Here is a 71,504-nt window from a genome sequence, read left to right on the forward strand (position 1 = left end):
AGGAAGCCGATGATATTCATTTTGAGGTCTTAGGTCATTGGTTGTCCTTCCAGGTCAGGTCAATGACCCAAAAGTCTGGAAAATTGGGACCTGTTAGAACGTCGTAAGTGTGGCTGCTATGGGATTTTTTGGGGTGCTGATCACGAATATCATATTAGTTTTGATCACAGATGATGTCTTCATGCATTTAAGCCATGTCAGGTCAGGTCGGGTCAGGTCAGGTCAACCAGTAGGGGTCCTGCCGGGTATTCGTAGAAGGTGTCAGCCGCCTCTGACAGCTTCGTAACATTTTCGCACAAAAATTCAAAACTGCTCATTTTGTACATTTTTGGTCATAAGAAGTGTCAAATCTTGTCTTTAACTGGTGTATCTATCATGTGCGTGTTTTTAGTGCTTTTTAACCCTCGCCGGCACAGGGGGGGTTGATGCAACCCCCCCCCCCTAAGGTGTTTCGCGAATAACTGGCGTAAAAAGCGGACGATCGCCACGAAACTTTCAGTACCCTCGCATTGATCAATTTTACACCTACCCTGAAAATTTCACGACCCTGACCCCAATGACCTTTGACCTGTGACCTCTTTTCTGTAACCATGTTTGGCGAAAATCGCGGTTCGGCGCATGTCGGCTCGCATTAACCGCGCGTTTGCAAGCTTTTCGTGGTTTCAAACGTTCAAACATGTGATTTGATGTTGCTCCCATGCATTAGGGCGGGTGTCAAGGTCACCTGAAGGTCAGGTCAGGTCATTGACCTTTGGTGACCTCGGGTGACCTCGGTTCACTTTTTCGAGTTTTACATGTTTCTAGGCTATTTGTATGTTGGTGACCTTAAGCCCTAGTGTAAAGACAAAGAAACCAGACTGACCTCCAGATGATGTGAAGACGATGCTGTAGTCGACGATGATGAGGAGAAGACGACGAAGAGAGGACGACGAAGAGAAGTGTGCACAATGTGTGCTCCCATAACTAATAATATTCAAGTAGAAACAATGCCCTACATCCAAGAGGCGTTCCGACAATTAAACAAGATGTTTCTAGGCTTTCTAAATTGGGTATCATCGGCTTCCTCTCGTGACGGGCAACACGCTCGTTTTTTCCGCGAAGCTCTAGCTCGATCAGGGGCCAAACGCAAGGGGGGGTCGTACCAGCCCCCCCCCCTTGTGCCGTCGAAGGACTCAAAATGGCCTGTGCCGGCGAGGGTTAAGACAGGCTGACGAAGAAAGACGAACGTCTTTCGAAAGCTCCCATAACTAATAAATTATACGAAGCTGTTGTTTTGAATATTGTTATGCTAGAATGTCTCTGTTCCAGCTAACCAATAACATTTATAGCTACATTACGAAGGCACCAAAACTACTTTGTAAATGTTCAAATGGTTACTAAATTCAAATTCAGCTCCAAAAACTAGGCTAGAGAAACATTTAGAACTCGAAACAGTGAACCGAGGTCATCAAAGGCCAATGACCTGACCTGACCTACAGGCGACTTGACACCCACCTTTATGCATGGGGGCAACATCATATCACATGTTTGAACGTTTTAAACACCGAAAAGACTGCAAACGCGCGACTAATGCGAGCCGACATGTGCCGAATCGCGATTAAAAAGTAGGTCACTGGTCCAAGGTCATTTGGGGCAGGGTCATGAAACTTTAAGGGTAGGTGTAAAATTGATTAACGCCACGGTACCTAAAGTTTCGTCGCGATCGGCCGCTTTTTAAGCGAGTTATTTGCGAAATACCGAGGGGGTGGGGTCCGTTTGACCCCCATACGGGCGAGGGTTAAAAGGAACTTTCCACCTTCAAATGAATCGAGATGATTAATGAATCGGAATCGAGATTCGTCGTATCTTAGCGCACATTATGAATTATCCGTGCATTTTCAGTTCGTTTTTTGGGTTGTAGGCGTACCAACATGTAAAATGATGTTTGCCCATGCATTATGGAGTGTTTCAAAGTCACCTGAGAGTCAAGTCAAGGTCATTGACCTTAGATGACCGTAGTTCGCTTTCCGAGTTTTGCATGCTGCTGGGTTGGTTTTTGGAGCTGATTTCGAATTTCGAACCTATTTGAACATTTGAAAGGTAGGTTTGGCTCCCATGTATCATGCAACGAAAGCGTCAGCGGAGGTTGACACCTACTATGGATAGCCGGCAGGACTTGCTGACCTGAACTGACCTGACCCGAACTACCCTAAGTGCATGAATACATCATCGTTGATTAACACTAACATGAAACTCATAAGTAGATCCTCGAAAACCCCCATAACAACCTCACTTTACGAAGCCCTAGCAGTTCTCAATTTCCCGACTTTTGGGTCATTGACCTGACCTTGAAGGTTAACCAATGACCTAGAACTTTAGGCTTGGGTATCATCCTTCCTCTCGTTACGAGCAACACGCTCGATTATACGTGAAGCTGTTGCTCGATCAGGGGCCGAACGGCTAGGGGATCATACGGACCTCCCTCCCCCACCCCCACCCCCATACGTTAGACATTGTAAAAAGGGTTGATTTTCGATTTTTTTGTTGACGTTATCATTATCCCAAGCATGGGTAAAAAATATTTATCATCCTTCATCCATGTCCTTAGGTTCCTAAAGCCCATCGTCCTCTCCTAGCGTTCATTTTAACACAAATCTCAAGCTAGGGGAGCCTTGCTGAAAATCATGTGAACTAAACGGAAACATTTTCAAGAGTCTTCGTCCTGCAGCCCCGCACGTCTTCAGCTGCAGTCATTGTTTAAGGGCTTCAGAAAACGGTCAAATTTTTGTTTTTTGTTTTATTTAAGTACCTCCGGCACTTCCAAACAATCAACATGAAGTTCCAGATGCTGCCAATCCTCCTTGTTGTCGCCATCCTTGGATCAGCCGTGGAAGGCTACTCTTACACTTATTCAGCTGGAAGGGATATGTACGAGAGAGACGACGCATGGTCGACCCTCAACGAGATCTCCGAACTCCAAAACAAACAGGCGGAACTGTTCTCAAGAGTGCTGGACAACACTGCAAGAATTGTTACGCTCGAGAGGATGGTGAGGGCGTAGAAGTCAAGCACCTTGCTGTTCGAAGTACCAATAGTGGCCATTCCATGTCGCTGATCCAAGAAACATTTTAACTTTTGTTCTCGATTATTTTTGTTTGAATACAAATCTTTGTGGCACATGGTTTTTGAAGCGCATTTATAGCTATCTATTACCTATAATAATTTTTTTTCATTCGGTGCGTCTTTGTTTTTCAGTCTTGATTTTTATTCAGTACATCGTCGAATAGCATACACAATGGGTGGGAGATAAGACTGGCAAAAAAAAAAACACAACCAAGGTGTCAAAGGCTCACAAGACGCATAGGCCATAGCCAACGCAAGACATTGGGGAATGGGCATAATTGGGTCATGATATTAAGTACTCAAAAACAAAGTCATATCTGCGAAAACAAAGACCAAAGGGGGTTGGTACGACCCCCCTCGCGTTTGGCCCCTGATCGAGCTAGAGCTTCGCGGAAAAAAAACGAGCGTGTTGCCCGTCACGAGAGGAAGCCGATGATACCTAATTTTAAGGTCCTAGGTCATCGGGTGACCTTCCAGGTCAGGCCAATGACCCGAAAACCGGGAAAATCGGGACCTGTTAGAAAGTCGTGAAGTGTGGCTGCTATGTGGTTTTCCGGGATGCTGATCACGAATATCGTGTTAGTTTTGATCAGAGATGATGTCTTTAAGCATTTCGACCAGGTCGGGTCAGGTCAGGTCAGGTCAACCGGTAGGGGTTGTGACGGGTATTCGTAATACGTGTCAACCGGCTCTGACAGCTTCGGAACATTTTACGAAGGCACCAAAACTACTTCGTAAATGTTCAAATGGTTGCTTAATTCGAAATCAGCTCCAAAAACTAGCCTAGAAACATGTAAAACTCGAAAAAGTGAACCAAGGTCACCCGAGGTCACCAAAGGTCAATGACCTGACCTGACCTTCAGGTGACCTTGACACCCACCCTAATGTATGGGAGCAACATCAAATCACATGTTTGAACGTTTGAAACCACGAAAAGCTTGCAAACGCGCGGCTAATGCGAGCCGACATACGCCGAATCGCGATTCAGGCCAAACATGGTCTCGGAAAAGAGGTCACAGGTCAAAGGTCATTCGGGTCAGGGTCATTGAATTTTCAGGGTAGGTGTAAAATTGATCAATGCGAGGGTACTGAAAGTTTCGTCGCGATCAACCGCTTTTTACGCGAGTTATTCGCGAAAAATCTTAGGGGGAGTTGCATCAATCCCCCCTGTGCCGGCGAGGGTTAACCCTCGCCGGCACAGGCCATTTTGAGTCCTTCGACGGCACAAGGGAGGGGGGTTGGTACGACCCCCCTCGCGTTTGGCCCCTGATGGAGCTAGAGCTTCGCGGAAAAAACGAGCGTGTTGCCCGTCACAAGAGGAAGCCAATGATACACAATTTTAAGGTCCTAGGTCATCAGGTGACCTTCCAGGTCAGGTCAATGACCCAAAAATCGGGAATACCGGGACCTGTTAGAAAGTCGTAAAGCGTGGCTGCTAGGGGTTTTCCGGGATGCTGATTACGAATATCGTGTTAGTTTTGATCACAGATGATGTCGTTAAGCGTTTAGACCAGGTCGGGTCAGGTCAGGTCAGGTCAGGTCAGGTCAACAGGTAGGGGTCGTGACGGGCATTCGTAGTACCTGTCATCCGCCTCTGATAGCTTCGTAACATGTTACGAAGGCACCAAAACTACTTCGTAAATGTTCAAATGGTTGCTAAATTCGAATTCAGCTCTAAAAACTAGCCTAGAAACATGTAAAACTCGAAAAAGTGAACCGAGGTCACCAAAGGTCATTGACCTGACATGACCTTCAGGTGACATTGACACCCACCCTAATGCATGGGAGCAACATCAAATCACATGTTTGAACGTTTGAAACCACGAAAAGCTTGCAAACGCGCGGCTAATGCGAGCCGACATACGCCGAATTGCGATTTCGGCCAAACATGGTCACGGAAAAGAGGTCACAGGTCAAAGATAATTGGGGTCAGGGTAATGAAATTTTCAGGGTAGATGTAAAATTAATCAATGCGAGGGTACTGAAGGTTTCGTCGCGATCGGCCGCTTTTTAAGCAAGTTATTCACGAAAACCCTTAGGAGGGGTTGCATCAACCCCCCCCCCTGTGCCGGCGAGGGTTAAGGTCAGGTCACCAGGTAAGGTCAAGTGACCTCACCTCAGAAAAAAATTAGAATGCTCGTCATAGCTACACCGAGTGAACGAATGCCTTGAAACTTTCAGCGAGTGATAAAAGTAACAGTATCTATAAAACTTATGTCTCGGAATTTTGATATCGGTGACCTAAGGTCAGGTCAATTTTGCGGCCTAAGTCAATGGGACTTAGGTCAATAAGTCAATGGGAGAAAATTGCAAAGCGTCTCTTTTGCACGAAGCCATTCTAGACAGTCTCAAACATCGGGTTGGAAGTAAAATTGACACCCTGAACCGAAAAATGGTACCTGTGACCCCTCGTTATGTCCCCGAGGTCATCTCAGGTCACGAATAGTATCGAACAGTTTTTCGCTAACAACTTTTGATAGAGGCATGCTAGAGCGCTGAAAACGCCTTAGATGTGTCCGGCTCGTCGATGCGGATCGACTGATATGCAACATGATCTTTTCCGGTCGGGTCATGCTTGACCTGAAGTCAAATTTTCAGGTTAATTTTTCAAGGTCAAAGTATAGTTCATTCGAAGCGTCTCGACGAGAGGAACACGATGCTGGCAAAAATAATGTCGTGGCTCTTTTGAGTCAAAAGTTATTGCCGAAAAAGCACTTCTAATAAAAACGGCTATTTTTGGAGTTTTTGCCCTCTGGAGGCTAAACCATTAACCTGAGGTCAAATCTGAGGACATGTTGACGAAAGAGCGTTAAAAGAGCTATCGAATGCGCTATTCTGCGGCGCTCTAGCTCTATCGGTTTCCGAGTTAACCGTTGGCAGTTTCCAAAATGTTGAAATTGCCAACATTTTACCTTTGGTGACCTCTGGTGACCTGACCTTTGACCTGACCCAAACAATGATTGAATTGTTTCGTCCTGATTTTGGCCGTTCTTTCGAATGCCGCTTTCCGCGTGTCGCTACGTGGCCCAGGAGCCGAGTTAGAAGGGGATGTTCAGATTAACGTCGCACACTGGGCCCGGTGGGCAGGGTACTTGTTAGGATGCATATTTTAGATAATACTCACCATCCTTACAATGTTTAAGACTTCAGAAGAGAACATTAACCTTTAAGTTTAACACCAGTATAGCGCCTTTTGGGGCGACTAACGGAGCGAGCGAGAGGGTGAGTCTTGCACGTGCGAAATTTCGAGGGGGTACCTCCAGCTGACTTGTGCACGGCACCCTACTAACCGGTCTCTAGCGATGTGCCAAATTTGAGCACAATCGGCCCAGCCGTTCTCGAGATCTGGAAGCGGTACCCTGCACGTGCGCACGTGCAAAATGGGTCCCAACTGACTTGTGCACGGCACCCTACTAACCGGTCCCTAACCATGTACCAAATTTGAGCGCCCTCGGTCCAGCCGTTCTCGAGATCTGGAAACGACCCCTGCACGTGCGCACGTGCGGCAGCACCCCAACTCTGGCACATGGATATGCAGTGCCTAGTGGGTGCCTACCTACATGCCAACTTTCAGCGCAATCGGCCAAGTAGTTACCGAAATATTGCAACAATTACAAAAGTGACACCTCTTCGTTTTGCACGTGGCACGTGCATAAGGGGTCACCCACATGCATCGGGAATAGTCCAATACTTGGTAGAAGGAATGAAGCTACCCCACAAAAATTACCGCATGTAAATCGGTCAAGTGGTTGCTGAGATATAAGCCTCGCAAAAGCGTGACCACGGCCGGCCGGCCGGCCGGCCGCTCATACTCAGAAATTTCCGTTATTCTACGTAAGACTCCGCTCGCTTCGCTCGCTCCGTAACAAAGCTCACTAGGGCAACGCTAGGGGAGCCATGCTGAAAATAATGTGAACTTCACGAAAACATTTTTCAAGAGTCTTTGTCCTGCATCTCCGCACGCCTTCAGTTGCAGTCATCGTTTAAGGGCTTTAGGAAACGGACAAATTTTTTGTTTTTGTTTTGTTTACGAACCTTTCGGCACTTCCAAACAATCAACATGAAGTTCCAGATGCTGCCAATCCTCCTTGTTGTCGCCATCCTTGGATCAGCCGTAGAAGGCTACTCGTACACTTATTCAGCTGGAAGGGATATGTACGAGAGGGACGACGCATGGTCGACCCTCAATGAGATCTCCGAACTTCAAGCTAAGCAATCCGAACTATTCTCGAGAGTGTTGGACAACACCGCAAGAATTGTTACGCTCGAGAAATTGGTGAGGGCATAGAGCAAGCAAGAACAATAAGCAAGAGCAAGTCAAGAACACTGCTGTTCAGAGAACAAATAGTGGTCATTCTACGTCTGATCAAAGAAACATTTCAACCTTTTGTTCCCTTGATTATTTTTGTTTCAATACAAGTCCATGTGAAAACGTTTTTGACCCTCGCCGGACCCATCGGTAATCTACATTCTTCATACACCCGACCAGTTTTCGCTGAGTTCAACAATTTTCAACAAAGCGGCGGATTACTCGAGAACGACTAGAGGAAAAAGGCATTTGATAGCTCTTTTAGCATTCTTTTTATTGATGCTCTCAGATTTGACCTAGGCTCAACAGTTTAGCCTACAGACCTTCCGTTACCTCCACCACGGTCAAGGATTGGGAGTCCGACCCCAAAAACGCACACTATTATACATAAGGCTGCATTAGGGAAGTGAACTTATTGGGAGGTCCGGAACCCCGTGACCCTCTCCCCTCGGAGGTGGAGCCCCTTTCCAGGAGGCAAAGACTGTCAAGATTAACGTTTTCTCAGAAATCATTTTCCTGCAATTGGTTTTGACACAAAACTCACTCGCCATTTCTTTTACCGGCATCGTGTTCATCTCGTTCGAGACGAGTATAGTATAGTTTGACCCTAAAGGGTCGTTTTGATAATTTGACCTGGGATTAAGGTCATTACCTGACCGGAAAATATCATGTTGCATATCATTCAATCCCGCGCATGACTGGGTTTTTTCCATAACGCGAGTGACTGGGGGGGGGGGGGGCTCTCCAGAGCCCAGAGCCCTCCTATCTCCGAAACTACTTGGCCGATCGTCAAAATTCAAACGGCGTCTGATAACCCTGGAAAAACTGTCGAGCAAAACCTATTTTCATTGACCTCGAAGTTATCGATGACGTCACAGGTCAGGTCAAAGTAAAAACTATCGGCATTTTTCTTGTTCACAATTTAGGCTCTGACCGCCGGCTGACAAGTCCGATCAGGCTCATTTTTGGTTTAAGCACTCCTTGATATATGTCTTAGATACCCTGAGGGTACCGAACTTTTACTTCGAATTTTTCAGGTCAAGTCCAGGTCATCCTAGGTCACGAAAATTGTATATCATAAATTGGTCACGTGACGCATGTTTTATGGTCCATTTTACTCGCAGATTTCGAAAAAAATGTCTTCTGTGTCATTTGAGGTCATTTTCAGCTGAATTTACCGGAGGTCAGGTCACTTTCAGGTCAGAAAAGGTCAAATTTTGAAAATGACATTTTTCAATAAAAAAGGTGCCTATCAGATGCAGTTTGAGCTCAGGAACACGATGGTGCCATTAATGTTGCTGTAAGATGTCAAAAACGTACTGAAAAATGGTGTTGAAAAATATATAATTGTAAAATTTTGAGAATAATGCAAATTTCTTGGCTATTTTTGAAGATATTGGGCTAAAACTTGCTAAAGTAGTTCATCAGTGGTTGTTTAATCACATATATTCCGTTTTTTGTAAAAATTAAAAAAAAAACTTTTTGAAAAAATCAAAAATATTTTTTTTTTAATTGTGAAAACATATTTTTTTAAATTTTCAAAATTTTGAACATTCGCGATAACAGTTTGATAGCTTCGTGTATTTGTAGTCCACTGATGCAAAGAAATCGGATCTAGCTTTAACCCTCGCCCATGTAGGGGGGGTTGGTTCAACCCCCCCTGAGGTTTTTCGGGAATAGTGCAAAAACGGCGGCGCGCAGCGCCGCCAAATTTTGGGTACCTTATGGGGCAAACCTTGCGCATCTTTTGATAAAACAAATTTGACCGGGTCATGTCAGGTTACGGAGTTATGACGTCACAAAGGGAACAGCCTCCGGCCTGATTTTCACAAACTGAGTGCCAACGCCCGAGGTTTCCTGCCGGTGGTACGGACATCGGTTGATGGATCGTGATGAAACTTCCCATGCATGTTGGGGCAAGTATTGGCTATCATATGGTATAAGAAACTTGACCGGGTCAGGTCAGGTCACGGAGCTATGACGTCACAAGAGGAACAGCGTCCGGTACTATTTTTGAAAAGCGCCCGAACCACTATTTTGCTAATTCTTGTCACCTCAATGGGAATATGCAGCAATATTAGCTTGTATAGGGAGCAAATGGACCTCCCAAATCTTAAAATACCTACAATCAGATTTCAAAAATTTAAATTTTGATTTTTCGAATTTCTGGCGCCGACTGTGACCTTGCCGACTTCCGGCGCTCCCAACGCGCCATTTTTAGAGCTAGGGAAACGAAATACATACCAAACGATAGAAAATTGATCAAGGAACACGATAGTGAAGGTTTCAAGTCGATATCTCCCACCGTTTTGCCGCAATCGCCGCCGAAAGTTGAAAAAAGTCTATTTTTCCGAAAATTTGACCTTTGACCGGTCAAAAGTAGGTCAAATGTTGACCTAGGACCAAAAAATATACCACCAATCGCGAGATCTTGGCGAGAGCAATCCGTTGGTCTTTTCCGCTAAGCTCTACGACGCTCCGTTTTCAAACGCCAAGGGGGGGGGGTCGCACCAACCCCCCCCCCTGCATGGGCGAAGGTGGCAGATCGCCGTTTACGGGCGAGGGTTAAAACTAAGCTCTTGAGAGCGTTTGCCGTAATTTAATATTTTGCATCGAAATCGGCCGACATGACGTCACTCTGACGTCATTTCCGGCCAAACTATGATAGATAGAAAGTTGAAATCAAACACAAGGTGTCAAATTAATGCCGCTGAGGATACCACAAGTTTCGTGTTGATCTGTCAAACGGTTTAGAAGATATTGCCGAAAAATGGGAGGGGGCTCTGTAGAGCCCCCCAGTCATGCGCGGGTAAAGCTGCACACATCCAAGGTGTTTCCAACGAGCTAGCCTGTGTATAAAAAGTCATTGTAAAAAAACTGGATATTTTGATGACCTGCAATGACCTCAGTGGTATACAGAGGGGTCATGGGTCCTAGTTGTCTAGTTTTTTTTTTTTTTTTTGCTAGTCCTACCTCCCACCTATCATGGAGCATGTTATTCGACGATGTAGGTACAGATGTTAGGGTCAAGGTCAAGGTCAACCTAGGTCATCTAAAAACATTGCATTTTAGGCTAGTTGAATTTACTTTTCGTGAAGTTTTTTACTGCATTTTTTGGTAAAAACTCAGTTCATGATCCCATGTAATAGGGACACACCAAACAATCGGTGCACACATCAGTATACACACAGATGCACACAAACCTACAAACACATATGATATGATATGTGATATTCCAGACATATGATATTCCAGCGGTGGCCCCAAACAGCAACATTTTTTAGTTTGACCTGACCTGACAGGTCAATGCTTGACCTGCCAGGTCAGGTCATAAAATTGGGTACCATTGGATTCGTCTGTTCCCAAAAATCTGTTGGTCTTTGCCGTGAAGCTCTATCTCCAGCAGGAACGAAATGGCGCGGGGGTAGCACCCCCCCCCCCCCCATATGCGTTATAAGATGGGAAAATGGCATGTGCGGGCGAGGGTTAAGGATAGATTTTGCGCTTATTTTGATGGTAGTGCTTATAATGCATCCCGATCTTAGTTGTATGTAGAAGCCTCAATTTGAAATCAAGGTCATGTCAGGTTAGGTCAAGAAAGGTCACCTTATGTCGACTAGAATCTAGAAACCACTGATTCTCCTCTCCTGGGTGCCGCTGTCGCTGCTGCTGATCAGGTTGTTGACGAGGTATGATGATGATGACGATGATGACGATTATTACGAGCGAGCGAGCGCAGCGAGCGAAGCGAAGTCTTTTTGTTACCGCCGAGAGGGGGAATTGAAGGAATAGGAGGTGCCAGTTCAGTTTATTGCTTAGGGCATGCGAATGTGCAACACTTACCTGTGCATGTCTGCCTGCGGAATTTGCACTGCATGGGATGTTGGGACGTTTGCTTTGTGTTGCAATCGTGGCTGCCGGGTTTGCTCACACATGTTTTGCCTTCTCTTACAGTGCAAACGTGCTAAAGTAATTGTTCATTGATGACAGGCGTATTGTGGACCATTGAACTCCTTCATCTTGCAAACGAAGTACGTATCCATACGTTTATGTGTTAAATGTCTGCGGTCAACTGTGGCTACGCTATGGAGTCATTTGTTTTCTAATGAGCTGGCCACTACTTTGAATTGACACTGATCACAACAGAATGTTCAGCAGACGCCAGACAGTACAAAATGTGAATGATTGCTTGTGAATAATGCACTGTCAAACAAATCGCTAGAATGCTTGCTCGATTGTCTTGTCCGCATAGCTTCTTGCGCAGGGCTGTCGTGCATGAATCGTGCATGAGCACTGCATGAGCTTCATGTGACTGACGGTGCGTGATCTGTGCGTGTTTGTTGCAGCTTTTACGTGACAAATGAATGGACTACTGCTGCAATACATCACTGGGGCAATCCTAACTGTCCTTCTCTATTGATAGTAGTTGGTAGTTGACGAAACGCGGTTACAGTAAAAGTTCGTTTGCTGCTTCCTTTTCCAGTCACTCAATGAACACAAGCTGAACAAGCTTACCTTCTGTCCAATGTAATGTCCCATCCTTGTCATTGGTATCACTGAAGAGGAGAATTGAAGACAAGATGGATCAACAGAGGGTTCAAGTGCAAGAGAAGAAGACAACTGTATGTGAAGGGTCACGACCAACAAGAGGAAAGAAGATGACTGAAGCTGGCAGAGAATACCAATGTGGTATCAAGACACAGGCATATAACAGATACTGCAAGGAGCTTAACAAGCTGTCAGTGCGCATACTGACTGAAGATGGTATGGAAATAGCAGACGATATCAGTCAGGAACTTCTGGACAAATGGATGCTTTGCCATCAGGAGTTCCTACAGATTGAACAGGAACTCCAAGAACTGCTGGATCCTGAAGACAGACTCCAACATGACAAGAAACTGTGATAAGCAAATGAGAAATCAATCCGCCCGACACAAATCGTCTCCCAAAAACCACTGTATTTTTTGCCTCCCCAACAATCCGACTTGATTTTCTGAAGTTGATCTCGCGCAATTTCTCGCCCTTGTGTGAACTTCACACTTCCGTATCACAGTTCACATCACATCCCCCCCTGATCCTCAAGATCACATTACACCTCTTGGCGATGTCTGAGGTCACGGACGTGCCACGGGGCACCATCTACCTCCATCACCTGAGGCGATATAAAACCAGTTACCACCCCTCGCCGAGACTGCTCCCCACATCGCGTTTTTGGGACCCTCATCCAGACTTCGTCGCCTATCCTATACCCGCCATCTTCTGCATCTTCCGCACGTGCTGTCGGTGGCGCCTCGTTCCTGCCGTCAGTGGCGCCGGCCAGCACTCTGTCCCGCACCCTGTACTTGTAGACCTGGGCGGCGGGAGATGTTTCAGCTCGTTCCCCGTCTTGTGGTGTCACATTATATAAATGCACAGCTTCTGTGACAGAACACTGTTTTCTTGCCATAATCACTTTTACCGACCGGTGATTACGTTCAACTATCCCATTGCCACTCGGTTGATGGACCGCGCGAAAGCGCAGCCGCACTCCCCAGCTGGACATGAAGGCTGAAAACTCTCGACTTCGAAAAGCCGTGTCGTTGTCTGCCAGGACTTCTTCGACGGCTCCGCGCTCGCTGAAGATTTGATCCAGCTCCTCAGTCACGTGTGCGGTGTCAGCCCGCCGCAGCCGCCGCCACAGACTGAACCGAGACGGTCCACAGTCAACAGCTGTGAGATAGAGCTGACCTCGGAAATGAGTGATGTCAATGGCCAGACGGGACCATGTCTCCTTGACGCTGAGTACGCCGTGTCGCCACTTCACCGGCGCCGGGTCAATGGATCTGCACACATCACACTGTGTGACCACCGCACGCGCGTCCTTCCGGGTCACTGTCGGAGAAACATCACGGCGCGAGAAATATAGCGTGCGCCTTATCCCTGGGTGACCGGCTCGAGCGTGCACGTCTCTGATAGCCGAGTGTAGGCTCGTCGCCTCGCCGCCATCTGCGCCACTGGCCTCGGAACCTGTGCTCACTCCCGTTACACCGTCTGCCCCGGCTGCCGCGCAGACGGGCTCCGGTGAACTGTCCGGCTCCCGCAGCCACGCAGCGGGCACTCGGCTGATGCAGTCCGCCTTGTTCTCTGCCGACCGCACCAGCGTTACTGTGAGTTCGATGTGCAACTCTTCCACGATCTGCCGGATGGTATCTACCCGGCGTCGGATCAGCATCTCTCCTTGGGCTTTAGTCCGGAGCCGTGCGCGACCATTGAGAGCGTCACTGATCCAGCGGTAAACCGTTGACGAATCTGTCTTCAGTTCGACCTTGTTCATGTTCCAAGCTACTGCCAAGTTGAGACCTCGCAAGGCTGCGTCGAGTTCAGCCATGTTGATATGAGCTGTCTCGTCCCGCCGCAGCCAGCAGGCGTCCTCGATGGTGTGCCCGTCTGGTGTCTCGAGGACGACTCCGGCAGCGACAGAACTGGCGTCAGTCCAAATCACAGCGCTCTCGCCCTGAACGCTCCAGCGACCGCGCGCAGGGTCATCACTGACCAGCCGCTCCGCTACATACTGGAGCTGATCCAGCAGCATCGGGTCCCTTGTGACGTCATCCCAGCCACTCGTCACCGCGTTGGCGCGGCGCTTTAGCCATGCAGCCGCTGGTCTCAGCCACCCACACACGGGCAGGTGTGCCACCAATCGGCCGCACCACGAGAAGACCGATCGCCGAGTGACAACTTCAGGTGGCTCGCCGACCTCGTTGTCTCTTTTCCACTGCAGCGCTCCTGCCACAGCCCTGACGCGCAAACCAAGCATTCGAGCTCCATCTGCAGCGCGCTCTGGTGGCTTACACTCCAGGCCGTAAGCTGCGAAGTGTTCCACCACTCGGTCTGCGCTGACGATATCTTCGTTCACGCAGAGGTCATCCACGTACGGGATCGTCGCACGCTGTATATCTGCGTCTTGGCACAGGACCGCACGCACCACCGCCTTCATAACTAGCGGCGCGATATTGAGACCGAACCCGACCCTGGTCAAAGCATACCGTGTCCCGTCAACCATCACGGTCTGGAAGGGCCAGAGGCTCGGATCCGTCCTCAGTTGTAGATATGCCCGCTTTAGGTCCACCACGGCCAGGTTTTGTCCGTGTCGGCGCCACCTCCTTAGCGTGTCCGCACAAACGTCTGCATCGGAGGTGTGAGCGGGCACGTAACTGTTCAGCTCACGGTAGTCCATGACTGGCCTGACCTTCGACTTGTTGCCTTGTATCACAGCCATCAGTGGAATCAGTCCGCGCGGTGGTCCGTGAACGTCTTCTTCATACGGTGTGAGCCAGCCGTTCTCAATCCACACCTTCAATTCTTCCTCATACTCGCTTCGGCTCTCCTCAGGCACGGCGTACCCTGGCACATTGTTGTTGAGGTGTGTTGGCTCAGCTCCGTCTCGCCATTTCCAAGCCATTGTCCACGTCTTCTTCTCAGTATCAAACTGCACAGTGAAGTCGGACGTATTCACCGTGGGAACGGCCTGACACGCCATCGCCATCCCACAAAATCGCACGTCGGACGGGGATCCGATTGTAACACCACCAAGCGCTGAGATCCCGGGAACACCGAGAATCAAGTCAACTCCCATTGGCCTGTCTTCCAACACCAGTGCCTCGACTCTTGCCGACTGGCCAGACACCGTCCTCAGCTCAATGGTTGCAACGCCGGCGCAGTACACCGGGTCGCCGCTCAGTGTGGTAACAGCAGTGCGCTGCCGCTCCCATTCCCGACAAACCGATTCATGCACCAGCGTCTCAGTGCAACCGCTATCAACTAACGCCCGACATCTCCTGCCATTCACGATGATGTCGGTGACCGGCAGCGCACCACAGCTTACTGCGCGGGAGACGACGCCTGCGCTGACGCGCCACCTCCCAGCGCGTTTCCCGCCGCCGCGCGGTGTGGACAGCGGGCAGCCAGATGTGTCGGTTCGCCACACACCCAGCAACGGCGCGGCTCCACTGCACCGCGAGACGGCCTCTGCGTTTCCGCATCTGCCGCCGACAACTGGCGTCTTTGGCGGGAGCTCTGAGGCCGTCCTCTGGTCGATGTTGTCGCCATCACCAGCCGCTCGTCTCCCATCACGGAACGAGCCCTTGCAAGTATATCCGTGATCCCCAAACCATCGGCGATGGAGCTGGCTCGCAGTGTCCTCCGTACGGACTCGGGAAGACCGGCGAGAAAGGCGCACTTCAGAGCCCGTTCCGGCACGCCTCCAAAGCGATCTGCCAGCCGTCGAAGAGCAGCGAGGTAAACATCCGCGGACTCCCCAAGCTGCAGCCGCCTTGTCACGAACGCATCGTACGCAGCGCTTTCGTCGAGCGCAAACGCGGCTTGTAAGGCGGCCTTCACGGCCGGTAATGATTCTCTAGCATCGGGGGAGAGCTGGGACCACACCGCGAAGGCACCGCCAGTAAGACGTAGAGGTATCACCTCGATGGCGTCCACACCTCGATGTGAACATATCAGTTCTGCCCGTGAAAGCCATTCCATCACATCAGTTGATCCGTCGAATTCCGTTATCAGCCGGGGGTCAAACTGCCCTGTTTCCACTTTCCCCGTCTTATTCTTCCCTGATCTTGGAGCCATTCTTATTTCCACTGCTAAATACGTTAAAGCCGAAATAGCTTGTGATAAGCAAATGAGAAATCAATCCGCCCGACACAAATCGTCTCCCAAAAACCACTGTATTTTTTGCCTCCCCAACAATCCGACTTGATTTTCTGAAGTTGATCTCGCGCAATTTCTCGCCCTTGTGTGAACTTCACACTTCCGTATCACAGTTCACATCACAGAAACATGGCCAGCAACTGGAAGAAATGAAAGTGATTCTTGGTCTTCTAAGACAACAAGATCCAAGAGGGCTTCTCTGCCGCCCGTATTCAAGTGCTGCACCTGGTGCAGTTGGAGGACAGGGTGTGACGCAAGAGACGCCTCAAACCGACCTCAGGATTGAACGCGATGATGACAACAAAAGCGCTGCATCTCGAAAGAGCACTGCAAGCTCGTTTCGTGCTAAGCTGCTCGAAACCCGCCTTCAGGATGAGCGTCAGCGAGCTGAAGCGGAAGCGAAGATGGCTGCTCTCCAGAGTAGGAGGAAGCTGGACCAAATGAGACAGGAACTCGAATGGAAAGAAGAAGAGCTTCGGCTGAAGACACAAATTGAAGTCAGTGCAGCACAGAGGGAAGCTGCAAACCGGATTGCAGAGGAAGAAGAAGAGATGTTTGTTATGGAAACAGGAGCAAGACCTCGCATGTGTGTCGAACATCAGCAAGCTCCTGCTGCTATGCATGAAGCCGCAACACTGAGAAACTATCAAGAAACTGAAGGTCCAACCATCGACACAGCTGGCCTCGGTATCAGTCGCTCAACAAGAGTTCCGTTGGACGCAGTCGGTGATCCGCAAGGAAACGCTGAGATGACATCTCAAGAACAACTGCTGACGGGTCTGTCAACGCTGTTGTCAGCTCAGAACAAAAGAAGTGATCTCCCTAAGCTGGAGCCAGACGTTTTCAAGGGCAACGTTGAAGACTTTCCGCTTTGGTTAAAGTCGTTTGAGTCCTTCATTGAAAGCAAGACCGAGTCTCCAGTTGAACGGCTGAACTACATGTCTCGTTACACGGCCGGAGAAGCGAGGAGTGCGATACACGGACTGCTGTGCCTCAGGACCAACGATGCGTATGACCGAGCGAAGGCACGCCTCATCGAGCGATATGGGAACAGCTTCATTACCGTCACAAGCTACAAGAAAAGACTGAGGGACTGGCCTGTGATCAAACCGGGCGACACCAAGGCCCTGCAACAGCTGGCTGACTTTCTAGATGGGTGTTCTGCTACTGCTGATGTCGTGCCAGGCATGAGAACGCTAGGCGAAGCAGAAGAGAATGCAATGATCTTGAAGAAGCTGCCGAGGTACATCGTCGATAAGTGGAAAAGGATCGTGGACAAGAAAATCTACGAGCCAGAGCCTGGCCAAGAACCGTGTTACCCATCGTTCGATGAATTTGTCACATTTCTTGCAAGAGAAGCAAGAATCGCCTCGGGCCCCGTGGCGATGCTGGCGACCCAGGAAGAGACGCGGAGCCAGCGTCGCCCGCAAACACAACCCGCTAATGGTAGAGTCAGGACCTTCCTGTCATCAGCAGGCGCCCCCAGGCCGGCAACTGAACTACGTAGCGGACACACTGGAGGCTCACTGGATCCGACGCCTATCAAGTGCTTGTTGTGTCCAGGACGACACATCACTGGACTTTGTGATGTCTTCAGATCTAGCTCGTTAGATGAACGTCACGAGCTGGTAAAGAGATATCGTCTCTGTCGCGGTTGTCTTCGAGCTGGCCATCGCTGGTGTGAATGTAGGCGCAAGGAGACCTGTGACAGATGCGGCAAACGACACCCGACCCTGCTGCACGACGAACGACTGGCCTCCGTGCACAGGGAGACACAAGAGAAGAGATCGGTCCACGATGGATCTACTCAGACTGCAACGTCACTGCAGGTGACAGCCGAACGAGGGACGACACCCTGCTCACATTCGATGATCGTACCCGTCAGGATCTGGCACAGACTTCATCCGGAGTTGAACCTGGTGACGTATGCAGTTTTGGATTCACAGTCGGACGCGTGCTTCCTGAAGAGCAGCGTTCGGGACTCTCTGCAAGCTGACGGTGAACCGATACAGTTGGAGCTAAGCACGATGGCCGGCAAGTCAAGGCTGGAGTCACTGGCTGTAAAGGACCTGGTCATCGAATCCCTGAGCACAGGCACCGAGATTGAACTACCAACCACGTACACACGGGATGACATTCTTCTTGATCGACAGCTGATCCCAAGGAAGTCAACAATTCAGGCTTGGGAGCATCTCACAGAAGTGGCATCGAGCCTACCGAGGTACTATGAAGAGGCTGACATCGGTCTGCTGTTGGGGTTGAACTGTGGTGCAGCCATCAAGCCTCTGCAAACAGTCACAGGTGGAGACAACGAACCCTGGGCAGTTCGCACTGAACTGGGGTGGTCTGTTGTGGGCACGGTCGAGACACCGACGACGCCCTCTTCAGGCTGCTACCTCGTCAACGTGGGTAGTGACGTCACTATCAGGCGACACTTTGCCTTCAGGATGCAAGTGAGAGAAGTTACTCCAGAACAAGTATCACATCTCTTCGATAGTGACTTCAAGGAGGTCTCAAAGGGTGCCAAGATGTCACAAGAGGACATGAGGTTCGAGACGTTGATGAAAGAGCAGATGGTGCAGGGAGAAGATGGACACTTCGTAGCACCGCTGCCGCTGAAAGACCCGGACTCTCAGTTCCCGAACAACCGGATCATGGCAGAGCAGCGTCTTGCTTCCCTCAGGAGACGCTTGCTATCGCAGCCGCGCTTGAAAGAAGAGTATCAAGCATACATGCAGGATATGCTCGATAAAGGCTACGCTGAAGCTGTTCCGGATGACGAGCGATGCCGTGACGACGGGAAGGTATGGTATGTCGCTCACCACGGAGTGTACAGTCAAACCAAACAGAAGCTGCGCGTAGTGTTTGATTGCAGTGGAGAATTCCAGGGATGTTCCCTGAACAACCAGCTCATGCAAGGGCCCGATGTGTCCAACAACCTGTGCGGCATCCTGACTCGGTTTCGAAAGGAGCGCATCGGTATCACATGTGACGTGAAGGGCATGTTCAACCAAGTCAGGGTAGCCCCCGAAGACAGAGACCTGATAAGGTTTCTATGGTGGGAGAACGGCGACATGCGGCGAGAGCCATCCGAGTACCGGATGACGACACATCTGTTCGGCGCTTCATCTTCGCCGGCGTGCGCCATGAGTGCCCTGAACAAGACAGCCGACCAGTACGAAGAAGTGTTTGGATCTGACGCGGCAGACTTCATCAGAAGAGATTTCTATGTGGATGATGGTCTGACGTCGACTACCGAAGAGAAGTCAAGTGTGCAGCTGGTCAAGGACACGATCAGCATGTGCTCGAGTGGAGGTTTTGAGCTGCATAAGTTCACATCCAACTGTCCCGAGGTGGTGGCAAGTGTTCCCGAGAGCCGGCGTGCAAAGTCCTTGGAGCACGTGGACATCTCTGAAAGGACTGTCATTGAACACGCACTCGGCATGAAATGGAATCTTCAAGAAGACTCGTTCCACATAAATACGGACATCTCAGTGAAGCCGACAACCAGGAGAGGAATCCTCTCCATGGTCAGCTCCCTGTATGACCCACTCGGCTGGGTGGCCCCATTCACACTTCTAGGAAAGAACATTGTGAAGCAACTGTGCTGTGACGGGCGTGACTGGGATGAGCCTGTTCCGGACCACGTCGAGCCCCCGTGGGAGGAATGGAAGACGGACCTGAAGCAGATCGCAGACATCTCTATTCCAAGAAGGTACGCCTTCTCTGAGCACAGCCTGGCGGACTGCAGATGTGAACTGCACCACTTCTCGGACGCAAGCCTAGATGGATATGGAGCATGCAGTTACTTGCGTATCATAGATCAAGATGGATCAGTTACAACGTCACTGGTCATGAGCAAGAGTCGTGTCACACCGAAGAAGTCAGTGACAATCCCAAGACTGGAGCTGGCTGCAGCTGTGGTAGCAGTGAGGACAAGTGTCTTCCTGCGAAGTGAGCTCTGTCTGCCAAACCTCACCGAACACTTCTGGACAGATAGTTTGGCCGTGTTGGGTTACGTTCAAAACGAAAGCAAACGGTTCCACGTCTACGTGGCTAACAGAGTGCAAGAGATCAGACAGTTCTCGTCAGCCCGACAGTGGAGGTATGTCCAGTCAGCGGACAACCCTGCCGACCTAGTCTCACGCGGGATGCGGGCCGACAGTCTCAAGACGAGCACCCTATGGTGGGAGGGCCCCTCCTTCCTGAAACAGCCCGGAAGTCTTCCGGGTGGTGAAATCATTGTCGAGGTGCCCGCAGATGATCGGGAAGTCAAGGCGGCGGCATTCCAAAGCGGAACTAGTACAGGACAGCTGCCGAAGTCGTATGGTACGATGTCTTCAAGACTGTCGTACTTCTCGAGCTGGTATCGGGCGAAGAGATCAGTGGCCCTTTGTCTTCGCTACAGAACGCTCCTCTTGGAGAGGATCAGGTCCAAGAGTGGCGGCAAGTCGGAGAAATGTTCACCGAGTGGACCGAGAAGAGAATCAGATCCAGTCAGTGTGAAGGAGATGCAAGAGGCCGAGAAAGTCATCCTGAGAGCAGTACAGGAAGAGTGTTTTGTGAAGGAAATGAAAACTGACGCAACGAAGATGACTTCTGGAGTGACAGCAGACGGTACCAGCTCCCTGAAGCGGTTGAATCCGTTCGTTGCGGACGATGGACTGCTGCGCGCTGGGGGACGTCTCAGGAGGAGTAGTCTGCCCTTTGAAGTCATCCATCCAGTGATCTTGCCGAAGGAAGGTCAAGTCACGAAGCTGATTGTCTACAATGCTCACGAAGAACTGCACCACGCAGGACGTGAATCGACTCTCAGTGAGATCCGGCACCGTGGATATTGGATACTCCATGGAAGGTCAGTGGTCTCGAAGTGCATTTTGGGGTGCATCCAGTGCCGAAGGATCAGAGGAAGTCCTTGTGGCCAGAAGATGGCGGATTTGCCAACTGAGCGAACGGAAATGTCGGAGCCTTTCGAGTTCTGTGGCGTGGACGCGTTTGGCCCGTTCTTCGTACGAGAGAAGCGCAGTGAAGTAAAGAGATGGGGTCTGATGTTTACCTGTTTCGCTTCCCGAGCTGCTCACCTGGAAGTGATCAGTTCTCTGACCGCTGACTCATTCATCAACGCATATCGTCGTTTTATCTGCAGGAGAGGTCCCATCAGGCGTATATACTGCGACAATGGAACTAACTTCATTGGTGGGAAGAACCTGTTGGAGAGCGCTCTGAAAGAAGAGGATCACAAGCGAATCGCTCAGACACTCAGTAAAGACAACTGCGACTGGGTGGAGTTCGCATTCAATGTGCCATATGCGAGCCATATGGGAGGCGTTTGGGAACGCCAAATCCGAACGGCGAGAACGGCGCTGACCAGTCTGCTGAGCGCTAATGGTCAACAGCTCGACGACGAACTTCTGCAAACTCTTTTCGCCGAGGCTGAAGCCATCATCAACAGCAGGCCCTTGACCTACTGTAGCATGTCCAGTAGTGATACTGTGGAGCCATTGACACCTCTCCAACTCCTCACCCTAAAATCAAAGGTCGTCCTTCCTGCCCCTGGGATGTTCTGCTCCGCGGACCTGTATGGGCGACGACGGTGGAGGAGAGTACAGCACCTCGCCACCGAATTCTGGACGCGGTGGCGACGCGAGTTCCTGCCGTCTCTGCAGGAGAGGCGGAAATGGCAGCGGCCAGAACACAACCTGCAGGAGGACGACGTTGTCATCATGGTTGATGACAGCCAACCGCGAGGCGCCTGGCCACTAGGCCTGGTTGTGGCGACGTACCCGGCTACGGACGGACTTGTGCGAAGGGTGCGAGTGCGTGTAAACGGTCAGGAGTATGACCGCCCCGTGCACCGTCTCATTTCTCTCATGAGACGTGGGCAGTGTGATTCCCAGTCGGGGAGTCAGTGAGTCGAGCAGCGGGGCTGGAGATTTCAGCTCGCGATCTTCGACGGAGCTGGAACAGAGTGGTTCGTCGAATCGGCCGTTGCGGTTTTTGCGCGGACTTTGGGCGAGTGCTGAGACAACGCGGCCAGTGATTGCGGCACCCGGCGGAGCGGCTGCAAAGAACTCAGCTGTGATGGGGTGTTTGCGGAAGTTATCTTTAAGTTTGTTAAGTGCGCCTCTGTGCATCCGGGATTTGTTCTCAGGATCATAAAATCCTCACCGGATTTTGGGGAGCCATGTTACCGCCGAGAGGGGGAATTGAAGGAATAGGAGGTGCCAGTTCAGTTTATTGCTTAGGGCATGCGAATGTGCAACACTTACCTGTGCATGTCTGCCTGCGGAATTTGCACTGCATGGGATGTTGGGACGTTTGCTTTGTGTTGCAATCGTGGCTGCCGGGTTTGCTCACACATGTTTTGCCTTCTCTTACAGTGCAAACGTGCTAAAGTAATTGTTCATTGATGACAGGCGTATTGTGGACCATTGAACTCCTTCATCTTGCAAACGAAGTACGTATCCATACGTTTATGTGTTAAATGTCTGCGGTCAACTGTGGCTACGCTATGGAGTCATTTGTTTTCTAATGAGCTGGCCACTACTTTGAATTGACACTGATCACAACAGAATGTTCAGCAGACGCCAGACAGTACAAAATGTGAATGATTGCTTGTGAATAATGCACTGTCAAACAAATCGCTAGAATGCTTGCTCGATTGTCTTGTCCGCATAGCTTCTTGCGCAGGGCTGTCGTGCATGAATCGTGCATGAGCACTGCATGAGCTTCATGTGACTGACGGTGCGTGATCTGTGCGTGTTTGTTGCAGCTTTTACGTGACAAATGAATGGACTACTGCTGCAATACATCACTGGGGCAATCCTAACTGTCCTTCTCTATTGATAGTAGTTGGTAGTTGACGAAACGCGGTTACACTTTTCAATATAACGGAAAAATCTCAGCATGAGCGGCCCGGCCCGGCCTGTAACGCTTTTGATAGGCTTATATCTCAGCAACCGCTGGACCGATTGGCCTGCGGTCTTTTTTGTTGGATAGCCCCATCCCTTCTACCCCGTAATTGACTACTTTTGATGCATCTCAGTGACCGTTAATAACTCGGTAATTACTGGGGCGATTTCGCTGAAACTTGGCATATAGGTAGGCACCCACCAGGCAATGCATTCCCATATGTTGCGGCTTGGGTGCTACTGCACGTGCGCACGTGCAGGGGGCGTTTCCAGATCTCGAAAATGGCTGGGCCGATTGCGCTCAATTTTGGTACACGGTTGGGGACCAGTTAGTAGGGTGCCGTGCAAAAGTCAGTTTGGACCCCGTTTGCACGTGCGCACGTGCAGAATGCCGCTTCTAGATCTCAGGAACGGCTGGGCCGATTGCGTTCAAATTTGGTACACCGCTAGCGACCGGTTAGAAGGGTGCTTTGCGCAAGCCCGTTGGAAGTACCTACCCTCTCGCCCTTCCGCACGTGCAGGGCTCACTATCTCGCTCGCTCGTTCTTCGCCCAAAAGGCGTTTTACTGGTGTTAACGATCATATGTGTCCAGCTTCAATCATAACCGGGGGTTTGTGTTTAAAGAAGTGCCGCAAAGATAATAACGCGTTTTCATTTTACTTTGGAAAGAGTTTTCTTTTGACAAGGTGGAAATGTTGGGTCGCAGATTTTGTTCTTCGGTACTCTTAACAACAGTGTCAAATTGCCAGTTTCTTTTTTTCTTCTAAAAAAATCTAAATACAATACAACAATCATGAGGATCCTAATGCTGCCCATCCTGCTGGTTCTGGCCGTTCTTGGCGCAAGTGTGGAGGGCTACGGATACAGATCATCCGCGGGAAGAGACATGCTGGCAAGACAGGAACAGGACCCGAGGGCTGTTGAGCAAATCGAACAAATGCAAGCTAACCAGCATGAGATTTTCCAGAAATTGCAAGAACTTAGCTCAAAAGTATCTGCCCTCGAAAAGAAGAAGCATTGAGCAGATTTTATCATGCAAAGCTGAGCACCGAACTAGAGAGAGTGCTTATTTTATTTGTTAACATCTTTGCTATTCGTTTTATGTAATAAACACTTTGTTTGTAATAAACGTGTTACGTACGTAATGTAATACATGTAATGAACGCATGCTTCAGTTTTATTTCAGTGGCAAAACAACACCAATGTGCGTCTTGTATGCAGCTTTTTCTGTGGGTGTACTTGTATCCAACTAAACCAAGCCGTCAACTTGCCATCTACACGTTAACGCTGCTTTTTTGGATGTGATTTGCTTCGACCGCACGGGCTTCACCCAGCGGGCCCGGGAAATGGTCTTGGCACTCTTCGGGCGTCAGCGGTCTGCTGGAACCCACCGGCTGTCGCAATCCAGGAGGGATGGGGCCAAGTGCAGCCCTGCCGGAACCAGAGGATGGATATGTGGGCGTCACCACTGGAACGCATTTAACCCGCGCCGTGCTGGTGGCCTGAACTTTCCGCCGAGTGCTGGGGGGGGGGGGCGTTTTCACGCCCCCCCGTCTAACTCGGCTCCTGGGCCACGTAGCGACACGCGATAAGCGGCAATCGAAAGAGCGTCAAAAATAAGGACGAAAACACTTCGGTCATTTTTTGGGTCAGGTCAAAGGTCAGGTCACCAGAGGTCACCAAAGGTAAAATGTTGACTATTTCAACATTTTGGAAACTGCCAACGGCTATCTCGGGAACCGATAGAGCTACAGCGCCGCGGAAAAGCGCATTCGATAGCCCTTTTACAGACCTTTCTGAATAATGTTCTCAGATTTGACCTCAGGTCAACGGTTTAGCCTCCAGAGGGCAAAAACTCCAAAAATAGCCGTTTTTACGAAAAACGTTTTTTCGTCAATAACTTTTGACTCATAAGCGCCATGACATTACTTTTGCCAGCATCGTGTTCCTCTTGTCGAGACGCGTCGAATGAACTATTTGTTGACCTTGAAAGGTCATTTTGAAAATTTGACCTCAGGTCAAGGTCATGACCTGACCGAAAAGGGTCATGTTGCATATCAGTCGATCCGTATCGTCGAGCTGAACACATCTGACGTGTTTTCACCGCTCTAGCACGTCTCTATCAAAAGTTATAGCAAAAAAACTGCTGGCGACCGTTCATGACCTGAGATGACCTCAGGGGCACACAGAGGGGTCACAGGTGCATTTTTCCTATTCAGTGTGTCATGTTTACCTATGAACCGATGTTTGAGAGCGTTTTGAACGATATTCGTCCAAAAGAGGCGCATTTCAATTTTCTCCCATTGACTTATAATGGAGAGGTCGCAAAATTGACCTGACCTTAGGTCACAGATATCAAAAATCCGAGATATACATTTTATACATACTGTTACTCATATCAATCGCTGAAAGTTTCAAAGTGATCGTTCAGTCGGTGTAGCTATAGCGAGCCTTTGAACTTTTTCTGAGGTAAGGTCACTTGACGTGACCTGGTGACCTGACCTTGAACGGCCTAGGTCTGAAATTTTCACAACATGTGCGGAAATGATGTAGGAACACGTGTACCAAAAACGGCGGCGCTGCGCGCCGCCGTTTTTTGAGATATTCGCGAAAAACCTGAGGGGGGGCGTAAAAACGCCCCCCCCAGCACGGCGCGGGTTAATGATGTTGCATTACGTGAGTACCTACCCTGCAACGGCCCGCAGTTTCATACTAAGTGCGACATCTGACATTTCAAATACCCCAAACATCCGTGTCTAATAAGGTTCAATGAATACGCGTGGGCTGTGTTTACACATAAATAAACAACACTACGACTTTAGGTTTTCCAGATCTTTAATGAGCGTTGGGTGTTCGATTCCGATTCCGATTCGTCATTTGACCCAAAGTCAACGATTCGTCCTCCTCCGGGGCAAGCTCGTCAAAAGGGAAGTTTTCGTGGGCTTTTTCTTCAGATAATTTTGACGCGAGGTTTTTTGGGACATTGATATTGCCAGCAACGTTTATCTATAGTCGGATCGTGTCGCCTAAAAATTAATTTGGTCTGAAATCATTAACTCCAGCACTTGGCCTAAAGTTAATGTCACGACCTGACCGGGCAAACCATGCTCTATATCAGCCGATCTGTATTGTTAAGCTGGTGTTTTTACCGCCCTGACATCTTTCTTTCAAAAGTCATTGTAGAAATAAACTTCTGATGAAGCACCCACTCATAACAATAGCTGAGAGGTGTGCTTTACAATAGACTCAGCAAAATACGAAAGGCTGCCTACAGAAATTAGCAGCTTTTCAACCGGAACACCCTCTTAGATCGACCTCCGCTCCAGCCTTCCCCACTGACGTAATCACCGATATCCGGCAGGCCGTCCAGCCCTGTTTACGTTTTCAGGGAAGTCTGCCACTGACCCGGTCGGAGGGGAGATTCGACGTAAATAGCCACGTCATGTGGCCGCTTTGATCAGGAGTCTTCTCCGAGTCTGGCCTTTGGCTATAGAACAATACGGCACGGGCCGGGTCGGGACGCACGGCAGCGCCACTGTTCGGGCCAGCCTCCGTGTCAGTCGGCTTCAATGCCAAGGCTTGGTTGTTATGTCCAGTGCCTAAAAACAATGCCGACAGCAGCTGTTTCTGTTGGAACATCGCCTACGCTAGCAATGCCAGCTCATTGGCTGCTGTTAGTTTTTCCCTAAACGCCTCAGTTACATGTTTGCTATTGCTTACCATTATGTCGTGTTTGTGTGGTCTGACTAAAATATACTGGTCGACTATTCAGTGTTGTATCAAGTATCACACAACAATGAAAATGTATTCCAAATGTGAAAAAATGGCACTGATTACTTACCTCGTAATTGCAGGGGGAGTTGATGAGGCCCGTCCTCAGGCTTTGATGGCTGACTGACGCATCGTTTGTCTGAGCGTGCTGAAACTTTAACCTGCGTTTCGACGAGTGCAGGGGGTCAGATACCCGCCTCCTCTCGAGGTTTTTCGTAAATAGCCGAAAACCGCAGCATGTAGCGCTGTGAAACTTGGTGTGACTCTTCTGTCATCAATTCACACATTGTGTGCAAGTTATGGCCTCTTACCTTCAAAGTCAGGTCATCAGACCATTTTGAATGACCTGACCTCAAATCACTTTTTTTGCAACTTTGTCACCGTGTAAGAGCCATGACCGAACCCTTTGAACTTGCATAATGATTAATAAGACCATAGGTATGTACATACCTACAACTCGTATATCCCTCGCTCCGTTGGAGGGTGGGCACTGGGCAATATGCCACCCCTCCCCCCCCCCCTGTGTTTTTTCCTGAATAGCAAGAAAACGGCGGCGCGCAGCGCCGCCAAGTTCTCAATACCTTCCCGGGCATCAATTTGACACCTTTACACTAAATTCCAAGTCTAAAGTTTGTGGCTAACTTGCTTCGTTTTCGAGATCTTAGGGGTTGGCCTTTCGCCCCCATCGGCCATCCCCGCTCCGTCGGTGTAAAGTTGGCCCGGACCCTCTTCAGTACGTAGATTAACCCTCGCCGGCCGAGGGGGGGAGGGCGGGTGCCGCCCCCCCCCCCCATAGGTTTTTTCGCGATAGCCCCGAACACGCTGGCGATAGAGAGCTGAAACTTGGCATACCTGACCTTTGATTCAAGCCGGATCTTTTGACACCAACCGCATTTTCGGGTCAGGTCACTGACGTATGACGTGATAAGTGAACCTCTGCACGGTCTTCAGATGTCGCAACTTCGCAACGCCCTCACTGCCAGAGGAGATGTAACAAGGAAATGAAACTTGCAGGATCTAGTATCCATTATGATTCCCACAACTTGTATATCTCGGATTTTTCCTTAAGGTCATATGAGGTCAGGTCATTTTCGTGACCTCACCATTATAATTCAATGGGGAAAAATGAAAACTGCTATTCTGGCGCCGAGAACGATCTCCAACTATCTCAAGCACACAGAATCGTGATTTGATACACTCCTTGCAAGGTTCGATGCGTCACTTTTGCAATGTTGACCTTGCGTGACGTCATTTATGACGTCATCAAGGTCATATTAGTTTTTCGTCAATAACTCCCGATCAAATTGAGCTAGCGAGTCGGGAAAGCCACTAATGGACTCAGGAAGACCTGCCGAATCGAATGATATGCGACATGACCTCTTTCGACCAACTTCGTGACCTGGGGGCTCTGACCTGACCTTGACCTGAGGTCAACGCCCTAAGTTGACCTGACCCGAACAAAAAGTATATCATTCGACGCTCCTGATCGAGGCAAACACGATACTGCCAAAATCGCGGCTCTGCGGCCGTTTTTTGCGAAGTTATTCACCAGGAACTGAACCGTACCTTGGAACACTTGACCTGACCTCAGAGGTCACCGGTTGACCTAGGACCTTAAAATCGGATACCAATCTCTGCGTCTCGTAACGGCGCACACGCTCGTTTTTTTCCGCGACGCGCCACCTCTACCAGGGGCGAAACGGCGAGGGGGGTCGTACCCGCCCCCCCCCCCCCCTCGGCCGGCAAGTAGGTATGTAGAAAACCAATAGGTCCGGTGAGGGTTAAAGGGAATTCCCTGGGTTTTAAATTTTACTGGAATTAACTTGTTTCGTCTCTTGCTATGTATATTGGTCAGTATCTGCTAATTCTAACAATATGCATAGAAGCTTAAGCCTTTATTCTTCTTAACTTATTTTCGTTCTTAGTCTTAAATATGTTCCAGCTTATTTTTCCTTAATTTTCCCTTTATTTTTCGTAAACTGCTGCAACCATTATTTTTTTTCGAATTTCAAATCGCTTTCATTGATTCCATTGGCTTATAAATGTGTTACCTGTTGAGAGGCACTTGTTGCATTGAAATCGGTGCATAAATGTGGAGCGGTGATTAACAAAAATACCACTGACATTTTAAACTTAAAAAAAAAGACTAAACCGAGCGCTTGAAATTTCTTCTTTTTTCCGTTGCCGGCCAAGGAGGGAAAGGGCGGGTCCCCCCTCAAAATAGGTTTTTTTTCGCAATAGCTCAGAACATGCCGGAAGTAGAAAGCTGAAAATTCGCTTAGCTCACCTTTGATTCAAGCCGGATCATGTGACACTAACCACATTTTCAGGTCAGGTCAGGCCACTGACCTATGACGTCATAAATAAAGCTCTGCACGGTCCTAAAATCAGGTCAGGTCAGGTCACTGACCTATGACGTAAATAAGCCTCTGCACGGTCCTACACTGAAAACAATTCAACCCGCGTACAGCGAGTAAAACCCGCTGCTGGCGGGTACACCTACCCAGTACCCACCACCTAATTTGACACTCTACCAGCGGGTGCGTTTACCCGCATATCGCAGGCTGTCAACCCGAGTATATTGTGTACCTAACCCGCATAGGATGGGGACTCGACCCACACACAGAAGGCAACCTACCCGTTCGCAGCGGGTACACAATCCGCACATGGCGTATTACCTGCGCTGCGTGGGTTGGGAACTCGCTTTCTGCGAGTACAAATATCCGCTGGTAGGGTGTCCAAATCAGCTGGAGGGTAAAGTACCCTCCAGTGGCGGCGTTCAAGGAGGAAAACGCCGCTGACCCGCCAGGATTCGAACCCGATATCTTTGATTTTGCAAACCGATGCGCTACCAACTGCGCCACAGGCGACCTGACGCAAATCGACTGAAATGTCGGTGTATATCAGATTAAAATGAAGAACTGACGGCGGACTCAATACAGAAAGTAAAAAGGCTTATCTTAGACAATTGACATGAATCCGCCTATAGTGTTTTAAATATTAAGGAATAGTTTGGACAAATATTTCATTTGCATCGGGAAAGATTTATTTATCCAGGCTTATTTTTACCAATAAAATGTGCTAAGAACGGTCTGCAAACTTCACCACAATGCGCCAGATTCGCGAACTGCAGAATATTCTGCTGAGCGTTCCAGCGAAATATTCTGCCGGCCAAGACGTGACGTCATCCAAACAATGATTCAAATGTCCCAAGCCCGTTAAGTACCCTCCTAACTCACAGAACGCAGCCCCACAGCTGTTACAGTTACGATTACAATTGCCTTGCCTTGCACATCTCTACCCCTGCACAAGGCCTGCACAAGCACGCAGCCGAGCCGAAAAGCGACTATTGTGACGCGTTACATTTCAACACTCGTTTGAGCGTCGAAGTCAAAGGTATTAATTTCAAAACCAATGCCGTGCATCAGTGGGATATCTATTGGTATATCATAGGAACCTAGGTATAGCAGCCGACAAAGCCAGCTTCAGGGAACACTTACCACCAACTTGTCACACAAGAGAAGGCGCCCACACAACGCACCACAAATCATCAACACATGGGTTGCGCGGGCTGAAGCAGGCCGGCGCATGCATGGCCTTGGACCGGCGTATGCAGGCTGCTGCAGGTTCCGCAGAAAAATCCAGAAAGTCCACGTGGTCATCAGCCATGACACATGCGTGATCAAGGCAACCATGCGTATAGCATGTCACCTACCTTGGCGCATCGAGTTACACGATGCAAAACCTGCGTGATGCGCTTACTCCGTGGGCGCGAGTAATGCCTGCGGCCACAACCCGCTGCGGACGAGTGATTGACCCCGCCAGAGGAGGTTTCATGTATCCGCGCATGACGGGTTGCTGTTTTACCCGAGTATAGCGGGCGTTGACACCCGTGAAGCGGGTGAAAGCTACGATGATAACGGGATGCTCTGCGAAACGCAGGTAGCTAAACGGGTAGTCAGCCTACCCGGCAGCAAAAACTCGCGCAGAGCGGGTAATTTCTTCAAAATACCCGCGATACTCGGGCCAACTCGCAATCCGCGGGTTGAATTGTTTTCAGTGTAAAATGTCACAACTTCGCAACGCACTCAGTGCCAGAAAAGCTTTCACAGGAATGAGGAAGATGAAAATTACAGGGCCTAGCATCCTGCAGAAGTCTCAAGTTGTATATCTCGGATTAGTCCTAAAGGTACATGAGGTCAGGTCAGTCACGTGACCTCCCTCACCGTTATAAGTCAATAGGGAAAATGGAATACTTTATTTTGGCGCCGTAGGCCCGTAAGTGATCTAAACCAAGCACATTGAATCGTGATTTTATGCACTCCTCCTTGCAAGGTCCAATGCATGCATCGTTGACCTTGCGTGATGTCATTTATGAAGTCACTGGGGTCAAAGAGTTTTTTTTTGTCAATAACTCCCGATCACATTAAGCTAGCGAGTCGCGCAAGCCACCAATGGACTCGGGAAGACTCGCCGAATCGAACGATATGCAACGTGACGTCCTTCGACCAACGTCGCAACCTGTCGTAAGGCTCTGATCTGACCTTGACCCGAGATCAACACCTTATGATGACCTCAACCGAGCCGATGCACCTGAGCAAGACAAACACGATGGTGCCGCATTCGCGGTTCTGCATATGTTTTGCGGCGGAGTTATTTTCCAAAAACGGAACCGTACCTTGGGGCACTTGACCTAACCTCAGAGGTCAACAGTTGACCTGATACCTTAAAACTGGGTGCCAATCGCTGCGTCTTATACGACGGCGCATACGCCCGTCGTTCTCTCGAGGCTCAAGCTCAATTAGGGGCGAAACGGCGAGGGGCCGTCGCATCAACCCCTTCCCCTCGGCCGGGGCGAGTATGTAGAAAACCATAGGTCCGGCGAGGGTTATTTGGTAGATCAGGTAGAGAACTATCGATAGGCGTTCACATTTTGAAAATCGTTTCGGTAGATTTCGTGATCTCGGGGGGGGGGGGGGGATTTCGTCCCCTACGGCACCTAGAAGTTTTTCCAGTATCTAGGAGCTAGGACTGCCATAGGAATCAACCTAAGCATTTTCGGGTAAAAGAGACAAGGCACTAATTATTGTGTAAGGGCAAAAACCTTTTGTTATTCGGGACGAAGACCGGATAGCTACAATAGTTACTGTCACATGCAAATTTAATTTTGAAAGAGTTTTGGAGAATTATCCTCTGCATGAGCATTTGATGTGAGAATTATTATAAACAACTTCGAGTCAGTGTAGAAGTAGCATAACTGACGCCCGACTCCGACCCTTGGTCCGTTGCTATGACTCCGAGCGACTCCGAAGGCTCCGAAACCCTGTTCGCACCATCCCCGCTGAGTAAAACCTGGCAAAATTTACAGTGTTTGTAAAGGCGTGATCAGCAAATGAAGCTACAACTGGCTTTGAACGGTACAAAAATGCATCAGAATTGAACGGTCCCAAGCACCGCACATTTATTGTAAAGCAAGGAGCCAAATTGACCCAGCAAAATACAAACATTTGGCCTTATGAAAGCTCACAGCATTGAGATTCGCAACTGGCGAATTCTTGCGTGGGATAAAGTTACCACTGGCCAGCGCAAATTATACACAATGCATTTCCAACTCGTAATAGGGCAGTGGGCACACGGCATGGTGAAACAATCTAAAAGAGTAGGCATGCGCACAAGAAAGCAGGAAAAGGTTGGATCGAAGACGACTAACGAATGCTTCTTTCGTTCGTGATTAAACGTGAAATATTGCGATTCATTAAAAGCTTTTTAGTCGGTTGTTCAGCGAGGGACGTACAAATCTTCATAGATCACAGCAATATTCCTTCAAAAAATCACACAATCTGTATCTTTTTCGCTGGGTAGGTGATGAATATAGCCATGACAGGTAATGAGTAGAGCTATCAGCATTCAGCATATACTGTATGGTAAATGTTTACTTACAGATAGGCATTACCTACTGATCGCCGGCCACCTAATAGCACTTACACGGAGAAAACAGCAAAAAGTTTCCAAACGCTGAAGGGGTGGAGGCACGCAACAATTGGCTTCACGTAGACAGTTTGTTTTTGTTTTGTTGGGTTAGGCCCTTTCGGTCGACAAGACCATTGCAGAGCCGGAAGGATGATAGGAATTAGGGGGAGACATTGGTCTGGGCAGGCACCCTAGTGAGTCGCCGGGGCTGAGCCCGTCCAGAGGACAGGCCACCCAGCCCCAAGGCACTCACTGCACCCGGCTACGGGGTGCGCTCCCTCAGGAGCAGCGGTGCCGCTCCAAGGGAGCAGCCCGCATGAGATAAAATTGCCTGTCCAGCCCGGAGGGGGGTTGTGGAGTGGAGGAGAAGGATTTCAGTATCCTGAGGATAGAAGCACGGATAGGTGCCAAGCTCCCGTAGACAGCACGTAGACAGTTTGTTTGTTTTGTTTTGTTGGGTTAGGCCCTTTCGGTCAATTGTGACCATTTCAGAGCCGGGAGGATGATAGGATACCTATAGGGGGAGACATTGGTCTGGGCAGGCATCCTAGTGAGTCGCCGGGGCTGAGCCCGTCCAGAGGACAGGCCACCCAGCCCCAAGGCACTCACTGCACCCGGCTACGGGGTGCGCTCCCTCTACGTAGACAGCTCCCCCATCTATCTACATACCTACCTCTTGTAGAGTTCCTGGCACCAATGTCCCGTCACCTCCTGGCTTAGGCTGCTGTGCTGCTCTCTACAAGCATCCATGGCAGTGACAGCAGCTGCCAAACCCTTCTCAACACTCATAAGCCTCAAACAAAACTACATGCCAGTAAGAGTAGGTAATATGCAGGTGCGCTCCACGAATTGCACCCAACAACATTGTCCGTATCAACAAAGCCTTTCAGCCACCTCCTGGCTTGGCACCTATCTCAGCGCCATCTACCACGGGCGCGCACCCACGAGCAGCGGTACCTCCCGTCGCCAGAGCGAGCTACCATCGGAAGTAGTGTTTGCGCTTACAGCTGCGCTCGGAGCCGCACCAGCGCCGTTCTCGGAGGCTGGGGCACGGCCGACCGCCGTGCCGAGGGTGCGCCCGCACCGGCCGAGTGCGTACCGTCTCGCCGATACCACACTCCTTGGAGCACGGACCCCAGGCGGACCAGTCGCCGACCACGCAGTCCCGACGCACGCCTGTGGGGACAGGGGCGGCGGGCGCAGGGCCGGGGTCAGTCAGAGACGGGGCAGGGTGAGCCAGGGACAGTGTCATGACATAGCACATCATTGCAGTGACTTGTGCTTAAGATGGTCTGGGTTAAAGCTATTCAAGGCACAAACGCCCCTGGTCCCCTATTCAAGATGAGACTGGAAAAAAACATAACCATGATGCGACCCAATACGCTTTTGAAAATAATGGAGTAAAACACATGATTGTAAAGCCTGGTTCAACATATGAAAGCACATTTTCCTTGCTTTGTGAAGATGACTTCGTTCAAGATACAGCATTGATAAGCATGATGACCAACTAACGTTTGCGTTTGCGACGGTAGCGCCGGCGGCGACCGTGGCGGCCGTGGCGGCGGCGATAATGGTTGGCGATTCTCTTCAGGATGGCCTGTCGGTCCCCGGCCTTCGCAGCAGTGTCCTCCGGGGCAGTAGCCACTCCAGTCACCTTCTCGGTCCCCCGTCCTCCATCTGATGGCTGACTGTTGACGGCCCAGACGCGGAGGCCACCCAGTCGCACCGGCGGGCCGTCCGGCCTCACAGCCACGCGCGCCACGCTACCGTCCGGCCGGAGGGCCAGCCGGGCCAGGCTGCCGTCCGACCGCGCCGCCGTCCGCGACAGAGCGCTGTCCCGCCGCAGAGAGTCCGCTGACGACTCGGCATCAGCTCCAGGGGTCAGCAGGGGGGCGGACGGGGCAGCCTGAGGGACTCGCCGCCGGGGCTCGTCCCGGGGCAGTGTGGCGTGGGCAGGTTTGTGTCGCGGGGTGACGGCAATGTCGTTCAGCCGCGGCTGTGGTGGCGTCCTCTTGTCCGAGGGCTTCGGAGCCGGCCGTGCCACCTGGGCTGGTTTGGCGTCCGGTCGGCGCTGCCACTGGGATAGCCGGGGTGCGGCGGCAGCGGTCGGTGGGAGGGTGCGCTCCGTCGTGGACGTGTGGTTGCCGGAGGCCAGGACGACTCTCAGGCCGGACAGGTCGGCGGAGCTCTGCAGAGGGGGAATGCCGACTGCTCGGCCCGGGTCCAGGGTATCCACCGTGTAGGTCACCGTCTCACGAGGGTCGAACTCGGCCGATAGCGTGTAGGAGCGCACCTGAGGCACAGAATACATTAGACGGCATACATCAGCCAGTGGCGTGCGTAGGCAAGTATTACTTGCAATAAATTTGCATAAAGTGGACTTCAACCTAGACTTACAATAAGGATCATGGCTCATCGTGGTGTTTGATAAGATCGTGTACCATGACTCATTATCGTACATTTTTACCCTGAAAAGACTATCAGGACACATTCCAAATGCAAATGCATTGAAATATGCTGTCAATAATGTTTTATACATATATCGCGAATGAAAGTACTAAAAATGATTAAATTAAACTACAATTTAAAATGATAACTACGAGTACATGGAAAGCTTCACGGAAAAGACCTTCCAGTCTTATTGTTTTTATTTTCCAGTGTTTTTTAATGAGAGCATAAAATTGCATATTTCATTTTCAAAAGAATAATGATTTATTATTTCTCGTCTCATCCATACATACACATCCATATACCTATAAAAGCTTTTTGCTCGGATCAAGTTATATAAGTATTCACGGGAAAAGTAAATGGCGAAGTACTTGTATGAACAGCATTATGACATATATATGTTTTCAAATATAACCTTATGTTCAATGATTGCGAAATGCAAAAGGTTCCAAAATTAATTACAAAATGAATATATTTCGGACACTGTCCTTCTTCAGTTCAGAATTGCAAATTAAATCATTTAGTCACAACAGCGCCAGAATATGTCGATAACAGCTAAGTTAGGAAGTCTCACATTGGTAAATTCTCGCGCAAAATAGACAACCATCTTACAGTTGAAATGTTCACAAGGTACCCTTTCATATAAATAGTATAATACATGTGTCCACAATTTACACAATAATTCATCCCTATCATCTATCAATCACTAGACCACAAGCATCTTGTCGTCTATTCAACCATCGAGCCATGCAATCCGTCAAACATCCAACCATCCATGTACTCACACATCACTCAGCTATAGATAATTAGACAATCAAGTCATCAAAGGCCACCATCTTACATCAAAGAGCATAAGTACTGTACCATTAAACCATTCATTCAAACCTCGAAACAATACTCAATCATTCAATCATTCATGTTCATCCATACATTCATACATTCATTCATTCATTCATTCATTCATTCATACAATCATCCAATTATTCAGTCCTTCATTCATTCATTCATTCATTTTCTCACACACCATTCATCAATATGGTTGAATATAAAAGCCACTTGTCATCAATACACACATGATCAGTGAATCAGTGGCAAAGGCATCAGAACAGAAGACGTTACAATAGCGAAGTTGTAAATGCTAGAGTACTACAGGACAGGATCAGTTCCTCATTTCTTTCCCTTGGTCTATGACTCGTTACCCTTTAAATGATGGCCCAGGCCGCTATGTTGCTGTTTAGAGCTGGGCGAATCTGTTTGATCCAAAGGGACTCCGCTATTTTCCTGCCTCTACTGTCATCGCATGCCTGCAGAATCTTTGCCCTTACATTATGGGGTCCCGGCCGACACTGGGGATGCTGTGTTCGGAAATGCTCGTGTCAATCATTGAACATAAGGTTATATTTGAAAACATATATATTCACGGGAAAAGTATAAAAGGCGTGATAAAATATCGTCAAATTTGCTGTGCCTGCGTTGCAGCACATTCGTAAGGAAGTTGCCCAGATTATAAAAGGTCATAATCCTCATTTTTTGTTGCATTCACGTGAGTGAAAGGCATGCAGCCAGGTTGTTGATCTATTTCCGGGCAAAAGGTCAACGAACTTTGATGTGAAGTCAACAAACTTTGATTTGCAATATGGAGATCAAAAGAATGTACAAGTATAGGTACAGACTCAAGGCCAAAATTTTAAAAACCTACTTTTTATCAGTATATATAGATATATCATGAAATAGTATATAATTTACCTGTAATGATCAGCTTTATTCAATGGTTTTAATGCTGAACTTCAATGCCAAAAACCCATTTTTATATGTCATACCATGAAAACTATTAGGCTATTATTACGAACGAACGAGCGAAGCGAGCGAAGCGAAGTCTTTTCAATATTGGGCTGATGATGGGCTACACCCGAAACTGTTATCTTTTTATTTTCGGTCATAATTTATAATATATTTACCTACCTAATATATTTGTTATTATGAGGCTTCGGTTTTCTTTCATCATTATACTTCTTTTCAATATAACGGAAAAATCTCAGTTGTTGTAGGCGAGCAATGGCATCTTTGAGCATCTTTGAGCATTGAGAGGCCGTTGGAAAAATCTCAGTATGAGCCAAGACCCTGATCCTGACCCAAATATCCCTGACCAGGCCGTAACGCTTTTGAGAGGCTTATAACTCAGCAACCGCTGGGCCGATTGAGATGCGATATTTTTCGTTGGGTTGCCCCATTGCTTCTACCCGTGGTTGACTATTCTTAACCCTCGCCGGCACAGGCCATTTTGCGTCCTTCGACGGCACAAGGGGGGGGGGGGTTGGTACGACCCCCCCTCGCGTTTGGCCCCTGATTGAGCTAGAGCTTCGCGGAAAAAACGAGCGTGTTGCCCGTCACGAGAGAAAGCCAATGATACCCAATTTTAAGGGCCTAGGTCATCGGGTGACCTTCCAGGTCAGGTCAATGACCCGAAAACCGGGAAAATCGGGACCTGTTAGAAAGTCGTAAAGTGTGGCTGCTATGTGGTTTTCCGGGGTGCTGATCACGAATATCGTGTTAGTTTTGATCAGAGATGATGTTTTTAAGCATTTAGACCAGGTCGGGTCAGGTCAGGTCAGGTCAACCGGTAGGGGTTGTGACGGGTATTCGTAATACGTGTCAACCGCCTCTGGCAGCTTCGTAACATGTTACGAAGGCACCAAAACTACTTCGTAAATGTTCAAATGGTTGCTAAATTCGAATTCAGCTCCAAAAACTAGCCTAGAAACATGTAAAACTAAAAAAAGTGAGCCGAGGTCACCCGAGGTCACCAAAGGTCAGTGACCTGACCTGACCTTCAGGTGACCTTGACACCCACCCTTATGTATGGGAGCAACATCAAATCACATGTTTGAACGTTTGAAACCACGAAAAGCTTGCAAACGCGCAGCTAATGCAAGCCGACATACGCCGAATCGCGATTTCCGCCAAACATGGTCACGGAAAAGAGGTCACACGTCAAAGGTCATTGGGGTCAGGGTCATGAAATTTTCAGGGAACGTGTAAAATTGATCAATGCGAGGGTACTGAAAGTTTCGTCGCGATCGGCCGCTTTTTACGCGAGTTATTTGCGAAAAACCTTAGGGGGGTTGCATCAACCCCCCCTGTGCCGGCGAGGGTTAATGCGTTTAGGTGACCGTCGTGGCCATGTGCCACCTAAAAAGGCTTCTCTCGCCCTTCCGCACATGCAGGGCGGGCATACTGTCTCACTCGCTCGTTCTTCGCCCAAAAGGCGTTTTAATGGTTATTATAAGCATACGGTTCCAGAAACTTTCTGATCGATTCATTTCTCCAAACTCCACTAAATGTTTCTCATTTAAGCACCCAACCCAGAACTTACCGGCTGATCACGGCCCCGAGGCCGTGACCGTAAACCGCTGCTTTTCGGGACGGCAGGGGGATGGGGGCGGGGGTGGAATGGTGCCAGGTTCCACTCAGTACGTGACAAGCAGCGCATGCCGAGTGTCGGGTCAGACAGCAGAGCAGTGTACCCGTGCCCTGACCGAACGGACCCCACTGGCCAATACAAGCATCAGCAAACATTGAAGCGGAGTGACCGAGCTGGGTCACTGTGGGAGGGTATAGTGTCCGACTGGGTCATGAGTCAGACCGTATATAGGAGTATAGCGCGTAGCCGGTCACTACAGGAGGGAAATGTCACCTCTGTTTTTATTCCTCACGCTCAAATATCGCTGTAATATCCACCCGGCTACCTTTGTGAGGCGGAGAGTGGCCAGCGGCGGCAGCTGCTGCAGCTCCGGGTAGTAGAAGCTGCCCGCCGGGTGGCCGGGCACCCGGGCCGTGATCCGACAGATGGGCTGGTGCGGCACCGACTCCCAGTTGGGGGAGGTGAACGTTAGGCCCTGGTCAGTGCCGGCGTCCATCGGAAACAGCTGCAGGTCACAGAGGTCAACCGGCCAAGTCACACAAGGTCACACTGTTGGCACACGCTCACACAAACCATCACATTACAGTCGACAGTCAACATCACGCAGGGACACATGTCACACCCAGGTTGCAGGACAGGTCATTCGGGTCATACAACTTACGAAAGACACCTTGGTCACCCACGGGTCACACGAGCCACACGGGTCACAAATGTCACACAGGTCGCACGGCACCACCGCACCAGAAGGAAACACTGGCAACTCAAGGGCACACGTGTCACACAGGTCACACAGGTCACACGGGTCACACAGAGCACAATTGACCATTGTATTTTCTTAATGAGCTCAGCGATGGATGGCACATTTACGACTGAGATTAATCGTTTATGCCGGATGTAGGAACTATAAGGCATATGATGCATGAAAGGTACTGAGATGTAATGAACTAAATAATTAGACGGAATCAATTATTCGTGGATTGGATGTCGTTTCAGACGACCTGAAGAGATCAAGATGTATCTAAGCTCTTGTGAGCCAAATCCGGTCAATTTGCGTCAAAGAGCGAAGCATGTCAGCTGACATCCATATAAACTGATAAGAGTGACATCGGTATACTTACTTCCACGCATTGCATGGGAGACCCAAACGGGACTGAAGCAAGGGGAGGTGGCACCAAAAAAAGGAAAATGAGCTGTTGGGTTTGCCCTCATGCATTGTCATAGCCTTAATATCAATTTTGGGTTACAGCCTCCCCTTGTAAAAACAAGAAAAATCTACACGCAACCGCAAGATACTATTCCTGGAGGATTACAATTCAGAATACGGAACAGTGACCTAAGTAAACCTGGCAAGGGGAAGGAAATATTCCCAAATCCCAGCCATTCCACCGGGTGATTTACGACCGATCCACGGCAGCAGCTGAAGCATGAAGGAATACAGGACATAATAGACGCCTCAGATACACTTCAGATTATGCAAAATAATTCCAAAAGGAATTGTCACCCATTCACATACTTTGAATCATGCGAGTCGTGACCAGCAAGCTGACACCGTCATCCACCCTCAGTAACGAACCCGACCCTTCCTCATACCACTCCGGCACTAGCTGGATTTAATTACCACCGAATGAATCAGGATGGTGCACGGAGCCGTACCCTGCTGAGTGTCCTGCGCCGTCTCGTCGGTACTCGGTTGGCAATGACCCTGTGCACCGGCCACAGCGGGGGGCGGAGGGATGGGGCGTCGCGTCGGCGGCTGGGCGGCAGCCAGCGGTGCCGGCTGGGGGGCGTTACTCAGCCCGTATAGTTAGGGCTGTCTGCGGGCCTCCACGGGCCGCCGCCGATGCCCAGGTATGCGTCATTGGGCACCGATCCTCGCTCTGTCACGGGGCCTCGTTAACACCCTGTTTACCCGAACTGCTACTACGAACTTGTTAGAAGACGTCGAAGACATGGATTCTGTCTTCTGAAAACCAGAGGTGGGTGACTTTGACATGCTACTATTCAACAAGTTACTTTTCTAACGATTGTTTGGTTGTTTAAACACAAAGAATTTGTATTCTGTCGCTGCTCGGACCCTTCAGAGAAAATTTTCCCAGAATTAGCTCTCAATGCTGAGTGAGCAGCTTCTATTTCTGCCCTGATCTACACAAGAAACATCGGTACGTCTGTCGGCACCGACGTGGGTGGGTGTGGTAGGTGCGTCGGCAGACCCTTGGAGACTCAGTTGGTGTATCATGTGAGCAACATCATTTATTAACAGCATCTTAGGGGACTTCACACACTACACAGGTCGTTTAGCTCAAGGACATTTCTGAGGGACGTTGTACACCACAGCTCAGCCTTATAATGAAACGTATTTGATATGGTAATTCCCTCTTTTCAGACGTCTGATCACGTACACAACATCAAGGTGGAACACATTACAAACTGTTCGAGTGTCAATAAAACGCCTGTTTTCCGCCTCCAAAGCCACTGAATAGTGTCTACAAGTGGGAATCAGTCGTCTGAGACGCGGCCTCTCTCTAAATAAGGTTTAAGCGGTATGTCCCGGTCGACCACTCCCACCGCACCCGCAGTGGTCAGTGGTGTCGCAGCCCGCGAGGTCACGGAGGTCAGACGGCGTGACATCGGTCGGACGTCGTAACCCGCCCCGTGAGCACCTCGCACTTCAGTCGTGTCGAAGCCGGGCCCTCTCCCGCCCATTGTATCCGCCAGTACAATCACTTCTGAGTCGGCGTGGTAAAGAGAACCTCATGACAAGGCTGCATTCTTCAGCAGCGCGCGGCTGCAGAGGTGCCCTTCCGCCCGATCGGACAGCCCTTCCGGCCGGTTTGGCGGCTTTGCTTTCATGGAGCCGAGGCAATCACCACGCCGGTCACGACGTCAAGACTGCTCAGTTCTTCCGGTGCTCTCATCCCTAGAACCACGCAGATTTTGTGCTCACTGCACAGTGCACACCCAGCTGTGTAAGGTCCAACAGGCAGCTTGGCGTCTATTGTCTCACCGCGAAACTAAGCGTCGCCAAAGTCAACCTTCCTCTCTCCTTATCCTCCCTCTCTCGGATATCCCCGGCGCTGTCTCTGCGCTTCTTCCAGTGGACATGGCCTTCATGGGACGACTGTTGAAGCGTCTCTGAACTCACCGCGGCGCTGCGGCGGCGACTGTGGCGCGGCGGCGGCTTTCAGCGGTGACCATGGTGCTGTGGCGGCGACTGTGGCTCGCGGCGGCGACTGAAGCGCTGCGGCGGCGACTGTGGCGCGGCGGCGACTATGGCGCGGCGGCGGCTTTCAGCGACGGGGAGTGGCGCGGATGTTTGTGTTTGTGAGGACAGACTCCGTCACCGCGGACGATAGTGGGGTGGTGTCGGGCCGTGCAGACCGGCCGTGGTCGTGTGTTTGTTGTCTGAGTGTATGCAGTCGTCAGACAGCGGGGTCGTTACACGAGCCGACGTACGGCGCGTCAATCATCGCGCCCTCAGATGCGCCGCGCCGCCAGTCAAACCGCTAATTTGTGGCAAGGAACTAGTCTGTTACGTGTCCAAGGGCACAGGCTGTATTATACATCTTTTGAAGACGCATCAGTAATTTTTCCCATGCTGGAGTCGCATGATGATGGTCGCTATATAGCGCATAAATACAGATTTTCTTATGTTATTTATCTCAAACTCTGAAATGCAGACATTCAAGCATCTGAAACTCGGACGTATTTACCTGTAAATGAACCGAGTCGACCCAGCGTCCGGTGTCGCAGAGGTCGACGCTGTCAATGCCAAGGAACCAGTCCGGAGAGGGGACAATCTTCGAAATCAGCGACACCTAAAAACAAAACACATATTTTTTAATACGCACACAGTCAGGGGGTTTATAGTATACACCCACAGCCGACAAAATAATTGTCATTTGAAGCATTTTCAAGCAACCCCCATCATAAGCAGTTGCTAACCGCTTACTCCCATATTATGGGAAGTATCAAACCTCTCCCTCATTATCAAGCCCTTCTAAATGATACGTTGCTGATGATTTAACGCCACAATAAACTCCCTATCACCTATGCCGCAAGCCATTACCGCGGCAATACCCTTAAATACGATTGCACAAACGTCATAAACAGGCATATAGCCCGCACCTGCCAGCGATGCTGCTGTAGTTAGGTACGAAATTAAATCTACACCAATAAATACTGGCACCAATGCCGTGTTCAGTGGTGCGTGAGCGCCAGTCTGCAGCGTTGCAACTAATTAGAATGTTAAAAAGGCAGCCGGTGTCCAGACCCCAGACGGTTACCAACTGTATACAATGAAACACGGGCCAACTGCTCAATGATGAACGCCACAGTGAAGGTGAACGACCGTGCTTGGGATGTTTATGTGCCATATGACAGAGCTGGGAAAGTTCAATTCATGTATTTTCGAAATGAATTGGATGAAAGGTTATCGCATCATAGCAATCAGCTGTTTGCTGAAGATGTTGCAGTGTAGCTTCGCCTTAAAAAAAAAATAACGGAAAATAATAAATCGGTTAAATTTTAAACAAATAAAATATAATTCAACAGAAACGTCAAAATTGCTTAACCCTATATCCAGAAAAGTTACGTTAGTAAGAAAACGTCATTAGTAACCACTAACCATTCCGAGGAACTGATAAAAGATACCAGCTAATAAATAATCAAAATATGTTAAAATTATTATTTTTTAATCTTAAGTATGAAAGAAGTAAAGAATAAAAATATATCAGCAACTCTATACATCTTTAACGATATGTGATTTCCATGTTATTGCAGCAAATATGACTGACATCGTCTGTAATTGGGCCACGGTTGCCCGTTGATGATATTATACTGATTAAAATGAAAATGAAAAATCAAATTTTGTTTCCCGGCTTTGCTTCCTGAAATAGCGATATAGGCACCCTTGTAATTATCTTTGTCTGCCCATTCAGCGCCTATTGAGACCGAACTCCGGCGTTCAGTAAGCTGTCGCCGGGCTGACGTGCTGTGTCGCCGTAGCTTTGCAGCTCATGACCGTCACTTAACCCTCCCCGGCCGTCTGAGCGGGTGACGCCAGAACGGCTGCCCTCCCTGCAGACGGTGCGACCTTGATAATCAGACTCTGCAGTCATGGCGCTTCTGCTTGGTCAGCTGAGATCAGCAAGGCTGCCATTATGGCCAATTAATTACCATAAACACCCCTTTTAGATGACGGCCAGTCTCTAATAAATGAGTTGGGATGATGTCTATTTTATCTATTTTGTGTACATGTAGAACTGCCAGTGAGTATGTAAATATATGTGTTCACTCCAAACACCAAACCATCCTCATGCATCCCGATCACCAGAACCTACTTCCGACAGTCCATGGGAAGATCTGCGTTACAAATCCAATCGATATGCGTTACAAATCCAATGTTCAGCCAAAGTCACACATGCTTAGAATAAGTCGGCTTGCGAAGGAAAAAATACGGCTGTTTAATGTTCAATTCAACTTTGATCAGGATTCGCATTCAGATCTATTAATTCACTTTACATTATTTCACTTTCAATGCACGGTATCGTAATAAAGTAGCGAAGTACTAAAACAAGCAATATGATTGAATAGCGTAGCGAAATAGCCTGATACTCACTATCTTCAAAAGTCTAATCATAGCATAAAATGAATGAATTTTGTATCTTTTAGATGATTCTTTTAGATTTAGATATGCCTATCGTTTATTCATTTAGGGCAAGTTTACACTTTTGAGGATAGTGACTAGTGAGCATGCGGTTATCTCTCTACACTTCACGGCATTGTGTAGTTATAAAACGCAGATTAAATGATATATTATCTTGCAACGAATCAAGCGAGGTTAGAAGCTACGAGTCTATATGAAAGAACTTTAAAATAGCCAGCATATCGCAGTGATAAAAGGAAACATAAACAAAGTCGTCAAAATAAATATGCCTAATAAAGATAACACATAGGTACAGCACTACAGCAGTAACAATCATAAAGGCATGCGTACCACAAGATGCAAAGCAGAGAAGTTTAGGAAACAGCTCAGTAAGGGTAGCATTCCCCTCCGATAGGCGTTATCACAAGTGTATTCGCGGCCATTGGGGCGACGTAAGAAAAGAAGAAAACAACTGGCCCCAAGAACTTTAAATTATCAGTTAGCATGCACCTTTTCCTTGATATGTAGAGAATTTACCATTAATTGTTAGAGAAAATTGCATTTAAAATCTTCCATTTATGCTTTTTTCATCGTTTGCACAGCATGTTCTTTTACTAAGCTAGAAACACTAATTATAAATAGTTCCCGCATCATCAAGAACAATAGGAAAGGCTTGAAGTGAATACAATAATGTAAACGGTTTTGTAATCCATGTGAAGACACTTCTAAAATTGCCTGTAGAAATATTAAAGGCAAAAGTTCAACTTTTTCACAAGACGGATGGCTATAAACCTATTCAACGTGTGACAACTCAGCCGGTATTTCGTCGCCTACAGCCCAGCTTTTCCTAGTGACCGATAGAGGCGCTGCTATCGATGTCCGCCCGTGCCGCCTAACGCAAAACACTACCTCGTCACTGACCTGCGAGTGGGCTCGTCACTGACCTGCGAGTGGGCTCCGTCACTCACCTGCGAGTGGGCTCCGTCCACGAACACCCTGGCCATGGTGGTGCCCTCTCCCACGGTAACTCCGCGTCACTGACCTGCGAGTGGGCTCCGTCCACGAACACCCTGGCCATGGTGGTGCCCTCGCCCTGTTTGACGGGCGGCGCGCTGAACTGGTCCAGGATGCCTCTCTGGCCCTGAGTGAGCTGCTCCAGGCCCGCGGAGCTGCCGGACTCGGTGAACTGGCGGACCGCCGGAGTCGCCAGCTCCCCCACCCGGTACAGCACCCGCGAGCCGTTGTGACTCAGACCTGGAGCAGAGGGCAGAGAGACGGTTTTAATAAGCTGAGGACAGCTTTTATAGCTTTATACACCGGCTGCTGAGCTCGTTATGGTCCCAATGGGCTCACATTACACAATATACCTACATAATGTAGTTAGATAATTTATTCTGATAAATGTGAATACTACCTAAATGATTTAAGCACGGAAGAGAGCATCTAACGAATTGTCACTTTGGGATTTGCTTAGGCCAAAGGTATGCAAAATTATGCATATCTCTGTCTATTCTGCCCTATGCATTGGATAGGCCAAGCTTGGTTACAGCGCTAGTCGACTGAAGCAAGCAGCATACAGCTTTTGCCTCCTTCTCACTAATGAGGTGACTTTCCCGCTACCACACACCATCCGTCACATGGCTCGGTTCATATCGTACCAGATTACGGCACTTCATCACCTTACCCAACGATAATCTCCGACTGAGACTGCCTCGGCATCACTTACTTTACACCGAGGTCCACCAGCCGGGCGTTACCGTCCAAAGCACCCACTTGTGGGGACCTAATGGGCCTCACCAGCCATGGCCGTGGTGCAGTGGTATAATTGGATCTCGTTCCCAGTCTGTAATTTGCCAATGAGCCGGTATAATCCACCCTGATACGTGATATGCATGCCGCCTTGCATCAGACGGTATATTACGAATACCAACAACTGCGCGGGCGGTTACGGCTGCAGGAAGCCAGTGGCTGCGTCCATTGAGACGCCGGGCCTTGACCCCGGTGTCGGAGGGCTTCCTGTCTGGCCAGAGGGCTGCGACAGCGTCCGAAGCTCAGCGTGTGTTTGTTTATACAGCTCAGGGCCCAGTCGGGACGTCGGTTTCAGGTGAGACGCGGTGCCGGTGGTCGCTGTGTCACTGCGGTGTGTCGTGTCAATTAGGCCGCTGTTCAATTAGACACGATGTAATTGAATTGGAGAGTCTGTTGTGGTTCATTATGCTACCACGTTAGTCCATATAGGTATAGCATATATAATACACAAAGGATTCAGTAGCAATAACCTATCACACCGAGGGAATTACAGATATAAATTTAAGCTTGTTGAATTGATTTATTCGTTCACAAATGAGTGTATATCTCTTTTTGGACTCGGGCTATGTGACGCACTGTGATCGGTTTTCACATACAGGAATGTAAAAACTTGTATATAAGTACGTGTGAGGCGCTCCCCTACCCTCAATGTCTCTCATTGTCAAAAGACAAAACATTTATCACGACTAATCCGGACAACAATACTGCGCCGTTCAGCACACCACACATCAGCTCGATTGATCTCTGAATCGAGTTCATTGTCAGTCTCGGTGCACCGTCGACAGCTTCGTGACCATAGCCGTCGGACACCTGTGACTTGGCTCTACATGCTGTGCAGTGTACAGGCGCGTCTAACATATCCGAGGGAGACATTTAGCGTGTGCAATGTGCATGACATATATGTGCGTGAGATGATGTCCAACGTATTCGCGAAACGACGTGCGACGTGCGTGAGATAAATTATGACGTAAGTGTGCATAGTCAATGGGGGCAAAAGGGCGTCCAACGTACGTGAGATAACTTGCGATGCATAGCAAGACATGACACGACCGTTTCGCCCTTAGGTCGCTTAGAGAGCGTGCTGACTGCCGGGCTCCACCCTGCCGTGTTCGTAGCACACGCTCGATCCACCAATGACTGACCAGTGGCCACACCCTGGCGGCTGGCCGTGAGGGGCGGACAAAAGCCAGACACGCGCAGAGCATAGAATAGGAGCCGATGGTAATCACCGACCGCACGCTGGGACCCGACCGGCGTGCAGTGTTGAGCAGAGTGGTGAATAAAAATGGCGATGGTGCTAGGGTCGCCGCGATCAGAGCTCGGTTACGGACATGAACCGTCCAAGATCGCCGAGCGAATTGCATTTTTCGAAGCAAAAATAGATGTTTTACAGCAGTGTTTTAAAGGAAAAAAAAATGAAGAAAAATATTGCAATGTAATCAGCGTGCTAAAACTGTACACGGATACCAATCGGCTGAAGTTTGATACTTGTTGTCACGAGGTCAACTCATCTCATAATACCAATAAATGTCACCAGGACCACCGTGTAGGACCGTTTAGCTGTGCCCAAGACAACAGCGGCCACACCTCAGAGCAGGCAGCAATTTGCATTAAATGTCGTCCGAGAATGCACACCTTCCTGTTGTTTTCTTTACGACCCGGCTTATTTCGTCGCGATGACACAGTGTGTTGTTCTGAGCGCACCTGCAATGTTTGTCCACCGTGAGTGCCCCTCACAAATGACTCATTTGTTACTCCGCTCTATTTATGTACCCGTTGTCCAATGTCAGCGGTGTTGCGACAGCCTTTCGGTCCGCATTCTTCCACCGGTAGCTGGCTGAGCACAGTATGGGCTGATGTAATGTAGCAACCTCTCTCCAGGCTGCTCTTTCACGGAAAGGGGCTAGAATTGGACCCTAAATTTAACTATAAACACCTGACAACCAGCGGTGATGGCTCAGAGCTGACTCACCTACGATGCAGAGGCTAGGTATGAGACAGAGGGGCAGAAATTGGGGATGGCCAGTTACCATGGCCGATTGAAACCTCAGCACAGAATGCAGCAATTGAACAAGATGTAAATCTATAAATGACTGAGAGGAACAGCGCTGCACTTTGACATGCTTGGTTGGAAGGGCAGCATCTCCCTCAGATCCATCAAAACGTAAAAGTTAGCTACTAACTAATTAGAGGTAACTTTAAAACAAGGTTACTTTAGAATGTCAAACAAATTCTACTCACCTGACAAACAAATGAATTCACAGTGGTTTTATGGTTATAAAAAGGAGTGACACCGAGCACGTATGAGCAGATAAGCATCGTGCCGACTAAATGGTCCCTACAAAGATGCCAAAGTGGTGCTGTACCGGCCAAGACTACTCCACTAACTTCCAGCTATGTAACTTCCTAGTTCCTTTCTTGCTGCTCATTTGTTTAGATAACGAGTATGACTAACGCTTCCAGGACATCCTAGTCGGAAGCGTTTTTGAACTAATAAAATAATTCCAACGAATATTTCCTCGTCTATTGAGCTCACAATGTGACGCACCTCTATTTATGTTGACTTGTAGACCACCTGTGAGGCATGTGTGACTCAGTACTGAGTTATTTCCCACTTGATGAATGCGCCAAAGTTTGCTATTGATAGCCCAAACACAAACTCTCCTGACAGGATTTCAAATAGGTGCGCCTGCTGTCGACTGCTGTGAGCGATCTCTGCACTTAGCTGCAATAAAGCGCCGTCTATAACCAGCCGGCGGCTGGGCGGCTGCGACGGTCACTGTTTGACCTTCTGGATGAGTATGTCCCCTGAGCACCCCGCGGCACTGCCGTCGACACAGAGCGCTGAATTGGGCGTGACGGATGGGCCGGCGGCCCGTCTGGTCACCCGTTACTCCCTACTCCCTAGGCGCGGTGTATGGTGAGTCACGACTCGTTAGATAGTCAGAGTCGCAGTCAGAGGCGGAGAGATCAGACGGGTCAGTAAGAACACCACCGGCACTGCTGACTGTCAGCAGGAGACACAATGTCTGGGTACTTCACTTTCACGTTGCCCTCCTTCATCTTCGTTTTATACCAATTTTCACCGGCACGATATTCTCAGTTTCGTCAGTTTGCACCTCAGTTCACGACATCATGCCCCAGACATCTTGACGCGACCATATCCCCTCCGTTCAATCGCAGTGTCCCGCGACAATCCTCCTCCTTTCCTCTTCATTCAGCATCAGCTCCACTACCAAATCATCTGCGTTTCATCCCTTGTTTCGCATTCCCCCATTCTATATCTACTCTCCCCACCACCACAATATCTTCTATGTATCTCAGTTCTCCTCGCCACAATATTTTCTCCTCCCTCCCTACCCTCACCGTCGTCTCCAGCAAGGTCACAATAGGGGCATTCCATGTCAACCGGGACAGCCAAAATCGGCCACCTCTGCGATTTTGTTCAAACTTGGTATACTTATTGGCTATTGGGTGAAACCTCTGAGGGTGAAAGGATTTTGTCATATGCCCTCGGGCTACAGAGATACAAGTCGCTAAACTTCTGCTTTTTGAGCAGAATTGGACATGTACTGCATTCTTGAAAGATCTATAGCTTCAACATTTTTGAAGCTATTAATTTCAAACAAACTGAGATGTATACATAAGGAGTTATGCTAGTTAAATTTGACAATTTTTACATTTTTAGGTGATTTTGAATTTATTTTATTTTGAATTAATTTCTTAAAATGTAATTTGTGAAAAATGGGTAGCCTTCGATTTTGCTCAAATTTAGATATTGTCTTCCACTACATGTAAGACACACGTGCTGAGAAAATTAGAGTGGGCCAACGATAACTTTGGATGATATAGCAACAAGTAGTACAACGTAGCACGGGCGGTGGAAGGGGCCGATTTCGCTAACTCCACCGGTTTATCACCAATAACTCACGCCATATTTATTATATTAACGTCAAACTTTCAGTATCTGTCCAGAATTGAATTGCGAATCCTCCCGTGCAAGCAATAGGTAAATCGGTCCACAACTTGTCTAGTAATAGCGGTATTAAGTCAAACATTCCTGCCGGAGCGGCGCGGCGGCCGGCGCCGGCCGTTGCCGCCTGAATGGTAGACTGTGCCGGCGCGGGACGGTTCCATCTTTGCAACGCGCTTCTTACCGCTGATTATGATCGCCTCGTGTCAAATTTTGTGTGAAGGCTTAAAAATGTACAGGCAATCTATTTTTAAATAAATACGAAAATCAACTGGTAAAAATTGAATTATTAGGCTGCAAACACAATCTTAAATCTGTGACTGAATCGTTTCCCGCGTCGGCCGATCCCCGCCTCTGCCGGCGACATCTTACTCTTAGCAGGCCACTAACTGCCAAATTTATGGTAAGAGTAACTAGAGATTCTCAAAACACTACAAATGTCGTTTAAAGGAAGAAATAGGAAAATCGGCCAGTAACTCTTAGACCTACGGGCGTATAAACGCAAATAGTCACTATAGCAAACTTGATTACGTTTAACCTCAATTGATCTTGAAGATATTGATCTAGGGCCATGAAACTTGCACACGATAAAGTTCCCCACCGCCCCACCTACAATTCAAATTCCGTTTTTTTTTTAATACCTTTTCTGGCTAAACTGGGCCTTTCTCCCCTAGCGCTGGGAGAGTCAGGCGTATTTCCTTTTTGCAACCAAAGAGAGGCGCTCCCCGGAGAATGTCCAATTTCATCATTAAAAAAAACTGGCTTACGATGACCAGCTATCTTCGTGGCTTAGTAGTAAGTGTGTACCCACCTCGAAATCTAAAGGTCACTGGCTCGCAGCCGGTCAGCTTGAAGTGTTTTAACACGCATTCGTTTTTTAAGTAGCATCTGGCCAGCCGTCAACTGTCGTGAGGGCTAATGTTCGTATCTAGGTAGCATTTGGCCAGTCGGCAACTGCGGTGAGGGCTGTACATATTTACACGTGTTAGTTTAGGTCAGGTCAGGTCAGGTCAGGTTAGGTTTGCTTTGGTTTGGGGTATAAAGAAGCATCTCCGGGTAGCGCCTCTCCTTGGTTGCTAAAACGAAACACGCGAGTGCCAGACATTACGAAGTCCAAGAGACAGTTATGTAGACGTCGGCCCATTCTGGATTTTTTTATATGATGTAGCTAATGTATAGGAGAACAAAATATGTAAAAATAAGCAAAATCGAAGGGTACCCATTTTTCAGATAATCAAAATTTATTTTTTGAATTTTAATTAAGTTCACTAATTAGTTAATTACGACAACATTGTTATCCACAAATTAAAGCCTGATGTTTTCCCTCCATTTCACACTTTGTCTCGTGGTGATATGTCTAAAACTTCAATAGTTATGACGCTTTAAAGATGATAATGTGCCTTGCCTAAGTCAATGTTTGATGACGTGTATCTCGGAAACGTGACGTCATATTTTGACAAAAAAAAATGTCTCCTCTATTTTCACATATAGATGAGTAGTTTCACAAAGTTTCGCAAAAATCGGAGGAGGTGAGGTTCAAAATGATCATTTTTTGTCCCACTTGACGTGGAATGCCCCAATAATCAAATTCTCCTCTACTCCGCGGCGTGACTGCTCCCCCCCTGCTGCAGTGCCTTCCGGGTCACGGACTCGTCAGCAGCCAGTGACCCATTGTGTCGTGCAGGGGTGCGGCTCCTCGACTACGGCCACCTGCACCAGCCGGCCTTATTGATTGGACGCAATGCCAATCAGTTGTGAGCGGTTGTTATGCAGATTCGCTCCGATTGGTATGGGCCGGCGTCGTGCATCATAGCGCCGACTCGACTACGTGGTGCTCACAGGTGGCTGGCTGGCTGCTGGCTGGGAATCGTGACATGGGCACAAGATGAGGGGTGAGGGGCGATAACAGACGCCAGGCTGAGCGGCGGCCGAGTCCGCTCTCTCTCTCTCTTCTCTCTCTCTCTCTCTCTCTCTCTCTCTCTCTCTCTCTCTCTCTCTCTCTCTCTCTCTCTCTCTCTCTCTCTCTCTCTCTCTCTCTCTCTCTCTCTCTCTCGCATTACGCGTTTTCGAGCTCGAGCTATGCTCTTCAATGCGCCCGCCTGGATATCCAGATTGTATCGTATTGTATTTATATAATATCTTTCTTCCAAGACGATTTTCCACAACAAAAACATTGTGTAGGACAAGAATGAGACACTATTCCTCAATCAACAGTAAGCTATCCGCCATACTCTGAGGGAAAGCTATAGTGTAGCGAGGAAAACATACATACTGTGCCGCACGGCATACGTGTCTTGCGGCACAGCATCCACTCTGCGTATAAATGGTGGTAGGCTTCTCGTGGGTTTCGACACACACACCCGTCGCACAATGAGAAGAAAATAAATAATAATGCTTGGTAATTAGCATAGTCATGACTGGCTATGTACGAGTTGGAAAAGGGGCAGCTCGTAAGTGCCAAGTAGGTATTCAAGGGCTTGATTTTGTTAAAGGGAGATTATGACCTTTTTCCACAAAATCTGAGTTAGGACCATTTTCTGACAAAACACAACAAGTTATAATGTAAATTAAAACCATTTTGCTCAATTCGGTACCTTGCCGCAAATATTTCAACTTGAAGTCACGTTAGCGGGGAGCGCTGAAAATGACCGTTGAATAAGTACTTACATCACTTTTTGGTACTTGCATGTAATTTTGTAAAATGAGCGTATTCCTCACATTTGATCTTCATCACATCTAGTTAGTTAATGGTCGTCTATAGTGCCTTCAAAAGATATTAATGGTTTGGGGGTGGTTTATGTCTAAATTTATGCAACTATTTTTCCTGTTCATCATCTGTCGCCATATGCTGCTATTTTAGTAGCAACGACTCAATTTTGAATCGGTCCCGCCGACTGCACAATAAAAGAAGATAGATACAACACTTTTGCGGCATCACTAAAAAACTTATGCAGTACTGTTATCAAAATTCTCATAACACCGTTCGACAAACCTGAAGTCTTTTTGAAATAAATATGCTTGTATTTTTCGCTTCAGGCTCTGAGGCCAAAATAATGAATTTCGTAGTCGCAATCGCAAGATTTGGCTGCGTTTCTGGCGCATGCCGTTCATTTGTGGCGCAAAATAATACTTGGAAACAAAGAAGAGTAGGCACTATGTACCCCCGAATTAGAATCTAATTAATTCTAAACCGAATTAACTCTAATTCAAATTAGAATCCTTACAACCAAGCAACGACAAGGCGATAACATAAACAAAAACCCAAGCGTCGCTGTTTGAAACAAAAGCGCCATATACTGCGACTTTTTTTTAGAGAAGGACAACGCATTTCGGTGGGTGTTACAAGTACTGCAAGTACTGCTTCTTTTTTGCAAAAATAAAAACATTTTTCACATACGAAAATGTGCTAGGAAATTTTCATATTTTATAGAAACTACAGTAGAAATAGTATAGATGTCGAGTAATTTTTATTTAAGAAAAAAGAAAGCTCATTATCTCCCTTTAAGCTAAATAATAAGGAAAATATAGGTACTTCAGTTGTAGCCGACTAGTTTGACACAGTGTTGTGGTGGTTGTCGTGTAAACTGCTGCCATAAATAAAGCAGTGCATTCCAATTATTTGAAACGGTCTAACGTCTCTTTTTGTAATGAATGCAACTGTTTTAATTGTTGTAGTATAAAACAGGCACCAGTTACGACCAACGTGGCTGGCTATATCAGAGCATGTTAGCACGAGCCAGAGCTCCGCTTTGAAAGTGCAAATCACTGCGATAACTCTTAACGCAGTTTCGTGATGACATGCTGACTGGTGAACATTGATTGCCGATAAAACGACAAGCCAACTGATCGACAAAAATACATCAACGCTGAAACGTGACCGGGATGCTGAAAAGGGATGTGGTGGTGCCACTAAACGAGCTCACTGTATTTGTATCTTATGGTGTTGCGTGTCGCACAGTGTACATATTATATATTTACCCGTCATATGTGACCCATAATGCTATGATTTGTATGCACGCTATGTAAGATAATGTTATGATTTGTACCTATACTATTGTCATATCCTCTCATTTTGATGGTAACTTGATATATGTAAATACGTGACTGTTTATCATATTGCACTTCTGTATAGTATTGTATAGTAGCCCCTTGTCGTTGATCTGCAGTAACGTTTGTATACGTGACACGATAGAACGGTCTGTCAGCTGAGGTCCTAGCACCGGCCAGGGTTCACTGGCTGCCAACAGCACGGTGCACTTGCCAACGTTATGGTGCCAACTGTGACAGCCATCAGTCGTCCGAGCTGATCGGCACTTGACCATGGTGACTATAAGTGATCTATAACTATAGGTGGAGGCAATAAAAGCTGTAGTGGGTGGAGCCAATCAAAGACCAGGGAACGTGCACCTTATTGAAGTGCTGCGCTCCTGTGACCTGTGCTGCGCTCCTGTGACCTGTGCTGCACTCCTCCTGTGGCTTGTGTATTAAAAGCAATTCAAGTATGACGGGTTTAAATGAGATACGCAGTTTCACTACCCTCTAGTGCCCCCGGTATCATATCTGTAAGTCAATTTGCAGAAAATTCGCGTGCTAATCCTGATGGCGAAAATTGTTGAAAACCCTGCTGTATCAGAAGTGGTACGTCTTGGCAACCACCTGGTGGCAACATTTTTAAGTAATGATTTCTCAGTTTCCCACCAGGTGATTTTGAAGAGGGTCAGTTTGTCCTTTGCTGAAAAGCTATTTGAGATGCAAGTGTAAATTTTAGCATTTGAAAAACAAAAAAATAGTTATTTGGAAAGAAACTTGGTATACTGTGAGAGAAATGTCCAGCATTTATCACAGTATGTTGCAATACATCGCAGCTATTTCAGGGTCAAAGATATGGACCCCTAATTTGGGGGATACTAGATATGATACAGTGGGCATAGCACTCCAATATTTTCTATGAAATTTTCGCCGCTGCAACATACGGTGTGCCAATACCATAAGTTTTCTCAGGTTATAAGCATTACAATGGCCTGTGAGTCATTGAAAATGACGATGGTACAAGATGCATAACTTTGTGAAGTTCGCACCTCTGGCGTCAGATAACTCTATTTCGCTCCAGACTCGATATTTCATAACGATATTCGTACGCTTATGCCGCCTCTCATCCTTGTCAATCACCTAACATCTAGCTGCCCATGAGTGGCCTTACATGCCTCATACATCTCGACTTTTCTAACGCTCATAGGAATCTGGTTTTCCAACTGTTTGACGATGATAACAGTGAACTTTTTGATCTGCAGGACACTAGCAAACCATATCTTCTAAAACCACGTTAGGAATGACATGCCATCGATGACAAGCTTGTTGATTTCAAGGGACGATCATCCGTGCAAGCATTTATGCTTGTGAAACCAAAAATTGAGACTTGACTATGTATGTTTGGGAAAGGAGGATTCAGCGGTCTCTTGCACAATTTCGATATTCCAACAGGGTTTGTGGACGGGCTTATGTCTTGTGGGTCTATGTCTTAGCTGGGCATGGCCGAAGACTTGCATTAGCAGCCAGCCAGCTCTTTTCATTCATACTGGAGAACGACTCATAATTTGTTTGGGATTCAAATCCCCTCCGTTCATCCCAGTATTAAGAGATTGAATGTGGAGTGGAAAACTACACCGTCATCGTCAGAGGAAGCTAGCTAAACGGACTCGCCATGAAGACAGACGTCAAGACCGAAGGACGTGGTTCCTTTGATTTACGTATCCAAGAAGTAGGCAACCATGCACTGCTGCCAGGATCCAGCAGGTGCCTGACACCTGGCAAACATTTTTACTGCCAGGTATGTCATTTGTTGTCATATATTGACATATGCCGCCAAGTATGGTAGCTGATTGCCACTGAACAAATAGGATTTATACTAAAACATGGACACTGACCATAAGAATACAAGTTAAAGTGCGGCATTGCGTATGCTCACCTCCATATGAGGTCAATGAACATTGTGCAAGTTCCTGCCGATCGGTACACAGTTACCTGTACCTTTGTTGTCTGACACGTACAACGGTTACTGCACTGGTCACTGGTCAGTGCGCGGCTGTTGTACTGACGCCGATGACATGAGGACCGAACGACCAGTCAAACTGCTAACTGACGATTCACAGGCTGAGAGTTTCAGTCACCAGCGATTGTCCGGCTATCGTGAAGATAAACCAACATTCGTCTTTGGCATTGATTCCGGTCCGTCGGCAGGCTGTCCAGCATTTTGCATCAGAACTGCTTCACTTCGACCAACCGTAATGTCTTCATTTGTGTATCAAGTATGTATAATGCACCTTTGAGAAGCATGGCCCACATGTCTGAATTATGAAAAAATGCACAAGTGCAACGCGCTGTATCGTGGAAATTAAAGGAATAGAAGGCACTCGTAAAAAGATGCCTATGATTAGCGTTGTTCCCTTAGTACCGACTGAAAGGGCATTTTGATACAAGTAGGATGCCAATGAAATATTAAGAAAATGTTCTGATAAGTGGCGCACAGTAAAGGATTTCTTGTATGCATTTTACACATTTTATCTCTGAAATTTTTCAAAACATATATCTTCTCATCTATGTCTTCACTTCCTTCTGTGTGGTCTGATACCACTAAAAATAACCAAGTGGAATGCCCAATGTATCATATTTGATACACAAATTATTTCCGAAATTTGAACTGCGAAAAATTTTTTGACTTCAGATTTCGAACAAGGGACCCAAAATGAATCATAGGTCACAAGGTGCTAATTTTAGGAACCGTGGAACTATGTGTGGGCATTAGAGGGTTAAAATGACGCCTTTTGCTATGCCGACAACCCCTGTGCGACACCTGGCATGCGTTCCAATGGGCCAAAATAGACCTAATAGACCCAAACAACAAAAGAAAGCAACCATTCTGAGTGCTGTCGCCTGTCAAACGGAGTAAATGCAGTAGGTAATAGCTTTCGAGCAGCAGCTGCCTGAAAGACACTCACCGAAGAACTGTGAGAACTGCGCCGGTGGCCGCCATATCGGGTACTGTTTCGGGAAGCGCCGTTTGGACCAGTGCGTCTCTATGTCCAGCCGATAGGTGACCAGCTGATCGCGGGAGCAGGAGGCGGCGCTGGCGCTGACGGGGGCCACTGCCAGCAGCGCTGATACCAGCGCCCAGCTCAGCAGCCCTCCCAGCAGCGTCCTCAGCACGACCGACCGCGCACCGCCGACCATGGTGACACTGCCGCACCTCAGCGGACCTGGCGAACGGACGGACAGCGCGGCGCACTCTCACATGCCCGGCTGGGCGCGGGCGCGGGCGTGGGGGCCGAGCTCGGCCGGCGGCGGGGGACTGCCGGCCAGGGCGGCGGCAGCTCAGACCGACCGCCCTCCCCCCGCCCCTCTCCGCCCCCATCAGCTTCCAACGGGAGAAGTGGCTCCGCGGCCACTGCATGGCATGAACAGCCGACGGCGAGTTCAACTGGGGATAGTTTATTTAAGTCTAGTCCGGTTTAACGAGGCCAAAGCGAGACCAAACCATTTATGCCCTCAAAACCAATCAAACTTATTTCATTATCATAATTAAAAAATTATACATAACAACGGTCCTTTTCTATAAACCTGTATTTACGGTCCTCATGTCTTTTGGTTCTCTTGGTACGAAACTCAGAATAAACTTATAATAGGTATACAAACTTCCACGCAAGGAAGGTTTTCTATGACTATACGAATTGAAGTTATCGACCGAAAACGATCGTTTAAGGGCACCTGTAGATTAATGGCCGCCCCACACTGGAACTCGCATGCGGGTTGCGGGTTTGCGGGTTTTGAGTTCGCGGGCATAATACTAATTCACAGAGTGACAAGACCGTTCCCTTATGATAACTTCATGAATGCAGTGAACCCGGTACACCGTCAGAATCTTACATATAGTCGCAATACCAGCGCAACGAACCAAAATTCGACTCAAACGAAAAACCCGCAAACCCCGCAGAACTCGCAGACCTCGCAGCGAGGAAAATCGCAAGTTGACTCAAAATCAACTTTTGGAATGCGATGCAAGGTCGCTCTCAAGCTAAAAACATGCAGACTCGCTTGTTAGATGGTAGTGTGGGTCACTCAGCTTAGATTGCATTATTTGATTTTGAAGAAACCCGAAAATCCAAAAACTCGCAACCCGCATGCGAGGTCCAGTGTGGGGCGGCCTTAAGGCGTAAGATTTTCTCCTCGCGTCATCAACTCATCAGGCCGTATCAGTATCTTCGGCAAATGATCTTTTTTCCACATCCTTGGCCTTTCCACCACCCCCTTTTGTCTGTCCCTTGTCCACTTTCGTTCCCCCTCCCCCTCCTGCACCTCCACCGCTTATACCTCCTCCAGTCCATCCTTTGCCTGTTCCAATCAATGCTCTTCCGCTTCCTCCACGGTGACTGTTTTTAATTCCTCCTACTCTGCCGGGTTTTCTGCTTTTTCTTCCTCCTCCTCCTCCTCCTCGGGGTTTCCTGTTTCTTCCCCTTCGCCCTCGACGCCCGCCACCAATCCGAATTATTGCATGCAAGCCGGCAGCGCCTCTTTTAAGCTTCTTGTCGGTTACAGCACTGAGGCTGACCTTGACCCCTGCCTTGTTCAGCACTCTCACACCAGCCCCGTACTTTCCTCCCACGACGCCAAGCTTGCTGTGCGTCGCCTTGAAGGAGCTCTCGATGGCCTGTCCGGGAGAGCCGGCCGGGTCCCCCCGCCCGTCATACAGTCGCTTGGGCGGCGGAAGTCGCAGAGACACCTTTGGCAGCTTGCCTGGCTTTGGCGAGAATGGCTGAGGCTCGAGAGACTTGTGAGGGAATTTCAGTCGAGCTGCTTTCTGAGCACTGCCTACGGCCAGCAGTACGGCTGCTAGCCCCAGCAGACACAGGCACCGCATCGCTCCTGAAAAAAATGTATCGCACAAAACTTAAGTGCTTGTGCTAACGTATCTATGCGGCATGTATTTCCATACCTACATGAGCATGTAAGTACCACGGTTGGTTTTGCATCAGAATGGCATGGGTCTTGAGCCAACCAACTATGTCAAAAATCATTGCAAAAAATCCAGTCAATACGGTGAAATGGAGAAACAAACAAAACTAATTCCTTTGAACAAGCTACCTTGCACCACAAAAATATCACTGCATCCTCGCATCGCTTACCTACACGTTTCTATGGTGTCGCTGGCCGTCTCCGATGGAAACACCAACGGTCCCCACTGGGGCCCAACCAGCACGCGGCCAGGATGAGTCGCAGTAGCGGGTAAACTGTGCCGCTGGCCCACGCCGGCCGTCAATAATAATCCGACACGTGTGTAGACAGCTGCCGACCCCTGACCCCAACCGATTGACACGACCTCTCGCTAACAAACGTCAAAAAACGTAATACGGCTCCGGGAGGGAAAGGTTGGCGGTTCAACTGAGTACATAATGTATCTACACGTTGCACGTATTATAAAGTCACGGAGTTGCAGTCAGTCTCAGCACTTATGTGCAGGCGCTCCGCGCTCTGGTATATGGCCAGGCCATATGCACCTTTGTATCTGCTTACCTGACTCGGAGTTCACCGTATGTTATTCAAAGCATGGGGCGTAGGAACCTCACGAAAAGTGGGGGGGGCAGTGAAACTTCAATGTCAGGGAGCCCCAATACCTCTATGAAGACATTATTTGCAGTTTTCTGCTCATTTCACCTTGCTGAACCATTTCCTGCTCTTAGTGTTGTATTTAAACCAAAAATAAAGATTTTCTTTAAAAAATGGCTGAAAAGTGGAGGGGTGGGCCATGGTATTTTACGTCATGGGGCAAAATATTTAGGTGTTAATGGATGCACAGAGGCGCGCTCGCTCGCTGTCACATACGAACTGGCAGGGAGCGTTCGAAAGACGGCGTGGGCTACAAGGTGGCGCTGACGTCTAATTGTATGGTTAATGGTTATGATGCATGTACCTAAGTAATATGCATATTGCATAGTATGTAGGCACATACTTACATCCCTACTACCAAGGTACCTTTATAACCTACCACACGATGGACGCAAACACAAACGTTCTTTCAAACGGTACGCTGCTCCCCTTTTGCGTATGAACGTCACGCCACGTCTCCATTTCTTTTTCTTTTTTGTCTCATTCCGTCAACACCTTAGGCGTCTTTGAGCTAGGGAGAGCTGGAATACACGCACAAAGAGCTAGATGAGGACAAGGCTTCACCACACCAAATCCTATAAGCGGGCATCACGGTAAGTGAGAAGTGGCAGCTCATAGCTCAGGCACATCACACAGCCCAGGCGCCGAGTGACGTCAACGTTATATAGTACTAACTATCGAGCAGCAGCTGCCTGTAAGACACTCACCGAAGAACTGTGAGATTGCGCCGGTGGCCGCCATATCGGGTACTGTTTCGGGAAGCGCTGATTTGGACCAGTGCACCCCACCGGGAGAGGCGCCCCTGCGGCCACCGGCCACCATGATCGTCCGAAACGGCGTGTTCACGAAGGGTGTTGATTACAAAAGTTCGCTCTCGCCTCTCATAGCCGGCATCAAAGTACTGTGACTGATTTTGCGTGGCTAATGTGCTAAACAGGTCTTTGCAGATGTTCCTGGATGATGCAAAAACATCTCAAATTAGCCGAATGACCATGATTTTTATTAAAGTTCATCACAAATGCTGCATATTCATATACATCACAAATTCATTATGTTATGATAGTGACTAATTTCATTCCTTTTCTGGATAGCAAACGCAATTAACTGGTGCCACATATGAAACATCATGTTTTATTCTGTGTCCTTAGCTTTGGAGAATTTTTTGGACTCCATTTCTTTAATTTGTTTACCCCCTGACCCACCGCCATTCCCACCGGTTCCTCCTCCTCCCCCTTCTTCTTCTTCCCTGCCAGCTTAGGCCGTGTCCCGTGGGGCCCGGCCCGTCTCCACCAGGAAGTCTACGATGAGGTCAGCTTCGGTGGAGAATATCTCCCCCAGCGTCGGCAGGGGGCCCCACCGGCGGGTCCGAGGCCCCTGGTGTGCGGGGCAGTCCATCAGCAGGTGTGGGACCGAGTCCGGCTCGCCGCAGTCGACGCACGCGTCGGACTCGGCCAGTCCGAGTTGGTGCCGGGTGTCTCCTGTCAGGGGCGAACATCCCACCCGGAGCTGCGCCACGGTTACCGACGCTCGGCGGTCCAGTCCGTCGTGCCCGGGCGTCGGGTCGGGGTGCGGGTGGCTGCGTCTGGCGCGCGCATCACACATCACCCGCGCCCGGCGGGCCACCGCGGCTCTCGCCGACCACAGGTCCACGGGGATCTGGTCCTGTCTGCGCGAGCTCCCGATCGCTGCCAGACGGTCCGCCTCCTCGTTCTCCGGCAGGCCCGCGTGGCCGGGCACCCACTGCAAGTGGAGTCTGTGGCCTGAACGAGTGATGGTGTCTAGCAGGTCCCTGATCTCCGCTACCAGAGCCGACTGGGAGTCCGCCGTGTCTTGTAGCGACTGGATGGCTGCGCGCGAGTCGCAGCAGAGGAGGAGCATACCCGGCCGGTCAGGCAGATCGCCCGCGGCCTCGGCCAGCGCCTCGCGGATGGCCACGAGTTCGGCCCGGGTGCTGCTGCATACCTTCCCGGCCGCTACCGTTAGCTGAACGGTGCGGGACTCCTGGTGGAAGATCAGCAGGGCTCCCCCTCCGCCATCGTGCGTGCCGCCCCCAGCCGAACCGTCGGTCCAGATGGACACGTCGGGCTGCGGGAGAGACGCCAGCGTCGTCTCCGCTGCAGCTCTTCTCGCTTCCGGTGGGTCTGTGCGCGAGGTGGGCACCGTCAGAGAGGTCGATGTAGTCAGACTTGTGGAGTCCGGTAGAAGGACAGGCGGTCCTTCTACCGGGGAGGGGGAGAGGTCGAAGGACCTCCTCCCCCTCCTGTGCCTCCATCGCCCCTTCCTCCTCTTCCTGCCCCTGGTCCTTTTCCTCCTCCATTCCAATCTCCTCCTCCTCCGCGGCGGTTCCTGTTCCTTCTTCTTTTCCCTCGCCGTCCACCGCCAAACCGAAGTATGCCATGTAAGCCTACCGAGCCTTTTTTGAGCTTCTTGTCCGTCACGACGCCAATACTGACCTTGATTTTGGGCTTGTTCAGCACTCTCACACCAGCCCCGTACTTTCCTCCCACGACGCCAAGCTTGCTGTGCGTCGCCTTGAAGGAGCTCTCGATGGCCTGTCCGGGAGATCCAGCGGGGTCCCCCCGCCCGTCATACAGTCGCTTGGGCGGCGGAAGTCGCAGAGGCACCTTCGGCAGCTTGGCTGGTATTGGTCTTGGCTTTAACGGTCCAGGCTTGAGAGGCATGAGAGGTATAACAGGGGGCTTCAGTCGAGTTATATTCTGGGCACTGGTTACGGCCAGTAGCGCAGCTGCTAGCCCTAGCAGGCAGGGACAGCGCGCCTCCTGAAAACGACATGCAAATAATGTATATAGGTCATATACTCATAGTTAAGGACCCAACGCTTGCCAAAACTGATAAGGAAAACGGCATAGCGACATTTGACATGGTTAAATAGGACGTTAAGAAAGAATGACCTTCATTAGAACTGTGTAAATACCTTCCTCCCGATGTTGTGACTAATTAATTCAATTTCCTTACAAATATCCAACAAATTCTTCATTTTAATAAAAATTCACTTCAAATGGTTGAATGGGGCCGGGTGACGTCCTAAGCACTAAGCAGTACTTGCCGCAAATGACACCACAGGACCTTGCCCGCGCACGGTTCACCGGTGATAATTTAATCGAATTGTTCAACTGTATCGCAGGTAGATGGCGAAACGGTCCTCCCTGGTGTAGCGTGGTCCTCTCGTGCCATGAGTTGCCAGCTAGGTAAATATATAAACGCAGGTCGAAGGTCGGAAGGACGCGGAGCTATCCGGCCGCGAACTCGCTGTCGTCGAGTTGTGAGACGAACACCTAATCCAATTTGGCACAAGGAGGTCGCTCTAATTTTGACCTTCGATCGCCTATGCTGATATGGTTCTTAACTTGATCGTAGCTTAGATAAAGCATACCTGCCTACATAAAATCGAAACATTTTGATTTTGATTTCAACGCTTTTGTCTGATGTCTGTTTTAGATAACTAGTCCTCAAGGCTCGGCAAAAAAAAAACATGAAAGAACATGAAAGAACGAGGGCATTTCTAAGAGCTTTCACCAAACGAAGTGCAATTTTTTCTGCATCAGCAAAGATCGCTTATCTAAAAAGGAAGAGTTACCTTAAAACGTGGTGATTTTCAACGGGACCCAAAAATAACATACCACGAGCTCGGGGCAGAACTGCTGGACGAGAAGTGAGAACAATCACAACAGGATGTGGACTGCTTACCGTACAAAGCAATAGTCCACCGGTTGAAGCACCCCTTCACCCTTAACTTGCGGCCTGGGTCGGAATGGGTCGAAATCAGGCGTCAAACTGTGGAGTGTGGGCTCCACCGGCCCTCGCGGCCTTTCATTAGCGCCCTGACTCATCGACAGTTGCAAGCACCCTGGTCCTGAGTCCTGACCGATTAGTGACCTCTCGCTCCCAAAAGTCAAACAAACAGGTTAAAGGGTCCGGTTAGAAAAGGTTGCAGTGTAAACAGGTATTTACTCATATTTTCAGGGGGAGGAGTGCGCTGTGACTATGACTCATAAACTATGACAATGCAGAAATGGTGACTGCTGACAGACGAGGGCTACCGGCTAATGGCTATACCTAACTGTGTATTTCTTTTTATGGTAATACCTATATAAGTATATAGATAAGTATTGTAAGTATTGGGTATTGCTTAAGCTCTAGTTACGTGTATGGTGGGCAAGTACTTCAGTGTATAAGTGTTTAGCGTAGGTTCTACTTCTGGCCTCCTAAGTTGAGCATGTTTCACTTACCTAAAAGCCTCGCCCTGGCACGGGGGAGGGGTCGATGCGGACCCCCCCCCTAAGGTTTTTCAAAGATAGCGTAAAAACGGGCGGCGCCAAATTTGGCACAGCTGATAGGGCAGCATTTTTACATATGACCGGAATAAAAAAAATTCAGGTCCGGGTGACCTTGGGTCAGGTCCCCCAGGTCAGAAAACCCGGTACAAAGTCAGAGTCAATTTTCAATTTTCTTCATGCACCTGTCCACCCCACAGTTTTGGACTAATTTCCTTCAAACTTTCAGGATGTGCTAAGCTCGCCGAGTTGTATAACATATAGTTCGTTTTTATGTTCCTGACCTGAGGTCAGTTAGAGGTCATTACCTACAATGTAATGACCTATGGGAAAACGTCTATTGGAAATATTCAAATAACTCCAAATCGGAAAATACTAGAGATATCCGCTTCGTTCTATCAGTTTTGTGCTTTACTACCACAGTAACTAACATTATGTCACTCGGTTTTTCTTTGTTTGGTGTATGTATGTATCCAGGGCCCAGGGGTCAGGTGAAACGAGGTCAACTGAGGTCAAATGACGTTTGTGAAAATAGCTTGTCACATAATAAATCCGCAGGGGCGAGAACTCCGGGGGCCCACCTACATACCACATTTGGTGTTTCTAGGTGCCATAGGAGCCAATTGCGAGGGGGGTCGCATCGATCCCCCCCCCCCCTGCCAGGCCATTTATGAAAAATGCTCTGCCAGGGCGAGGGTTAAATTAATGACAGAAAACGTAGCAGGGCGTTTATTCAGCCAGATTTCAGAAATGCTACATGGTGCAGAGGTAAAGAAAAGTTAGAAGTAGTGTATGAAGCAATGTGAAAAGTAGTTATATCCAAATGAGCAATTGAGACATGAACGTTTCACTTTTTGAATAAAGGCCAACGACTTTGCTACTTTTAAACATCTTTCATTTATTATTGAGTATTGATTCAGTCTCAGTGTAAAAAAACATACATGACCGAGAAGGTGTTTGAACTATTTGAATGCCAGGGCATAACGCTAGCCGTAAATGCTCTGGGTATCCCTCACATACTTGGTTATTAGATGCACTTATGGAATAGATGCACAACTGTACAGTCAAGTAAAACACAGTTTTGGGTCTATAGTGTCTCCTACTTGCAGCCTGAATAAAAACAAAACTTGAGACGACAGTTGCGTCTCACCTACTATCACCAGCGTAAATACCGAAGGCTTCTCGACTCGATAGCATTCACCCAACAATTATCTTTTTAAATGAGAGAGCCCTGCTTTTCAATGAACTTAGTCTATCTTGCATCATTTCAATCCCCAACGCATAACGATTTCTTAACCCATGCTTCGATAATAACGAAGCACAAATTTCCCCCACAAGCAAAACAATTGAGCACACCAATCCAACGCCGAATATCTCGAAGATGTGGGCGAGATTGTCGGTGCCGAGTTGCGTTTTCTGCGGCGAAATGGAGTCGGTGGGGCAGACCATGTCCACAGAGCGGCGCGGCTGCCACCGCGAGCGCTCGTGCGCCACGATACCCCTGTCGATAAGCTGCGGAATCATGTCGTTGAACAGCTGCAGGTAAGGAAAGTGGGGCCGGAACGCCAGCGACGAAGGGATGCGCACCAGCGTGTACGGCCACAGGCAGACGGGGCACGGCTCGTCGCGGCCGCGGTCCGAGCAGTTCCACGTCTTCTCGGCCACAGAGCTGGCCGCCAGGTGGAAGTTGCGCCCCTGCAGCGGTCCGGCCGGCGTGACCGGCAGCTGGGTGACATCCCTGCCCAGCAGCGGCTGCACCACCCGCTCCCGCACCGCCAGACTGAGGCCAATGTCGCTCACCTGCCAACCCTGGTCCAGCGCCTGGTCCAGTGTCCTGAATGGCATGGCGCGCCGGGCCAGCGCCATCTCCGCCAGCAGGTTGCCCGAGTAGCAGGCCAGCAGCATCAGTGACAGCAGGTAGAACGCGGCCACGGCCAGCCGGTGCGCCCGCGAGGAGTCGCAGCGCACCACGACTCCCTGCTGACAGCTGATGCCCAGCACCGTCAGCGCCCAGAACGACAGCGACACGTCGTCAGCGGGATCGTCCGTGGCGCTCCTCAGGCTCTGCCGACACCGAGCGATCAGCCAGAGCAGGAGGGTCACCAGCAGCTGCGTCACTAGCAGCACGATCCACACAGGCGCGCCCAGCGGCTGGCTGACGCGGAAGTCGGACAGGGTGAGCGTGTGCTCACTGGCGAACGCCGCGCCGGCCAGCTCAGTCAGCATCGGCCGCGAGAAGTCGATGAGCGCGCTGCGGGCGCTGCTGACCATCAGTCTGCCGGCCATCATGTCGCCGTGTCCCAGGTGCAGCTCCATCACGAGCCGGTCCCACACGGAGGTGTTGCCGTCGCTGCGCACCGGGTGCATCGAGTAGGTGAAGCCGAGCACGTCCTGCAGCATGAGGAAGAGCGAGCCCATGACGCCGCCGGTGATGCGGCCGCCGTCGTACAGCATCTCCAGGCGGTCCTCGCCGACCGGTCGGTCCTCCTGGCCGAACAGCAGTCGCAGGTGGACGCCGCGCATGGCGCCCCGGCTGGCCGTGATGCCGTCCACCTCGCGCTGCTGCACGTACCGAGCGCCGCGACACTCGCCGCGCGCCCACCATTCGCGGTGATAGTCGCGCGCGTTGTGGAAGCGCGTCGTGCCGTTGCCGCCGATCATGTAGGCGTGTCGGGCGGCGTACCCGTGGAGGAAGTGGGCGTCCCGGCGGCCCGAGAGCGACACCAGCAGCCAGCGGCGGCCGTCGTCGCCGCGCACCTGCTCGAAGAGCCGGCTGGTGCTGACCGAGTCCGTCTCCGGAACGAACCAGACCACCTGCGGAGCGGAGGTGGGCCCCGCCTCGCCTCGCAGGGACGCGGCCGGACTGGAGTGCAGCAGCCGGGCGAACAGCAGGCGACTGGAGAGCAGACCCAGCAGCAGAGACCGCTCAGCGTCTGGGGACACACGGAGCAACATTGAGTAACGTCCTATGTACATACCTATGTATATCCTGGCTCTATACATTTGATCTGACATCTGGGAACATTAGGTATCATATGCGTGCATAGAGTCGGCCGAATGCAATTTACGATCTGAATAGGAATTCGCCCGGATCATTCGGGAATCAGTTTAGCTGTTATCGGGCAGTTATGAAATTGTATCAGCTACGCTTTTTTCTTAGTGCTTAAAAATGAAACGGAAGAAATGCTTTGATGCATATTAGCGTTGTATAATAAATAACCGGGTAGTGTCATTCATTAGTGTTATTTATTGCACGATGATATTGACAGGGCTATAAAACTGCTATCTCGGATTTTAATTTTTCACCCCAAAAATCGAAAAAGTATTTTTTGGATATAGGAGCCAAAAAATCCCAAAATTTTTCGAATTTCGAAAAACGGAATATAAGAAAGTTCCTACCGCGTCTTCTGTCCACATGCCAAATTTCAGATCGATGCCTCTTTTTTTTTGGCCAAAATATAGCGAAAAAAACTGTTTAAAAAATGATTGCGTTAATCTTTTTACTCATTTTTTTTTTGCAATTCTAGACTAAGTAGCGCAAAACAAAGACCCCCATAGACTCAGACTCCCTGTGACGAGCTGCAGATCGAATTGATACTCATTTTATGCAAAACTATCAACTTTGAAATTTGACCTCATTTGACCTGACATTGACCTAACCTTCACCAGAACATAACGTAAACTGTCCCCAAAGGCTGTCTGACCCACATATTCACATTTGTCATGTAAAATGGAACGTAAAACATGTATCACACGACACTTTCATATTGTGACCCTCAGGAACCTGACCTCTGTGACCTGAACTGGTATCAGTGACCTCAGCCAGCAAAATATGTGTTTGACGAACAATTCTCCATCGATGATTTTCAATTACTTACCAATTTACTCGATTTCACAACACATTTCTTGAAAGGTCTGTAAACAGCGAAAAATGAAAATGCGATGTTTGACCTGACCTGTGACGTCATCGGTTGGACCGGGGTCAATGAAATTTGGTCATAAGGTAGTGGTTCCCTGGTGGTTACACCGTTTGAATTTTGAAAATCGGCCGGTAACTTCCGAGATCTTAGGGGGGGGGGGGGCCGAAACGCCCCTCCCCCTACGGGTGGTAGGGTCTGCTGATAGCCCTACGGGGCGAGGGTTAATTAACATGTTATAATTGTCCCCGGGTGTGTTACATTTTACCCCGTATCTGGGGTGAATTGTAACAGCTGAACTGACTTTCGGATCACAATTTTGACCCGAAAAAGATGCCATCTTTCAACTGCATTTAAAAGACAAAAGATCACATTTTTTAATAAAAGAAGGAGCTTTACAGCTGCAAACGTATTTGAACTAGATGAAAAAATACAAAAAAGTTACAATTGCGCCCCAGTCTCTCCCACATGCATTCTTCAATTACCATCACTTACTGGAAAACTGAGCGCCGATAAAGATGTCAATCATTTGCGGTCCGCCCCTCTGAAGATAGTCGGCCATGCAGCTGATCTGTTGTTCCCATGTGCCGCTAGCTGACGCCGAGGCACCAGCGCAGGTCACAAAACCAGCACCAGCAATCACCAGAAGATGGACCATCCAACGCTCGGTCGACATACCGCTGCTGCTGCAGGAAATCGCCAGGGCGATTTTATACTTACCTATTATATGTATTAACCAGTAAAACGCCTTTTGGGCGAAGAACGAGCGAGCGAGATAGTGAGCCCTGCACGTGCGGAAGGGCGAGAGGGTGCTTCCAACGGGCTTGTGCAAAGCACCCTTCTAACCGGTCACTAGCGGTGTGCCAACTTTGAACGCAATCGGCCCAGCCGTTCCTGAGATCTGGAAGCGGCATTCTGCACGTGCGCACGTGCAAACGGGGTCCAAAATGACTTTTGCACGGCACCCTACTAACTGGTCCCCAATCGTGTACCAAATTTGAGCGCAATGGGCCCAGCCGTTCTCGAGATCTGGAAACGCCCCCTGCACGTGCGCACGTGCAATAGCACCCTAACCGCAACACATGGGAATGCATTGCCTGGTGGGTGCCTACCTGTATGCCAAGTTTCAGCGAAATCGCCCCAGTAATTACCGAGTTACTGAAATGGGAACAAATTTGGCACCTCTTATTGTTGCATTTTGCACGTGCACTGGGGGTGACCCACATACATCGAGAGTATCCTATTTTGGGTAGAAGGGATGCTGCTACCCTACAAAAATTACTCTAAGTCAATCGCCCAAGCGGCTGCTTAGATATGAGCCTCTCAAAATCACTACTTTTGCAAAACAGCTTGAACACCCTTGACTTTTCACGTGGCACGTGTCACGACGGTCACTGAGATGTATCAAAAGTAGTCAATTACGGGGTAGAAGGCATGGGGCTACCCAACAAAAAAGACCGCAGGCCAATCGGTCCAGCGGTTGCTGAGATATAAGCCTCTCAAAAGCGTTACAGGCCGGGCCGGGCCGGGCCGCTCATACTGAGATTTTTCTGTTATATTGAAAAGACTTCGCTTCGCTCGCTGCGCTCGCTCGCTCGTAATAACCGGTAGGCCATTATCATCGTTAAATGGCAGTGCCGTTTTAATCTGTTTAGTGCCTGAGCAAGAAACATTATAGTTACAAGCATAATACAAAAGTTTAATGACCGTGATCCTTGAAATTACCGATCTAGAAAAAGATAAATATTTATTTGTTTGTGTTCGTGGCTATTCGATAATATATGAAAAAGTGATGAATTTTCGGTCACGGTCCTTTTTCTGATCTAACACTGTTTTTGAAGTCCAATTGTTTCCATTGTATTCCAAAAACATAGTTAGATCAGAAGAAGGTCCGTGACCGAAAATTCATTACTTTTCATATACAGTATTATCGAATACCCACTAAGCCACGAATACCAACGGATAAATATTTACCTTTTTCTATATTGGTAATTTCAAGGAGTGCCGTTTTGTATTGGCCGCACCCGAGCCCTACCATACATCACAAAAGTTTCGAAATTTTTAAACATTAGGTATTCCGTGGCCTTACATGGCAAAAATGGCTTTGTCGTCCTAAAATAAGGTTAGGTATCATCAGAGCCCATCAATAAATTGTGAAAAGTGACGTGCGTTATTTATGCATAAAAATTTGAAACAAGCAACCCAACATCCAATTTATAAATTTATAGCATTGCACCTTGATATATAACATGTGCATACTCGTTTAGGGTTAAAAGTATTTTCAATATTTCTAAGCCGTGGAGGATTACCTACCTTTTGGTGCTTAATTTGATTGTAAGTAAATTATTCATGAATATCGCACTCAAATTAAAAGCACAACAAAGCATAAAATTAGCACTGACCTTTGTTCAATATTCGCATAAAAATGGCAGGTCGGTCGTCCAATTTTTCAGCACCAGCTCTATTTTCAGCAAAATACCTCCGCCAAGCCAGGCCTCCGCCGAGCCAGGCCTCTGTCGGGCCTCCACCGAGCCTCTGACCGGCACACTCACCGTCGGAGACGGGTGCGCCCGGGGGGGGGGGGGGGGGCACCGCCGACCTGTCAATGGGCCGCGCCTCCACCGGCCCCCACCATCGATCATACGCCTCTGATGTACGGCCACAATGGCAACTGTGCCTGACGACGCATCGTGCGCAATTTATCCTGCCATTGTTACCGGACATCTCTTCATTCTGAGACCAATAGCGTGTATCTAGATGGCAGCCTTCCTCTTCAGAAAGTGTACGCCACCGTTCAGAACTTGAAAAGCCATGCGCACCATCGCCTTGCGGAGCTGTCGATCGTTTGAATAGGTTGAACGATAGGTGCGCACTGCACAACAGTGAGCGATTATCATTCATGCAACGACGATATTCACTTTCACTGACAAAACGTAAAAAAACAAATTCATCTAAAACAGTCGACAAGCTGCCGGTTCCACGCGAATACTGGCAGTCGGGAACATTGCGGTATAATTTTCATTATAATTTCGTGACATTTGGATGAGAAATAGAAAACGACGAGTATTGATGTGGGTAAGTATGTACGTCATTTGCATTTATGAGTTGCGCATGTGCTTAGGTACACCTTACATAACAACCGAATTCCCGTGAAGTTACCTACATGAAAACCATAGCACCGTCTTCTTCTCGCCCGTATTGACATATTCCCAGCCGATAACAGTGTATCGATCGGACCTCCTTCCCATCCGTTCAACCCCTGATCGGGCTAACAAAAAAGCGTGTTGCAAGTGACAAGCAAAAACTCACAATACCCCAGTTTGAGTTCCCATACGTCATTGCTTGACCTTCCATGTCGTCAAGTCAACGACCCAAAGGAAGAGAAGAAAATCGGAATCTGCTTACCTATAGAACTTCGTAAAGTGAAGCTGTTAGGGTTTCTCGGGGTCCTGATTTTGACAACATTATTAGCTTTGAGCACAGATGATTGTGCATTTGGGGTGGGTCCAATCATGTTAGGTAACATCAATCAATAGGCGTCCAGCCAGCTATCCAGAGTAGGTGTTAACCAGTGTTAAC

The 71,504-nt window shown here is 48.8% G+C and overlaps 3 protein-coding genes and 1 long non-coding RNA gene across 4 annotated transcripts; 2 read left to right on the forward strand and 2 right to left on the reverse strand.

The window, feature by feature from the left end:
* The first annotated feature begins 11,180 nt into the window (after window positions 1–11,180).
* LOC122368958 lies at window positions 11,181–11,814 on the forward strand. Its single transcript, XR_006254327.1, has 2 exons — window positions 11,181–11,442; window positions 11,758–11,814. It is a non-coding gene; the product is annotated as an uncharacterized LOC122368958 (long non-coding RNA).
* Window positions 11,815–12,243: 429 nt separating this feature from the next.
* LOC122368950 lies at window positions 12,244–14,930 on the reverse strand. Its single transcript, XM_043343284.1, has 2 exons — window positions 12,939–14,930; window positions 12,244–12,309 (listed from the first exon to the last, which is right to left on the reverse strand). Exons 1-2 carry the CDS (start codon window positions 14,928–14,930, stop codon window positions 12,244–12,246), a joined length of 2,058 nt encoding a protein of 685 aa, XP_043199219.1.
* Window positions 14,931–15,240: 310 nt separating this feature from the next.
* Window positions 15,241–22,891, forward strand: LOC122368951. Its single transcript, XM_043343285.1, has 6 exons — window positions 15,241–15,366; window positions 15,587–15,774; window positions 17,799–20,294; window positions 21,255–21,390; window positions 21,775–21,937; window positions 22,881–22,891. The coding sequence occupies exons 1-6, from the start codon at window positions 15,241–15,243 to the stop codon at window positions 22,889–22,891; spliced, it is 3,120 nt and encodes a 1,039-aa protein (XP_043199220.1).
* A 9,330-nt stretch (window positions 22,892–32,221) lies between these two features.
* On the reverse strand, window positions 32,222–57,384 carry LOC122368959. The gene is made up of 6 exons (XM_043343298.1): window positions 57,052–57,384; window positions 45,317–45,528; window positions 42,341–42,445; window positions 38,956–39,135; window positions 34,274–35,054; window positions 32,222–33,937 (listed from the first exon to the last, which is right to left on the reverse strand). The coding sequence occupies exons 1-6, from the start codon at window positions 57,281–57,283 to the stop codon at window positions 33,738–33,740; spliced, it is 1,710 nt and encodes a 569-aa protein (XP_043199233.1). The 5' UTR covers window positions 57,284–57,384; the 3' UTR covers window positions 32,222–33,737.
* Between the last annotated feature and the right edge of the window lie 14,120 nt (window positions 57,385–71,504).

The sequence above is a fragment of the Amphibalanus amphitrite genome, unplaced genomic scaffold, assembly GCF_019059575.1.
Source record: "Amphibalanus amphitrite isolate SeventyFive unplaced genomic scaffold, NRLGWU_Aamphi_draft 000992F_arrow, whole genome shotgun sequence".
Taxonomy (NCBI): Eukaryota; Metazoa; Arthropoda; class Thecostraca; order Balanomorpha; family Balanidae; genus Amphibalanus; species Amphibalanus amphitrite.

What these genes read in the sequence shown, in the direction of transcription:
- LOC122368950 (XM_043343284.1), bottom strand. Translation starts at nt 14,930, where the DNA reads ATGGCGTGTCAGGCCGTTCCCACGGTGAATACGTCCGACTTCACTGTG. An exon ending in CCTTCATGTCCAGCTGGGGA is followed by an intron (nt 12,310 to 12,938) that starts GTGCGGCTGCGC and finishes TGCTTATCACAG; the next exon opens with TTTCTTGTCATGTTGGAGTC.
- LOC122368951 (XM_043343285.1), top strand. Translation starts at nt 15,241, where the DNA reads ATGATGTCGGTGACCGGCAGCGCACCACAGCTTACTGCGCGGGAGACG. An exon ending in CTCAAGACGAGCACCCTATG is followed by an intron (nt 20,295 to 21,254) that starts GTGGGAGGGCCC and finishes TTTTATCTGCAG; the next exon opens with GAGAGGTCCCATCAGGCGTA. An exon ending in GTAAAGACAACTGCGACTGG is followed by an intron (nt 21,391 to 21,774) that starts GTGGAGTTCGCA and finishes CCGTCTCTGCAG; the next exon opens with GAGAGGCGGAAATGGCAGCG.
- LOC122368959 (XM_043343298.1), bottom strand. Translation starts at nt 57,283, where the DNA reads ATGGTCGGCGGTGCGCGGTCGGTCGTGCTGAGGACGCTGCTGGGAGGG. An exon ending in TGGACGGAGCCCACTCGCAG is followed by an intron (nt 42,446 to 45,316) that starts GTCAGTGACGCG and finishes TTTTGTTTTTAG; the next exon opens with GTGTCGCTGATTTCGAAGAT. An exon ending in TCGACTCGGTTCATTTACAG is followed by an intron (nt 39,136 to 42,340) that starts GTAAATACGTCC and finishes TGTGACCTGCAG; the next exon opens with CTGTTTCCGATGGACGCCGG.